The sequence below is a fragment of the Phalacrocorax aristotelis genome, chromosome 1, assembly GCF_949628215.1.
Source record: "Phalacrocorax aristotelis chromosome 1, bGulAri2.1, whole genome shotgun sequence".
Lineage (NCBI taxonomy): Eukaryota > Metazoa > Chordata > Aves > Suliformes > Phalacrocoracidae > Phalacrocorax > Phalacrocorax aristotelis.
In genome coordinates this window covers 102,303,753-102,374,322 of record NC_134276.1, presented here as the reverse complement: position 1 = coordinate 102,374,322, position 70,570 = coordinate 102,303,753, and the positions used below count along the sequence as shown (strand labels likewise).

At 46.3% G+C, this 70,570-nt stretch overlaps 4 protein-coding genes across 9 annotated transcripts; 2 read left to right on the top strand and 2 right to left on the bottom strand.

Annotated features, from left to right (window-relative positions):
- The first annotated feature begins 20,223 nt into the window (after positions 1-20,223).
- Positions 20,224-27,489, top strand: KCNE2 (potassium voltage-gated channel subfamily E regulatory subunit 2). The gene has a single exon (XM_075100473.1). The coding sequence runs from the start codon at positions 26,866-26,868 to the stop codon at positions 27,241-27,243; it is 378 nt and encodes a 125-aa protein (XP_074956574.1). The 5' UTR covers positions 20,224-26,865; the 3' UTR covers positions 27,244-27,489.
- A 1,613-nt stretch (positions 27,490-29,102) lies between these two features.
- Positions 29,103-37,904, top strand: SMIM11 (small integral membrane protein 11). 4 transcript variants are annotated; one of them, XM_075100484.1, is made up of 5 exons: positions 29,103-29,402; positions 30,391-30,452; positions 33,959-34,074; positions 35,766-35,945; positions 37,712-37,904. In XM_075100484.1, the coding sequence occupies exons 3-4, from the start codon at positions 34,054-34,056 to the stop codon at positions 35,931-35,933; spliced, it is 189 nt and encodes a 62-aa protein (XP_074956585.1). In that variant the 5' UTR covers positions 29,103-29,402; positions 30,391-30,452; positions 33,959-34,053; the 3' UTR covers positions 35,934-35,945; positions 37,712-37,904. The 4 variants fall into 4 exon arrangements, with proteins under 4 accessions (XP_074956585.1, XP_074956592.1, XP_074956600.1 ...); XM_075100491.1 differs by lacking the exon at positions 29,103-29,402 and adding an exon at positions 29,738-29,923; XM_075100499.1 differs by lacking the exons at positions 29,103-29,402; positions 30,391-30,452 and adding an exon at positions 30,793-30,923.
- Positions 37,905-46,123: 8,219 nt separating this feature from the next.
- C1H21orf140 (chromosome 1 C21orf140 homolog) lies at positions 46,124-46,887 on the bottom strand. The gene is given in 3 exon segments (XM_075081951.1): positions 46,124-46,693; positions 46,695-46,748; positions 46,750-46,887. Coding segments are annotated over 3 exon segments (762 nt in total).
- Positions 46,888-52,824: 5,937 nt separating this feature from the next.
- On the bottom strand, positions 52,825-58,761 carry SMIM34 (small integral membrane protein 34). 3 transcript variants are annotated; one of them, XM_075081949.1, is made up of 3 exons: positions 58,705-58,761; positions 57,124-57,460; positions 53,338-54,629 (listed from the first exon to the last, which is right to left on the bottom strand). In XM_075081949.1, the coding sequence occupies exons 2-3, from the start codon at positions 57,133-57,135 to the stop codon at positions 54,189-54,191; spliced, it is 453 nt and encodes a 150-aa protein (XP_074938050.1). In that variant the 5' UTR covers positions 57,136-57,460; positions 58,705-58,761; the 3' UTR covers positions 53,338-54,188. The 3 variants fall into 3 exon arrangements, 2 of the variants coding, with proteins under 2 accessions (XP_074938050.1, XP_074938051.1); XM_075081950.1 differs by having other exon boundaries at positions 57,124-57,371; XR_012658735.1 differs by lacking the exon at positions 57,124-57,460 and having other exon boundaries at positions 52,825-54,629.
- Positions 58,762-70,570: the final 11,809 nt, after the last annotated feature.

The following is a 70,570-nucleotide window of genomic DNA, read 5'->3' as shown; positions in this document are numbered from 1 at the left end:
TCAATGAAGACAAATAAGCACTTGCAGAGCACATTTCATCTTATCCTAAATCAATCATGTACTTTAGGCCAGATGAGTCAAACCCTAAAAACACTTGTTTCACTCTTGCCTAGTGTGAGTGGTTTAATGCAGGTGTCCATACCGTATTTACTAAAGCTAACAGGATCCATCTCCCCATGTCACTGTCTCCAGTACAAGCCCAGAATGGTTGGCTCCAAGTATCGCTTTGGCTACTGATCATAAGGCAGCTCATGCTGTGAAGTAAAAATTACTGGAAAATTGGAAAGGCTAGCTAACAGGAGAGTCAGGAACACTCAGCCCAAGGGAAGAAGTTGTTACTCGGTTCAGCTGTGCACCTAAAAGGGATCTGTGGTTTGAAATAGCATTTTGGCCATTGCTTATGGATCTCTTCAGTTGTCCTCTGTCCTTTCTCTCCCCTTCAGTGAAGGAGTGTATAAAGAAGGGCAAACTGACAAACTACAGAGAGCATGGTTTAAAAAAAAACCAACAACCATCAAGCAGACAGCTAATAAGAAGAAAGAGAGACTGTTAAGAAAGGTAGAATGGGGAGCACGCACTTCTCCTCAACCAACACCTTTCTCTGGAAGTGCCATCTCTGTCAGTCTCATCAGGGACCTTGGTTCAGAGGTACAGCAGCCTTTCTTTTCAACTTTTCAGCTCTGCCTCAGATAGTAGGGTAATTTTATCTTAACATTGGCACTCTACAGAGTTCCCTATGGAATATCTTGATGCTAAACAAACACAAATCCTAGAGAAACAATATTTAGTTTTCGAAGACAATTGAAATATTTTTAAGACCAACCACTGTTTTGGCCGAGGGTATGCACTTTCTGCATGGCAATCTCCAATTTGTACCAGATGCAAAGGCAAAGATATTTACTACACATACCCCAAACTGCACAAATTCCTTTGTCTTTGTGTTCACTTAACCTCAACTTCCATTCCACATAACTTACTTCACCTCAACTATGTTTCTTGGAATAACATTGAATTTTGGTCAGTTCATTATTGGCTTTGTTTGTCTTCGGTGCACTGTGCGTTACAGGGTTGGCTTGAAACACGAAACACTGTGGAGAAGGAATCCAATATGGTAATGCAATCATTTGCCTACTATTGCAGGAATAGTTTCCATTATGGCCCCTATTTTTCACACTCTCCTAACTTTCCGAAACCCTCACCTTTGGTGATGGAGTTTTCCATGGTTGGTGTTTGCCTGGAGGTTAAATTTGCCTGTGTGAGTGGAAGGTTTAGCAAAGATGTCTGGTCACTTTTACATTATGGGAGAGTGGAAAAAAAACCCTATATTTTTTCCAGTTTGGGAAGAAAAATGGCTAACCACATTTCTAAGAAGGGCAACAGCAAATCTGCTGAGGGTTGAAATTTGACAGGCACAATCAGTGGAGAGCTCAGTCATGTTACGGACCCTGCTTTTTGAACATATCTCTGTCTCTTGGTGTCTGTAGGGGGCTATTTGTGTTCAACGCCTTGCAGGATGAGAGCATAATCAACCAGTCACCCCAACTGCCAGCAACTAATTCCTCTCCCCTTTTTCCCATGTAAACACAAAATTAGGAGCTGTATTAACAGCTCTGTGCCCAAGGGTTTGGAAATGTTAAAGTTAAATTTCTAATCCTGTTAACTCAGTCTCTAGGAACCTGTATAATAAGCTTGTGTGTAAAGGAGTTCAACCAGTTAAGCAAGGAGAACCGAGTGGTATTAAAAGGGTTGGTATCTTTCTTCTGCCATTACTTTTCTTTTTCCTGCTTAAAACATCTATGTGATCTGTGTGAAGGGCTTGGAGCTGGCCTGTAGTAGCTCATGAATCCTACATGAAGTCTGGCTATAGAGATAATTATTGTGTGACTACATCTGGTTATTGGATTATTACCTACATGAAGAGGTTGTCTTAGTTTAATAGCCAAGCCATTAAGAAAAAAAAGAAGGAAAGAAATACAATAATTCCACAAAAGCAACTTCTTAGCTGACATATCAGAAACTCTTAAGAAATAACGCCTGAACTGCAAACTGTAAAGAGGCTGCATCCCCACAACATGCAAGTCAAAAAAGCCAGGAAGATCATCATCGCTGCTGAAATTGCAGGCTGCAGTCACAGAGATCTCCTTGTCAGCCACCACAAGGGAGGCTGAGGAAGCTAGGCTTGCTCAGGACCAAGAGTGATTACAAGTCGTAGGTGAGATAAAGGTGCAGTTTTTTTCATTATTTTGGGGAGGCAGACATGCATGGAGAATGTTTGAAGCTTTAAAATTAAATATCATGCTTCTACTGCTGAAAAGACACTTTTAGGTCACCCACATTAATGAAGAGTCATAGGCAATTAGTCAGAAATTAGTAGCTTCCAGCAGCAGTGGAAATGCTAAGAAGCTGTAGCTAGGCGCTCTGGCAGGAGGCTGGACACTAGGCATGTGCTTGGTGAAATTGGAGAGGGGACAGGTCTTGCAGCCATAAAGCCACGTGCTTTCAGTAAGGGTAAGTAATTCCAGCAGTAATTCCAGAGCAGGAGCAGTGAATGAACAAATGTAGGTATCCCTGGCTGTATCTGCATTCTTCTTTGAGGTGGTTTGGTGAAGGGCTACAGCACCCCATCTATCTCACAGAATCACAGAATGGTAGAGGTTGGAAGGGACCTCTGGAGATCATCTTGTCCAACCCCCTAGAGCAGAGGACACAGGAACGTGTCCAGGTTTTGAATGTCTCCAGGGAAGGAGACTCCACAACCTCCCTGGGGCAGCCTGTTTCAGTGCTCTGTCACCCTCACAGGAAAGAAGTTTTTTATCATGTTTAGCTGGAACTTCCTGTGTTTCAATTTGTGCCCATTGCCCCTTGGCCTGTCATTGGGCACTATTGAAAAGAGCCTAGTCCCATCGTCCTGACGCCCACCCTTTAGGTATTTATAGGTATTGATGAAACCCCCCTCAGTCTTCTCTTGTCCAGGCTGAACAAACCCAAGTCTCTCAGCCTTTCCTCATAAGGGAGGTGCTCCAGTCCTCAGATCATCTTGGTAGCTCTCTGCTGGACTTGCTCAAGCAGTTCCACATCCTTCTTAAACTAGGGGGCCCAAAACTGGACACAGTACTCCAAACGTGGCTTCACCAGGGCAGAGTAGAGGGGCAGGATAACCTCTCTTGATCTGCTGGCTACACTCTTTTTAATGCACCCCAAGATACCGTTGGCCTTCTTGGCCACAAGGTCACATTGCTGGCCAGCGTCAGCTTCTTGTCCACCAGCACTCCCAGGTCCTTCTCAACAGAGCCGCTTTCCAGCAGTTCAGCCCCCAGCCCGTACTGGCACATGGGGTTGTTCCTCCCCAGGCGCAGGACCTTGCACTTGCTCTTGTTGAATTTCATCAGGTTCCCCTCGGCCCAGCTCTCCAGCCTGTCCAGGTCTCACTGAATGGCAGCACAGCCTTCTGATGTATCAGCCACCCCTCCCAGCTTGGTATTGTCAGCGAACTTGCTGAGGGCACGCTCTGTCCCTTCATCCATGTCATTGATGAATATATTAATCAGGACTGGACCCAGCATAGACCCCCGGGGAACACCACTGGTGACAGGCCTCCATCCAGACTCTGCCCTGTTGATCACAACCCTCTGAGTTCTGTTGTTGTCTCCCTGTATGACAATCCATAGTGTATGGCATTTCTCCCACAAATCCCTGCAGCATTTCATTCAAGCCCCTCCCTCCCCCCAATACTTATCCTCAGTCTCAACTTATCTGTCCCGTGCACACCCATTTAGCTGACCATGCTTGAGTGTGAGGCTAGACTAGATAACCTCCTGAGGTCACCTCCAAGCTGAATTATCCTGTGGTCTCATGACCACATTGCAGAGCAGGCCTGTCTCTGATTTTGCCAGCCAGCTCGGTAAGGAGAGTGATGCTGCCACATCCTTGTGGCACAGCAGGTCACTGCAGTGTGGCCAGTCTTACTGTGGAGGTCAGCAGGGCCATACACTGGATGGATTACTCTTCTGTTCCTGCTGTCCAGGACATAGCAAATCATCTCCCCCTTTTTGAGGTCCTAGGCAGAATGCGTGTTGCCCTACGGTGTCCCCCAAATATGGCAATCACAAAAGGTTTGGTTGTACCTGGGCCTCTGATGACTGCAGGTGGCCCTTGTGCACCCTGATCAGAAGCGCCGACTGTGTGCATTGCGCCTGTGATTCCTGGAAGCCCTCTGCCCACCACCCGTGCCAAGTGTTTACTCTCTCAACTGTTGACATGAGATATCAGTCTTCACGATGTGATTATCTCCACTTTCATCTTTATCAGCACCGCGTGACCCTCTGCAGCCTCCACCCAAATGACCATGGGGAATTCAGTCACATTCTGTACTGAATGTGGCTTGTGATAATTTGGCACACCTGCCAAATGTGTCTTCAGGTGCCTAAGGGCTGTCTGGGATCTGAGCTGAGCACAAAACCTGGGGCACCTTCCTCACCAGCCTGCCCCAGGGTTAGCAGCTGGTCCTGCTCAATAAGAGACAGGGATAGGATGTGGTAGGGATGCTTTGTCCATGGGGTGAGACACCACGGGACAGAGGTAAGGACCCTCCTACAGGTCAACAAGCGCAGAGGAAGGCATGTGTTATAAAAATACTTTCTGGCTGACAAGTGTAAAGCCTTTTCCTGTGGTCAAGTGCCAGTTATCTGCATTGGCCTCACACAGAGAAGCTTCTGATGAGAAGCCATTCCTTAAAGCCAGCTCACGTTATATTGCATGTCTGGGACCACTGGCCCTGGAGCCCAACCCCAGGGAAGACATGCAGGCTGGTCAGCCCTCTCCCCCATACACCTCCCCTTACACTGGGGACCAGCTCATAGTAGTGAGAAAATCCAGCTGCAAGTATTGTAGTCAAGCCTTGGTACGGGGTGGGGGGACAAGGTGCAGGGAGGACCGATAGCAGTGACAGGCTTGCCATAGAGATCCCCCTGCCCTGCACACACCATGCAGGCCTTGCTTAACCAGAAGCGAAGGGGCCAAGGCAGATCACATGGGGCACCACACAGAGAAAAAAGCTCCTCTGATCACCGGGGCAATGTGCAATCCTGGAGGTCTTTCATATTCACTGTACCCAGAAGACATGGGTCACGTTACTGGGAGAAAGGCTGGGAGTGTTATCACAAGCCACATGCTGGCCTGGCCTTCTTCTCTTAAACAAGCTATAAATAACACCTCAGATCCCTCTGTCAGCTTATTCATGGTAGTGACTCAAGGCTAAGGGCTATTTGCTCTTCTGCTTGCTAAAGTCTGTGGTACCAGAGCCTGTAAAAGAAGGTTCATGAGGCATCCCTCCCTAAAGATGATAAAAATCAAGAGGACCAATAAAAAAATAGATCTGAAACAGAGCCCCAGAGCACTCAGTTACTCTTCTGGCCCCATTTCAAGGAGCTCCCTGACCCTCATGGCCTGATTGCCTCTGGTTTAAGGGCTCATCCTTGACGTTGAGGACATAGGGTTGAGCCTCCTACCACTTTGCCTGACCGACTTCCTGGAACCATGGGCTTGGGCCCTCGAGGAGCACGCTGTTGGACTGACCTGATCAAAGCAGAAATAGGCGGATCTGCAGGGGAACAGGGTGACTTGAAAGAAAAAATCCCACTGGATTTGGTAGCTACAGCCCACTCCTTGGCTTCTACCAGGAGGACTCTCAGTGCTGCTATTCAACTTCTGGCAGGCATTTTCTGTGATATTTCTCCTCCAGCTCTGTATGGTCATTGTTGCTGCATGAAGTACCACTTGACCTCAGGGCCACTTGCCCCCCTTAATTTACTCCATGGCCTCCTTAACACAGTTGTGGACCTTTTGGTGGTCAAGCTTTTACCTGCTGGGGAGGGTAGGATGCAGTGTTTCTCCATAATTCAGGCCTGGATACATGTGTACTGTCCACAACTAGCAGACTATGCCATCAGTGGTATAACTGTGTGAGGCAACTTGCCTGCACTGGGTGAGGGAGACGAGGGCAGCTATGATTTTCCTGAGTAAGACAATCTTTCCCACTGGGTTGGCACGTGCAGGGCAGGACTCCACGTATTGCTATGTCTTTAAGCCTGTGTAGTAAAGGAGGGAGAGAACATTTGTGTTTGGATCTGATCCTAGGAGCTTATCCTCTGGTTTTCCACTTGTGGAGCTAGGGCTGCAGGGCTGTGTCCCATGGCTCTCTCTTGGGCTCCTCCACCATGATCCATCAACATAAAATTATGTTACTCAAAACCAGACTCATTGGTTCCCTTCTTTTGCTGCTTAGGGCGTATTTTTGGGGGTTGTCCTGGGGAACAGGGGAGTTCCCAGCAAGTTAGTCTGGAGCAACAAAAATGGTAGCGTCAGCTGGTGACTCCTTAGCAGAAGAGTTCTTGATGCTAAATGGACTGACTAATGGAAGGACTGGTGGTGTGACCTTTGTAGGTGAAGGCATGGCATGGGTGCCTAACTGAGCTAGGGCTAGTGGTCTGGCCCTAGGGGTGGACAGCTTGCTGCCAGGAAGCGATGGTTCTAGCCAAAGACTGATTATTGCTGCCAGGCTGGTGGTGCATGCACAGCAACATGAGGCCTACTGTCATATGGATGTTCTGACATGTCACTGCCATCCTCTCTGATGAGAGCTGTGAGTTTTCCTTCGAATCTGCTGCAACCTGCTGGTGGGTGAGGAGTTATCTTTCTCTTATCCAAGCGTTTTCTTGTCTGTGGGCTTCCTGAAAGTCTTCATACTTGAGGCAGAAGTATCTTTCTCCATCTCAAGTGGTTGCTCCTGCTTTTGGTCTTGAAGGCATCCTTTAATTTTTCCCCTTTGCCCAGCGCTGCCCTCCAATTTGCATTTCCCCCAGCAGCCAGTCTGGCCAGGGAACCCTGTGTATCCCATTGCTGCTGCAGCTTCACTCTGTGAAATCATAGCCCTGCATGTATTTCTTTCCCTCATTCAACCTCAACCTCTCCTCCCCATTTAGTGAGGACTGTGTGGGCCCTATCTGGCCCCAGAGCCCCCATCCTTGAGTGTCAGGTGGCTGGCGTGCCCAGCTGTGGAGGTGTAGATGAGAGGACTCTGTGTCCTACCTGCAGTGCCAGCTTTTGAAGACATGCTTTGCTTGCAGGGACAAGGGAGATGGGGTAAAGTGTCATGGCCCACATCGCTCTGCCCTTCCGGATGTACGCTGGCAAACTCTGGTGTTCCAGAAGTACTGTTGCCTGTGCATGACCAGTCACACAGGTACGGAGGTGTCCTAGAGTTTGCTGTAGTGGGCTGGGTGCTTCTGAAATGCTGACTTCTGTATGTGCTGGGGTGGTCTCAAGTGTGTGCGCCCAGGGAGGTCAGGGAAGCTGCTTGCTCCCATCCTGCAGGGAGAGCAGAATAGGGCAGAGCAGCCACAGCTTGGTGGCAAGGTGGGAGCTGCTTCACATCCATCCCTCAGCCAGGACAACATTAGGTTTAAGGGCAGAGGGAAACAAAACCCCACATTGTCACATTGTCTCCTTATTGCATGGGTTTGGGAGTGTGGTCCAGCGGGGTAAGCCTAGACAGACAGGAGCCTAATCAGGTTCAGCTCTGCTACGTGCCTCTGCATGTGCTCTGCAATCAGCTTGCTTGTCCGTCTGTGAAATGGGGTTAGCAGTGCTTACCTTTGTTTCTGGTACGTTTCAGGTCTTAGCATGAAATGTATTATGCTTACGAGGAAGGTTTCTGGTGTTATTTCTTAGTAATGAGCAGTAGACCCTGAATTTTGACCTTAAAATGTTGTTGGTTTTTTTTTTTTTTGTCGTTTGTTTGGGTTTGTTGTTTTGGTTTTGGTGGTTTTCTTTTTTTTCTTTTTTTTTTTTCTTTTTTCGTACAATTCTCCGTATTCGCCTCACCAGGCCTGAATTGAGTGGACTGGTCACAACTGAAGGTCAGAATAATTTTCCTGCCAGCTCTAACCATGTAAGCAGGGGTTAGAGCGGCGCTGGAGGGAGGTATATTTATGGGCATGCAGATGAACTACCATTTGGACGCGTTTCTGCTGATAGGTGGAGGGATGGAGTACAGCTCTGTGGGGACACGGTGTGGTCGCTCCTGAAAACGGCACCCGGTGTAGATGAGCTGAGCCTCTGGCTTGCTTTCTCCTTAACTTGGTGTAGGCAGAGAGCAATAGCGAAGACCAATCTGTGTGTCACCGTGGGCGAGTAAACATAAGTGGCGGCTCGTAGGGTTATCTAGCCCTCGGCGCCAGCCTTTTGGGTGGCCAGACTGCAACGCTGACCAGCTTGTGAAGAGGAAAAATATTGATTCAGTTTTCTGCACTTTGAATCCTGGTAACTCTGCCCTCAATCTGCTCAGCTAGATTCAGAGGAAAGGCTAAGTGCCTCTCAGCCAGTGGAAATCACGCCTCCTCCTGCCTGGCTCCATCTGTAAATGATACCAGCCTATGCTCAGTGTTTGCCTCCAGAGTAACCCCACATGTGTAAGCTTCTCTCTGTGAGCATTAACCTAACTGGGAGAGTGATTCCCATGCAAGCTGCTACACTCCATACACTGCAGTGTTCCCAGCAGGCTGGTACCGCTGCAGCTGCCCTTCCAGGGAAACTTCTTCAGTCCATCAGACTCTCTTAGATTCAGGCCCCATCTTCAAGAGATAACTCATACATAGATAATGCATACATCAAACCTGAAGTTCAGCAACTGATTCCTTGTTCCCTACAGTTTATCATCTAGCCAGACGGATGCTCATGTGTTACTCTGCCAGGAAATAATTATTCATTAACTCTACTGGGCCAAGCCCAGATGTGTGTTCATCTGCTGCAAGTGCTGCTAACCTGATTTCTGAATTAGAGCAAGCCCTGAGGAGGGACATGGTTTTGATGTCCATGGGCTAACCTCTGGATTAATCTGTCTCTGAACTTGTTCATATGAGCACCCAGGAGCTCCTGTCAAACCCCTTAGAGCAGCCAGCGCTAGGGACAGAGGGAGAGTGCCACGCTGGGACATGCAGTACTCTCCAGAATACAACAGCAGTATTGCCTTAGCTCCCTCTCTGTGGACTGAATCCATCACCATGACAGCTGGCTGAAGAAACAGCAACAAAACAAGGAGTTCACCAGCTTGCCAAAAGTTTTAGGTTTGGATGAGATTTTGACAGACTCATCTTGCAGCTCCTCAGTAGCCCAGGCACTGTGCAGACTGCTCCTGGGCTTCCTCCTCCCCCTTCCCACCCACCTGCATGAAATTCCATTCCCTTTCCAAAAGGAAGATGAGATGTTTTAGTCTGAGGTGGAAAGCAACTAGATTTCATAAGAGGATTACTGTTTTCTGCCTAGTTCTTATTGTGGTGCTGTGCAGGCTGTGAATCTTGATCCCAGTTCTGCACATGCATTTCCTGTGTTTCCACGATTAGAGTTGAAGATGCCCTAAAATTTACCAGGAACATTGTTTCGGGGTGGGTTCTGGTTAACCTAGCAAGAGCTCAGATACACAGTGATATGAATCAGGATCAGGTTCTATTGCAAAGATAGCTCTGAGCTCCTGAATTCCTCCTGTTAAACGGGATAGTTGGTTTCAATCCATTATTAATGATTCCTGACACAGCATTTGATCTCCAGTTACACAAAGTCCAGGAGTGTTCAGACGAGCCTTTGGTCCTTACTCATGTCATTATGTGAGCTTCAGCCACGTATGATGTGATATTAATGACCAATTAAAAATACAGCTCGTCTATGAATTAATAATAGGGATCCTTGTTTAAAAGAGCAAGTGCAGTTCTAGGACACTGTCAGATTTGTGGGGACTCTCAAGCAGACTTTCATCACGCAGGTAGCACGGATGTTTGGTGTAAGGTAGGGCTTTGTATAAGAATGAGAGTGTTGATGCATGTTCTCTGAAGGATGGGGTTCATAAATCAGTCTCTACATCAAGAGTATCAGGAGTCAGTGGGTCAGCAGAGACAGCCACAGCTGAGAAGACCTAGGCTCAGCCTCTTGTTCCATCACAGAGTCATTCAGTGACAGGACAAACCATTCAGCTTCTCAAAGCTATTTTGGTTCCTAGCTACCACTGATTTTAATCGGTATCACACACCTTAGTATCGTTGAAGGGCTATGCTTTCAGTTGCTTTCCTGAAAAAGAGTAAGCAAATCAATGTTTTCATTTGAACTGCTCAAGTCCATGGTGGTCCTGTTACATGAAAAAGTCCCACAGATACTAGGATAGAGCACTGCAAGTGGTCTTGCAAACGCAGACCTCCTGGGATGGCATCCCTAGAGGCGGCTCTGTGCCAGCAGCCAGGCTTTATCTCTGGGCGGTATGTGTCCATGTCCTTCAGAAACAATGCTCTTACCCTTCCTTAGAGTCATATCAACTGCGGAATGCTGCAGGGTACGGCTCACGCTGTTCCTGCCTGGTGAGATAAAGCTCTCTTCAAAGTTCCAACGTGTTAAAGAAAATCTCACACCACACGCAGCACGTCTGGAAGCTTCCAGATTGTTTAGGTTACATGAGCAAAACTGTGTCTGTATTTTCAGCAAATATCTTCTAAAAACATGCGAGCTTTAAAATACGTTGAGGGTGTCAGAAGATGCCAGCAAAAAAAGTGGTCACTGTAAGGCCGAGCTGGTGATGTTGTTAAAGTACCTTTGAGACTTCCAGACAGAAGTGTGTCTATCAGTACAAGACAAATAAGCAAAATGCCTGTAACTTATCCAGTTGGAGCATCACTCCTTCCTGTGCAGCCATTTCTTCATGGCCTGCCTGTTTGTTTCATAGTTTTCAGCTGCATACATTAAAAAATTAGGAGGAACCCATTTTGGGTCATCAGAGGGTGGTGGCCCAGACCTTTGTAACTGGACTGATATCTGAAGGAAAAGATAAACTTTTCACTTCTTTAATAAGACCTCAGCTGACCCTTCAAATAGGAAATGGTATTTAGAGCAATGATGCCAAGTGGAGTTGGTGGGATCTGCATCCTCTGTGGTGACCCATGTGCTCCAAGAGAAAAAGCAAGGGACGTCCCATTGTCCTGCTTTATGGAAAAATATGTCTCTGGAAGAGATTAAATCTGCTTTTGCTTCACTCGCATAAGTGACCCAGATATTTTTCTGTCTAATCAGGTTTCTTTTCATTTATCATGATGCTTAGCCTGAGTTGTAGGTCAAACAAATGGCTTTGTGCTGTGTGCCAAATGCAGACTGATATGGATCCTCTGAAGTAAGAAAAAAGTGAGCAATCTTCTCCCCACAGGTTTGGTCCTCCTGATAAGTGGGTACACAAATGACACATCACTCTTCAACCCGTTCTCGAGCATTTCACTGGTGTATTAGCTTTATGGTAATTCTCAGCAATGAGGGGAATACTTATCAAAAGTATAATCTGGATAGAGAAAGCAGAAAAAAATAAGTAAGTTTTACAGATCAGTTTTAAGAGAAAGACTGTCTTTGATGAGAGGTTTGAGACTCCCCTTCTGAGAAGATAAATTACGTTAGGTGAGCCCTGAGCTATGGAAAATGTGTTTTTATTTTAATTATGCAGAAATCTGAATGTGGGCTGTCAAAAATCAAACCCCAGAGATGGGGACCCCTCCAGTTCAAGCCTCTTTTCTTCAGCCAACCCATTCACATATTACATTTTGATTTTGAATGTTTGGGGTACTTCTGGAGGAGGATCAGTTCGCTATAAGTAACCTGTCCATTTTTCACTGCAGGCTAGGATCAGAGGTGAGCTTGTGACACAGCACTGAGATCTCAGGTCAAACATCAATGGATTAACACAGAGAAATATGCACCACTGACGTTCAGCTTCTTATGCAGATGTATAAATGGTCTGCAGCATTTGAATCCAGGTCTGGATTCATATTTTGAACCTTGTCTGAGTTGAGGGAATTGAGGTCAGAAAGGTCAGCTCTGTATCCTTGTCAAGCAAGGCTCCTGAATTATGTCACTTGAGTAAATTTTTAATGAAGGAACATAGGAAACTTAACATAGTTCCTTTGTAAGCTCATTAATAATTTCCTGCATAGCATATAGCACAGTACTTTTCACCTTCCCTTCAGATTGAAACACAAGGAAATTTTTAATCATTCATCATATCCACTGGGTGAAATGTAGTCACCCTTTCAGTGCTGTATCTTAACATGTTCTGGAGAGCTTGCAGGATACATTGCCCTTAATCCATGTTTCTGGACATAGACATATCTCAATTTCCTGAAAACTAAGACCTCCATAGACAAAAGGGAGACACACAGCCTTTGTAGCCCAACACTAAGAAGCACCTCCTGCTGCCACTGAAGAAACACTTTTGGTACTCGGGAGGCAGTGAAAGTTCTCGTATTGACTTTAGTGAGAGGAGGCTGAAAGCCTGATCCTTTTCTAAACATAAGAAACTGCTTCTGTCAAAGCAAATATCTGCTTGTGAAACTTCTTAGCTAGGGGCTGGAGTAACACAGTGCCATGAGGGATTTTGTGTGAAAAATGGGTAAATATCTAGGATTTGGATTAAGCTGTCTCAAAGATGCCTCTTAAGCACCTCTAACAGTCTCTGAGGTGGTCGTTTAAGCTAGTTTCACTGTAGACTAAGTGAAGTAATAGAACTGGTGTCCACCAGTAGATGGTGCTTCTGCCTGAGAATTGTTTTCTTTTATAACCATTTAAAGATACAGCTTCTCACATCATTGCTGTAAAAGATACTTCACAAGGCAAACCATTGTCCATTACATTGTATGGATTCCATATTTTAGAAAGGTCCTACGTATGCCTTTCTGTCTGCTCTTCCCTTACCTCCAGTCCTGCTTTCCTTTAAAGGGCCTTTGAGTAAATGGACAATTTCCTTTTTGAAAAATATTGCATAGAAGGTCCTTGTTTAGCAGATGTAATACCAGGCTGAAGAACTTTAGTGACAGGAAATAGAGGGATGAGTGATGTTTTTCACTTGGGATATCTTTCAGGTGAACTTCAGTGGAGACACATGCACAAAACCAGGTAAGCAGTCTATCCCTTGTAATCTACTGATTCCCAGCTCCCCAGGGACAACAAGATGAAGTTTGTCAGCTCTGGAAGCATCTGGAGCAGATGAGGAGGAGACAAACAGACTGATAAACACCCACTTGACTCCAGACTGTTCTCTTTAATGTTTGTGGGACCAAACTTCTAACTTTTAGCTGAAATCTGGTTGTGTCTATTTTAACTAATTTGCATTAGAAACCTTGTACTGTTTTTACTGCCATTACAATAGCAGTAAGTACTTTAAAATGAAGGTCCAGTATCATCCCCACCAAGTTAGATAATGCATTGTCACACTGCATGCAAGTGTCTTAAGACTCCTCTCCTCCATCCTATAGATACCTTGATGGTTGATACATCTAGTCCCTTAGTTCACACACCACTGTGTGGGCCTGGCGAGTTCTTGAATGTACCAGGGGCCAAGCTCAGCTACAGTGCTGCTTTTGGGTTGGAGGGTTGCACTGAACAGTGGGCTTGTAGCTAGCTCTGGTGATGGAGAAGGAGTGATGGCAACAGTAAATCTCTGCATTGTAAGTGCATGAGGCATGGCAATCCCTGCAGAAGAGCACAAAACAGGAATTTGCTTCAACACATTAGACTGGAATATGAAGCTACCCCTTGTCCTAAAGAGGTCACGGTACTGAGTCCAGACCTGCCCTCGGCAGCCTGCACACTGACTGCTCTATTCTGGTGCCTTCCATGCTGCTCTGGGCAGCTTCATCCCCATCCAGGAGATACCAGCACGGGGACCATGGTTACCCCACTGAGACAATGAGACCTCTGAATAATCTGGGTCAATGCAAAAGCAGGGTAAGGTACCAACATGAGACAGAAATTCTGTGGATGCATTCTTATATGAACCACAGCAATCACATACTTACACACACAAAAAAGTGTGCGTACTCCAATCACGCAGGTCTGCAGACATTCTTGGGCACCCTGACAAATCTGGTTTATTTTAAAAGTGACTGAATTTTTATGAAAATGGTAATTTCTCCTCTTTCTCCCATCTCAGAAATGGCCAGTGAAAGGCAGCAGTAGAAATGCTAAACTCATCCTTCTCAAAGAAGGCACTCTGAGGAACTGCACATTATATAGTCCTGGAACTAAGAGAAAGAGGGACCAAAATGCACTTCCATGACTTTGGTGGGTTAAATGTACATGCCATGCCACAATGCTTACAGCATATGTTCCAGGCCACCACATTCACAGTATTTTTGAAATCTAAGGTGAACCAACAGTCCATGGCTCTTTACTGTAGCTTTTACTGGAGCCTTCGATGGAAATGCCAGACTATAGTTTCTAGAGCACTGGACGTTAGCAGATCCAGGAGGGTAATTAATGGGATGGAATCCAATTAAAAGATTTTTCTTCTGTTATCCAGATAGGGTGCTATATAGATGCACAAAATTATCTGCAGCAATCCCTCAGGCAGCTTACCCAGAATAACCTTCTTCTGGATCCACTCCGGCTCCCAGCAGAAGCTCTAGTTCAGGAAATCATCTTTATTCAGAAAAGCACTTAAGCTAGGCATGTACATAAGAGCCATTTCCAAAAAGGCTGTACTTAATTGTACCCTAGATGTCTTCCTAAACTGAGATTAATGTCAATGGGAAAGTTCCAGCTGATTTTGGAAAGCTGGGAAGTGGCCGCTTCCATCTCCACAGTCACTGCACTTCTTGACAATGGGAATACTCACAGAGTTATGTAGTGCACGGTATGTCTAAAATCACACATTCTTTTGGGCCTGGGAGCCGTCCCGGGGGTGTGTGGAGATGTGTGGCCCAGTGGATCAGCACAAGGAGTTCACCTTAGCTCTCAGCACTTTCCTGGGGGAGCTGGTGCTGGATGGGGACTGGCAGGATGCCAGTCCCTCTTGGAGTGGGTTCAGCACCAGATCCAGAGCAGGCTGGTGCCAGGGGTGCTGGGTCTCCCTGCATGCTACCAGCCCCACGCCCCATGCCAGCGGCTGCAGCATGATGCCGGGGCCAGGTATCAGGGAAGATGCAGGGAAGACACCGCCATGCATGGGGAAGGTGTGCACACGCGGGTGGCCTCTGTCTACCACTCCGGAGGCAAGGGTTTTCTGCTTGAAGCAGGAGCTGAACGCAGGCAGATTGCAAGGCCAGTTTGCGCAATTGGATTGCGGCCATATATGCAAATGGGCCCAAGGTCAAGGAAGGCTGAGGAAACAAGAAATGTGACTGGGCACATGCAATATAGACCAGGTTAAATGAGCAATTATTTCTTAACTTATGTGCTGACACATTTGTTTCCCTTCCTTGCCAGTGGGCTTGAAATGATCAGTTGTCTTTTTAATGCTCTTGGGGTGATGCAGGGCCTCAGGATATGTTTTGGCCTCAATGACTTCTATGGATTGTTGTGTGTAAAACATAGATTTTTTTCTGCTAAAATAAATATGAGTGTAATGTAACTTTCTCTGACAGTGGAGTTGGGCTCAGAAGGTGCTGTTCCATGAGGTTGTGTAGAGTGCTCGCTCTGGTTTTCTATTTCAATAAAATGTCCTGACCTGGCCTTTGCTTCTCCTTTTACTATCACTGTATGAGCAGTACCAGCTGGTTCCATGGTCACAGAACTCCATTAAAGTCCCAAGTATGAGTAATGAGCATTTCTACTAGGCTGTATTCAGGTCTACAGGTTGGGAAAAATAAACAGCACTTTTTTTAATGTGCAATGATGGAGTGCATTAAACCCAAAATATATAGCAGCTTTAGACCTAACTTGAGATTTCTGCATAACACTGAGCTTGTCAGCAGGCTGCACCCAGCCACAGTGACTGTGTGCACATACCAGGTAATACTGGCACAACCTGTGCTGGATGCTGTCCTCCTCTTCCCACCTGCGCAGCATAACATGGCACAGGCACTTTGCATGTTGCTAGTGCCCGGACCCCGCCAGTAACAAAACTGCTCAAGTGCCACAAGACAAGAAGAGCACCTCTCAGATCTATTCTTTCCCAACACGGGAGGCAGAGCCACACGGGCTTGTGTGGCTGAGGGGTGGCTGCTATGCTCAAGCAATGTGCTTGCTCACTAGCACCAAGGTTTTGAATACAGGGTCGTACCAGGTAGCACACCACTGGCTAGCAGCCTTCCACCAGTGTGAGATCCAGGGCCAGTGGCAGCTCCAGCAGACCAGCAGTGTTTGCCCACCAGGTACCTGGGTGGGAAGAAGCCTCATGCACTCCTAGAAGTGCAGTGAAAGCTGAGCTCGCACTGAGGGCTGGTGAAGCAGTGGGTTGAGCTCTGTTCTGCTCCTGCATTAAGTATCACAGATTTGGACCCAGACTTGCTCTCTTATCAGAATTCCCAGCTTAAACTCAGCCTCTGCAATCCTCAGGCTGTATCCTGGGGTCTCTAATCCATTTCTCCTCCCCGGCTCCTTAATAAAGCACTCATATAGCCTTTACAAATAGAAGGGATTAAAATATATAAACATGTATGTAGGCATACGGAAAAAGGTGGAGTTTTAAACACAAAGTTGTTTAACATGAGACTGTGCTAGTTTTAGGCACTTTCATTTGGCTCCTGTGCAAAAGGGACTGGTTTGCACTAGGCTCCAGACAGGGGGAGACAGGCATGCTGTTTGGCAAGCACTTTAATTCCCAGCTTCTGCCAGTCACTGACTCCCGAGGGTACCTGCTGGGAAGGCATGCTGCTCTGACACTGCTTCCCCTCCCAGCATCCAAGAAATGGGGCACTGGTAGCTAGCTACCTCCCAGAATTTCAAAGGGGGCCAGTCCTGAGCAGAAGCATCTCATGGCCAAGCAGGAGGGAGGTCTTGATCACTGGCTAAATGCATCTCGTAGGGGAGAGATCAAGTGTGAGGTAAGGCAGAGTCTTTTACATGTAGCTGCAAGCTGGTGTAGATATATCCTCTGGACAAGTAACAGATCTGGTGTAAGGATCTGCAGTGCTTGATAATATGAGGAAATGCTTCCAACAGAACTGGAAAGAGGCAGAAGTTTCTTGTAATTTTTCAGAGACCAGGGAGGCTGGAATTTAATCCCTGACTTCAGTCCTTTGTCTTTGGAACAGCATTGCTTTCAAACATGTCTTGAAATGCAGCCTCACTAAGGAGTCGCAGCAGCCCTCCTGGAGAAGTGGTTGAACTCCCCTGTCCATGTGAATCAGACCACTTGTTTTGCTGAGGAGTTATGAAAACAGATGATTCACTCCTATGTGCCACTTTTCAGCAACGAATCCATAAGCCTGCAGACATGTGAGCTAAAAACATCAAGCCCTGTGAAAGTGGGTATTGGCAGTAATTCCAGCTCCAGTTCAGGCTCTCCTTGCTGCGTTCTATCCAAATTCCCCACTGGCTCCTGTGGACTTCACCTGAGCCAGGAGAGCAGAACTAGCTGACTTAACAATCTGGGCTGTGCCAGAGGGGCAGCCCATAGGAGGGCTGGTACCAAAGCTGGTCTAAGTACCCCTGCACGTCTGTTCTGATCTACCTCTCAGCTGTAATGCTACATTGCTGCCACCAAACTTGGGGCTGAAGTCCACTCTGGAGCATCAGTGGGCTACAACAACATACAGATGTCTTACCCTGGATCAGCCATGAGTCTGTCTAGCCTTCTGTGGCAAGAGGTACCCTGGTACACAAGCACCCTGAGGGTGGCAGGTTGTGATCTCTCTTCCGACCCCTGCAGAACCTCCTAGAAAGGCTCTGGTGGCTCCCCTGCCCTCCCCTTTTTGTATACCTTATTCTATCTGAAGTTCCCTCAAGTCATTGCACCCTTGCCCCCAGATGGGGAGGTTTAATGAGAACATCCTGGTGACCTTTACTACCTTCACTTTGTTTTGTCTGTTGTCCACCGGACAGGTTGATTCCTACATGATTTTTTTTCTTTTCCCACTGTCCTCCTTCCTGCCTCTCCCTCCCCTTTACCAGACAGGGTGAGGAGGTTTTGTTAAGTGAAGAAATCAGTCAAGGGAATGGACAAACCTGGAAGCCTAAGGAAGAACATAGTATCATGTTCTTTCATGCTTTCATGTAGTTATGCTTCCCCAAAGTAATCCTCAGCAATCTGCTGTGACAGGGTGTGATGTCTTTTTACTCAAACACTCTTGATACTTTTTTTCTTCTCTGAATCAATCCAATCGCTTTTGGATGGTTGCCAGTAACTCGCATCTAGAGTGTCCTGTGGCAAGAAGGTCCACAGCTTAGCAGTGTTCTGTGTGCAGAAGGAAGGGGACAAGTTCCTTTTGTAAAGACTCAGAGACTCAGTCAGGATTTGGATCCAGCTTACAGGCCACCCTCTGTGGTTAGGATATGAAAGGAGAAGGAGCAAGATTTGAAGCTAGGCAGTGTTACTGTGGGCATTCCGCCCCATCAGAAGCTGTGAGCTGCCTCTGCCCAGAGGAGCTGTTGCAATCAGTGACCTCTGTCAGTGCAATGATCTCCTGCCAAACCCAAGGCCTGTTGCTGTAACTACTACTCTCCCTTCCCTCTGCTTTATGAGGACAGGACTTCGCAGTAAAATGTAGTTTTAGCAAGGGTGCCTCTCCCAGTTTCCATTCCCCAGAAACTCCTCGATACTAGCAGCTCACTCTTAAGGAGACCCCTGGATCCAGTGAGTTTTGTTGTGAGAAATGGGTTTTTCCTAGAGAGCAGGCGTGGCATGATGCCTGCTACCATTGTACGTCTGTGCTGCAATTTCTGTGAACTGCTGCTCAGTGTAATCCCAAACAAAAACCTCAGGTCAGCTTGGGACCAAAGCACATACCTTTGGCCCTCTCACACCACACAGGGTCTGCCTTGTCTGTCTCTGGGTGCCTTGCGGGGAAGTGGAGAGAACACGGAACGCGCTGTTTCATTTCCCCAGGCCCAGGCACCTAAAGAGCCAACACATGCAGAGGAAGAAATGTTCATTTGTCATCATGTTCAGCTGTGGACATCACTGAAAGTCAAATTGGGGTGCAGGTATAGCTGATAACTAAACCTTAGGCTGGGCTGTTCTTTAGCTACACAGATAGTGTTTATAAAAGCAAACGCCAGGACAACTCACCACCCCCAACCCCCCTTCAAGCCTGATGTATCACGATGCAATTTTATTTCCAGGACCAGGAGTGTATAGCTGTCAAGTGTATAAGCATCAGAGCTGTACAGGGGCTCCCAGGACTGAGGGCCCAGATCACAGGCTAAGTGTGGGGCATAAGGGACAGTGGTACCTCCATACCACCATTGGTGCTAGTTCAAACCACTGATGGCAAATGACCTGTGGTTTTCAAAGATACTCTATAGAAGCAGAGGGCAGGGGAGCACAGCCAGTACCTCACTGTGTGCACTCCCCTGGGTGACATTTATACTCCCATCCAACTCTTTACTACCATCTCTCCAACTCTTTAACTGCTCTGGCTGAGTTACTGATTGTACTTCTCCGTAAGGGCCTGGAGAGTGTGGGTGAGGGGCAGAGGGCAACTATGTTGGGAGATACTGAGTGTCCTTGTGCATGTGGGAGGTGTGTGTGCGTGTGTCTGCAGAGCCTTGTGGTTCCTACCTACAACCCAGCAAGCAACTGACCTGCAGCTTCCCATCCGAAAGACAGATTCAGCTTACTCTGTTAGGAGTAAAATTGCTGCTGTCAGTTATTACCATTAACTTCGCCTTTCATGACACTGGCCTTGAGCAGGACTTTGCCTTCTGATAACCTGCAGTTTAGCTGCAGGCAACAATAGTTTAATTACAGCTGAAAGTATGGTGAAAATCCACTCCACATTTAGGAGGGAACCCATGTGGGCACTTCAGATTTCTCTTCCTCTCTGAGGGACACGCATGTGTGCATTTGAGTTGCCACATCTTATCTTCCCAGCCAGGACGCTGTCCTCAGGTTGTGGCGGTGTGAAGAGGTCATGCTGGGAGCTGATGGCCCGATCTGCTTTTCAGGAGCCCTTTGGCTGCCTGGGCTGCTGATGAGGATGGGGTTTCCACATGAGAGCTGCTCAGCCTGTGGCAGGCACACACACTGAGGTGGTAATGGGCATGTGGCCATAACAGGTAGTCGACTCTTCTTAGTCTTACCCTAGTGTTACCAGGCAGGAGGGGCGCAGCACCACCAGCTGCTGCACAGTTTATCAGCAGTGCATGCAGATACCCTCCCCATTGCCCATGCTCACAGCACAGGTCACTCAGCAACTCATGTTCTCCAGGGCTGATGTGGGAATTCCCTCACCTGCAGCGTGTTGGACAACACTTCTGTCAGAGCTATCTGTGCCCACCAAAAGCCATCCTGTGGTCATTGTCTGGAAAGGTGTTTATTTTCCCTCTTGCTTTCATTTCAGAAAAGTGATCTCACAGAGGCTAAGGAATGAATTTCCTTAAGTCACTAGAAGCTAAGCATCGGACACAGTGAAATATTAGTGTTTGCTTTTTCATTTAAATGCTATGTGCAGGCAACACCCTTATTTACCCTCTAAAGCTTTTGCAACAGCAACACATAAAACCATAGCAACAAAGCTGAATGATTGCAATCTCCGCCTGGCCATGATTTCTCTACCCCTGCAGCCTGAGGACTGCACAGAGCAGTGCATTTCTTGGCAGGGTGGCAGGTGCCAGTATCTCCATTGCAATGCAGTCCCGGCACCAGACACAGTCAAAGTTTGGGACCCGACTTGTTCTGCCTGGTTGGGTTTTTCCAAGCATTCAGGGTTGAGAAACTGCTTAGGCTGGAATCTCTCACCGTCGAATGCATCCTGATGAAATACAGTCTGTTCTCAGAAACACAAAGGGTTTTCCTCACAACCTTGCTTATGCTTGTACTGCTTACCAAAATATGGTTAAAATTCACTTTCCTTCTGAGTGCTTTTCCTCTCATTTCAGAGATGACTGGAAAACGTTGCTTTCTAAAACATGTTTTTATTTAGTCACAAAGGACCATTCCAGGTGCACTGCTCCACTGTCTGCACTCTTTTCATCGTTTCTGTACAAGGTATTAAGGACAGTGCATCCTGATGTGGGTCTCTGACATGACAAGGGAGCGATCTTCAGACATGGAGTTATTCTAATATTTAGAGACAGATTTTTACCAGCTATGAACATTTGGGGGACAGCCTGTCAAGATCCCTCTGATTAGTAGCCAACCTACCAGCAGATCAGCAGTTCGTCTTGTCTGGCACCCATGCCAGATCCTATGTGAAGGGATGGGGGTTAATACTTTCGCAAATGTACCCGAAGTGTTATAACAGGTGATCAAACTGTGTAACGCTCCATTAAGTCTCCGGGTCTCTCAGAAAAACAGAATACCCCAACCGTTGAACCTGCAAATGTATTTACCATTGAGCAGAAAAAGGACCAAGAAAATAGGCTAAGGATGAAACCTAAACGCTGCTCCCTGAAAGATGGAAGAACAGCTTCATGAGAAATAAACAACTGCAACACGATTTCCCCACTTAAAAAGAAAACTCAACCTGTACAGGGCAAGACATCAAAACTCCCAGTTGTGATGAAAACCATATCCGTGAGGGGAAATGATGTACAAATCCTAACTCCCTTACTCTGGGAAAGAAAATAACATCCATCATGCATGGGGTGAATGCAGAAAGAAATGAAACCATAATGATTCGCTTAGAGGAATGACAAACAGCGGCAAGAAGAGTTTGATGTTCGAGAGGTGGAAACCAAAGCTCCTGAAGAGGTGGTAGCTTACACATGCTGACCCACTGCAGAGGCCCAGCACAAGAATGCAAGAAACAGGTAAGAGGGCTGGAAGCATAGCTGCAAAACAAAAAATAAAGAGGTGGCATCTTTAATTACCAACATTGGTATGACAAATGAGGAGGAGCTGGAAAATGTCCCGAGATACAGTAAAAATTGGATTATAAAAAACAAATCAACATAAAGAAACAGTTCAAACTTAATTAATAGATGTAATCTTGAGTAATCTTAAGAGGAAAGGTTCCAGCAGTCACAGTTAAAGCCAAACTATAAAAACCTAGTGGCCTTGGTAGTCTTTTTGTTTTACAGGGTGATCAACTGACAGACAACAACTTGAAAAGCAGCAGCCAGACCCAGGGACAGAACTGTTGATTTCACTAATGTTCTTTTAAGCAAATGTGTAAATACCAGAAGGAATCAAGGAGGCCTATCATGAAGGTAAAAAGTTTAAAGCAGTGGGGAAACTAATCAAATGCTATCAGCAGTCTAAGTATCAGTAGTTGGCAGTATAGCGTATCAGTTGTTAAAGGCTGAGAAGATTGTGGGTTAAGTCTGTGTATACAAAGGTGTGAGGTCTAAAAGGCACAGTGAATAGTACCATATTATGATTTAACCAGAACAGAAGAAATACCGAAGGAAAATTACATAGGTATATATGAGAGGATACTCATACCTCTCCAATAACCACACTTAACAGCCATATTCTTTTGTTTCTAAGAATTAACCCTATAGAAGTCATGATCCTAAGTAATGAACCCTGTAATTCATGAATTATGTATGGTTACTTTAAAGAAAAGAAAGGAAAAAGAAGATGGAAAAATCTGTGAGTAAGTATATCAGCTGCTGATCTAAAATAAAGTGTAAAGTTCATCTGTTTATTGTAGAGAATACAGGGAAACTGGATGAAGAACTGGAAAAAAAGTGACTGAGTATACTGGAAGCTCCTGTGAAGGGAAGTGTCTGGGGAACAAAGATCACTATTAATAACAATCTTCTGTTAATCTTATCTTCTACAGGAAACAGAAAATTGAGGACCCCATTCCAATCCTATAGATACCAATCTGTGTGTGTTATACATATGCATGTTTGTGTTTATTTAGGAGTATCCCTTTATGTGTTTACAACAGGTATTGCAAAATGTTGGGAGAGGTGAATTACTAACGAACTCACACAAACCCTCCTATGAGATCTGGGTCTAATCTCAGGATCTTCAGTATGTCTGCTACCTTCTTCACCATCTCACCAGTAAGACTAACAAGGGATTTGTAAAATAGTCAGCAATGCGAAACAGTTAACACTGCTGAACAGTCACAGAAGTGCTATCAATCGCAGTTGTGAACAATTGAATATCACTCAGTTCTGAGCCTACTGTACATCTAAAAGGAAAACGTTTTCCCTGCGTGGTGGCTTCAAGACCACAGGGCTGCTACATGTGAAAATACATCCAATTGTAATGTTGTTTATACTAATTGTTAAATATTGTGCATGTTTACATGTGGTGCACCTCCTGCTGATGAAAACACCCTGTCACAGGATGGACCCACCTGCTCCACAACACAGATATTGCCACAGCACTGATTCATCAGGGAATGGTCAGTTGCTGCGATGGGGCTGGCAGATGGGTGTTAAAGTGCTTATCTCCTTGGTTCTTACATGAAGCCCAGCATCCAGGTCTGCTATAGGTTGTAATTTACTCTATCTTGCCCATGACAGTGGTCCAGCTAGTTCTGGAGTCCACACATCTGGTCCATATCTCTCCAATCTGGCTATAAGCATATTATGAGAGACCATGTTGAAACCTTACTAAAGTGAAGGTAAACCACCACTACCACTCTGTCTTCATCCACTGACACATCCTCCCATCACCTCGCAATAGAAAACAATCAGCTTGATCAGGCATAATTTGCCCTTGGTAAATCTATGCTGGCTGATTCCAATCACGTTTTGTTCTTCACATGCCTGATAGTGGCTTCCAGAAGTATTTGTCCCTTAATCATCACATGGTTTGAGGTGTGGTTGATCACCCTTCAGCTTCCTGGGCCATCATTGCCCTTCTCAAGGATGAGCATGATATTTGCCTTTTTCCAGTCACCACGGACTCTTCCTGATTGCCATGACCTAGCTATTCTTGGGGTAGAAACTTGCTTAATATTAATCTTCATTTGGGACACCAATATTAAGGCAGTCACTTTTCCTGCCCCAAATATTTGTCTGCCCCTCCTTCTTTTAAAGTAGTCCCACATTGAGACACACCTTATTGCTTTAGAGACTAAGCAAACCCTGAACAAATGTGACTTTCACAGGGACACGCAACAGAATGGGATTATTCTATGACTCTTCTTGGTCTGGTGTGGTTGAGAACGGAGCTGGCAGTTAAATTTCATGTCTGCTTGACAACATATGCATCTTTTATATATGTAGGTATGCCTGTGTGCATGTGTGCGTGTATGCCTGCAAATATTGGCCCAACAGGACTGGCCAGGAACAGATGGTAGAAGAGGTTGCTTGAAGGAGTGATAAGTCCTTTCACCCAATACTGGCAATCCAGGGCAGCAGTTCCCAAGCTACTCTGTTTGGGAACCTCCAGGGCTATGGCTCCTCTCTCATTTCCATAGCTAGGCTTACAGCCCTGCATTTGGGTGCTCTTCTAACAACATGCTGGTGGCTCCGAGTGACTTCATTCAGCCAGGACCAACTAGGGTGCATCTCTGGCTGTGCAATGCAAGAGGCTGGATGTGCAGCGGTCCCTCTGGTTTACAGGTTTCATCAGACAGAAGCAGCTTGCCAGATACCTCAACTTCGAGGGGCCAAGCTGAGGGCACATGGGAAAGTGCCAGAGAGAAGCGGGGGATCAGAGAGGAAATGCTGCCAGCAGCTCGCCCCCGTGCTGGGAGGTGTTCATGCACAGGAAATCATCCAGAAGAAATGATAACAGTAACCATGACAATGTCAGCAGCACGGCACCAGCAGGGCTTCCTTGGGGATTAACACTTTTCTGTACCAAGAGCGTATCTCCCTTTTTCTGATGTGCACTGTTGATTCAGTGGTAGTCCATGTTTGCTTTATCTTTCTCAAAGCAGAGCTACCTGAGAAATTGCTCTCTCTGCAAATTGCTTAAGCAGGACTACTTGTAAAGTGAAATTTTTTTTTACAGAAAGTCTGTCCTAGCCCATGCGCTTGTGGAGCACTTTGTGCCACTATTCCACCCTAATCCCCCTTCCTTGGATGTCCTGATTGTAGCCAGGAACCGCTGCTGACTAAAACTGGAGTTGTCTCAATTCAATGCGCACACTGCTGTTTCCTAAAGTGTGACTCAGAGACTTTCAGTTAGGTGTCAGCACGTCCTATTTGCTAGAAATAAAATCAACATTAATTAATTCTCCTTATTTGTTTTGTAAGTTTTTGTCTTTTCCTGCTCCAGATCACAAGTGAGGTGCACACAGAGCACAGCTCAGAGAGGTCAGTCATGGCTGTGTCTGAGGACCTGCTTCTCACAGCAAGGGCTTTGCAGAGGGGTTGGTCACTGACAAGCATGATCCTAGTGGAAGAAGAAAGGCAAACTGTGTGGGGAATCCCAGGGAAAGGGAGAGAAAGGCTGAGCTTATGGCAAAGGACAGGGTAAACATGAAACGCAGGAAGGAGAAAGAACAGAGAAAGAGACAGAAGACGCATATCGCCAACCTCCCAGGGAAAGCGAAGGGACAGAAAACTCTTCCCCTTGGGTGCTGAGCAGCCTGGCAGGCTGGCAGGCCTTTCACGCTGCCTGCTCAGTGCTCAGCCTCTCGTGCCCCTATCAGCCAAGGAAATTACTATTTATATTGTTGTTATTATAATTATTTCGTAGAGCTCATATTTATCTGTCTGGGTCAATAAAGATCAAGCTGCATCAATGTTTACCCCTAGAAAGCACAACAGTGCTCTTTTATGATACAGGAGATCGCAGTAATGAGCACAAAGAGTAGTACTCCGCACCTGACAGGATGACTGATGTAAGGTGTCAGCCAATATTTGACTTTCCAGGTGAGATTAGATTTAGCATTAAATTTAATATAAACATAAAGCGTGCAGTACAAGGCACTTATTTAACAGACAATTGCTTCTAGCCTTGTGCAGGCTGGAGGCTACTTAAAGTTTAGGATATCTCTGCTCCTTTCAAGAGTATCATCATATTATCCAGTGGAGTTTTAAAATCCTGATTTTTACCGTGAACCTTATTAGAGAAGGACACAGGAAAGGTAAGTTTCTGTTCGCAATTCTTTATTTCCTATTGAAAAAGCACAGTGATTTTTGTTCTGAATCAAAGAAAAAGCAGAGATATTTTACACACAAAAAAAAATGTCAAGGCATTTTGTATCTGGATTTTCTTATAGCTTGCTTACTTTCATTAGATTACCTTTATCCCCTGAGTTTGAGTGTGTGTGAGTGTATAATTGCAGGGAGACCTACACGCACATATACCTGCGTCCTTCTGTGTGTCTGTGCCCGTTCTGTGCTCACAGATATCACAAGGCTAGTCCAACAAGCCGGGGAAGGTAGATTGCTGAACTCAAGTTGGAAAGACTGCAATTTCTTATTAGCGATGAAAACTCAGCACCCCTTACCACAGGCTGCAGTAAGCTCACCATTGCTTGAAGACTGCACTGAGACCGAGTGACCTTCTGTGGAAGCTTTGTCCCATGTCGTAGGGCTCGGTTTGCCTGAAGCATTGAAGGGCGGGTGTTATGCAGGACCATCAGACTGAAATCCTGTACTAGACCCTTTGATTTTTGCAGGCTAGTAGGCTGCAATGCAGTCACACCCTCCTCTTTATGTAGGAAGGGCAGAAAAAGACACTGGCTTTTCTCAGAGCTTCTTGAGAGCTACTGCCTCCATAGGGAAGGCAGTCTGCCTCGACCCCTGTAAAGTAGGTCATGAGGGCCCATGCTCACTGGCTTTCACCAAAGTGTATCTGGTTTCCCACAGACCAGAAGTGACCTGAGTGAGGAGAGGAGTAAGACCTCCTTGGGTCTCTGAACATATCGAACCACTCAGAGATGGGGATTCTCAGCTGATCTAAAATCGGTACTACATTTTCACTGGCAAGTGGCAGGTGTTATTATTTAGCTGTCCTAACGCAGACAAAAGAAACTAACAACTGTTTTAGTACAGATATTTGATTAAGTGTCGTGTTGTCTTTAGTAACCGTATATTGCCAGGATGGCTGAAATGCGAAACTTCACTTGGGCGGTGGAAGATATTTTCAAGAAAATCTTTCTCACTTACATGAATGGCTGGAGGAAAAACATGACGGAAGCAGCAGATAAATTGCAAGCCAAGGTTGATGCTGAAAACTTTGACTATGTTATCCTTTATTTGATGGTGATGATTGGGATGTTCTCCTTCATTATTGTGGCGATCTTGGTGAGTACTGTGAAATCAAAGAGGCGAGAGCACTCCAATGACCCCTATCATCAGTACATCGTCGAGGACTGGGGTGAGAAGTATAAAAGCCAGGTTCTGAATCGAGAAGACCTCAAATGTGTGATCCATGAAAACCTGGGTGCAAGGGACAAAACAAGCCCTGGATCACCTTGACTTTTTGGAAACACCAGCAATGAGGACATCATAAAGCCACATGTAGGGAACTCACTGGAATTACAGGTAGCTGTGAAACTGTTCATTAAATTAGCAGACAGGTCAATGTGGAACCGGGTGCTGAGGAAATCAACATTACTGTTTCCCATGAGGACTTTGGCATAGCTGCTCAGGGAACACCCAAGAAAAATGCATGATTGTGCTTTGCTTTGATATTCTGCTCTTCAGGAAAATAAAACCAAGAGAATGAATAACTTGATTTTCTTTTTAGCATTTTTTAAATCCAGAAGCAGATCTAGATGTTCCCACCTCAGAACAGCTGTGAATTAGTGGTCAAAAGTGCTGATTTAGATCCAAACTGTATGACTTACACCCATCTTAAAAATAACTTGAAAATGTACAGTAAAATATCAAAATCTCCATCTATTGACTGAACAACGTGTTAAGGTATGAATCATAGGAGGTAACCTATACCTACACACATTCATTCCAAAATATTTTTTTAATGATCTGGCTCCCATTTTAATTATTCATTGGCAGCAAAGACTGACTCATGGGCTTCTGATGACGCCTGTTTTATAGCAGAAGAGCTGCTAAATTAGCAGTCTCATCCAGGAACATGTCCTGGTTGTCCAGGGCAGCTTCCAGAAGTTCATCGTCTGTCCTCAAGCCCGCAGCTGGCTGAGCTGTCTCTTCTGCTGCTCCTTGGTTCTCTGGAGCAATCTGTCTACCTGGGATGCAAGCTGGGTGATGGAGGCACTGGTTCCATCCCATCAGCCAGGGCTTAGTGTAAACTACTGAGATCCTGCCTTGTGGCTTTCAGAAGAGGGATTTCTATACCCAGCTATCAAGGCTGTCCCATTGCTGTGCTTCCTAAGGGTTTCCCATGTTGGGTACTTGTTTTCACTGGCTGGGAAATGGGCTTTCAAGATGGTTTGTCTTCTGCTGTGCTGCTGACGTATCACAATGCTGGCTCTCAGGGAATAATTAGAAGCAAAACTGGTAGCACTTCTAGCATTAAAACGTGCTTCCTTTTGTTAAGACTCTGAGTGTGGCTTCTATTCATGTTGCCAGACTTAAATCGCTTAAGCTAAAAGTTCCCATGCTGGCTGTCTATCGTGTGGGCTGGTTGTTTGTTTTTAGAAAGTTTTGGCTGAAATGCTTCAGCCATGTCTGGCGCTGCATTTCCAACAATTTTGTTTTGCTTGTGTTAAAAAGAAACGAAAAAGAAAAAGGCTTCTTTTGTTGGGAAGCTTTGGCTCATGTTGGAGACTGATCCCAAGATTTGGCACAGAAGCTGCTGTCACACTCCAGATGTGCCTTTTGCTGGCATAGTAACAAGCCTTTGAATAACCTCGGTCCATGACCGCTGGGGAAGGCTCGCCAGGTCCCAGCACAGCCATCTGGCGAGCCTCTCCCCTCCCAGCACGCCCCCTTTCCTCCCCGGGTGGCCTGTGGGTGCCTGCCAGCTCCCCTGCTCCCCTCATGGGTGTGCTGCACGCCCAGCCTGCGGGACTCTGGGACAAGATGATCCAAGGACTTTGGACAAGACGATCTCCAGAGGTCCCTCCCAACCCCAACCACCCTGTGACTCCCCTCACCCTGGGGGCCCACAGGCTGGTACAGCCCAGACAACGTGCCGCACCGAGCAGGTGGAGGCCAGCTGGGCCCGGCGCTATGGCCGTGCTACGGTCACGGAGAGCCCCTTTTGGCAAGATGCAGCCGGAGGAGCAGCCCTGCAGAACTGGCCCAGGTGCACCAGCATCCCCGGCAGCGCACCGACCCGCTCGGGCCCTGCTCCCCGCCAAAACCGGGCGGCAGCTCCCGCCTCTGCCCCGGCCCTGCCCTCCTCTGTGCGGCTGCACGGCGAAGCTGAGCACGGGCACCTAGACTGCTTTGCCCTCGGGCCTGCACCTCTGGGACGTGCGGGAATTGCTTTACCTCAAAATTATTAATTTTTTTTTGGAAGAAAGAGGGGGCTACTTTCTGCTCCGGGCTCAGGCAGCGGCAAGGCACGGCGGGCTGGCGGAGCGACGCCCGGGAGGAGGCGAGAGGTGGGGAGGACCCCGCCGCTCTGCTGGGCCCTGCCGCCGCCGCTGCCGCTCCTGGGAGATGTAGTTCGCCGCGCCCGCCCGCCAGCGCCATGGCGGCCCCGTGAGGTAGGAGACACCTTTCCCGGGCCTTCTCCCGCACCCGTCGCCGGCGAGGCCGCCTGGGGGGCCGGGTGGGTGGCGGGCAGGCGGGGGCGGCGGGGAGAGATCGGGAGGATCGGGCAGGCCCTGCCTGCCCTGCCCGCGTTGCTGCCTGCCCTCCGGCCTGCTCCCCTGCCTGCCACCCCCAGAACCCGCAGCTCCCCTCAGCCTTCTGCCTTTCTGTGCTGCCCGCCCACCCGCCCCCCTTCCAGCCCGGTCGCGGCCAGCCTACTTTTCTTTGTCTGCACTCCTGTCCTCCTGCCTGCCCACCGTGCTTGCCTGTCGTCCTGCCCTCCCCTGGCCGCCTGACCCCCGCCCTGGCCCCTGGCACCAGCGGGGGTGCGGGGTGGCAGCAGAAGTTCCCTGGCAGTAGCCGGCGGCCTCCCGGACGAGGGAGCGTGAGGTTTAAAAGTTGCTGGAGACAACGCTGGCTGGCTGGAAACCTCAGGCAGGCCTCATTTGGCCATCTCCTGGCGTATTGCCGTAGGGTACGATGCACGGCCGCCTGGAAGCACGCTTTAGTGCTTGTGAATCTGCCGAGTTTTGTTGTTTTCTTAAGAAAAAATGAAGCAAATAAGTAAGAAAGAGGGGTATGAACTTACCAGTTGTTGAAAAAGTTTGGTTTCCTCAAGTGTGTGCGTGGGTTGCTGGCTGTGTTGGGCACTGGTGCTGCAGGGACCAGCAGAGGTGACTGGGGACCAGGGCAGAGCCGGGCTGGGAATGGGGGCAGCGGAGTTGTGCCAGCCCAGCAGACCCTCCTAGGGCAAAGTGGTGGCAGCAAACAAGGGCCTGCAGCTTGCAAGGACCCTGGGACGTGGCTGAAATGATGCCCTGGGACCTACGGCGGAACCCATGGCGGAACATTCAGGTGCCCCACTGACATTTTGGTTTTGATTCGATTTTAATCTAGGCACCATGACTGATACATCCCATCTGCTTTGTTCTTACTTTCCAGAGTTTGGAGCATGTGAGGAGCTGCCAGATGAATCACTAATATTTTTATTTCTGCATCTTCAGGTATGAAGATCTTATATGGCTGATGTTTCTGATGTTCCTTGAGCTGGTGTTAGTTTAGAAATTTCTTTATCAGTGACGCTAGTATAAACGGAGTTATTACACAGGTTGTTTTTCAAAGTGATGTCTTGACCTACCTGCACATACAAATGTACACGGATCTGAGTACTTCTGACTTAACCGCTGTGTCTTGTGGCAGTGATTTGTGATGGATTCTTAGGGCAGCGGCTCTGGCTCACAATTTTATCCACTGTGTTTTGTTGCAGCCTTTGGGCTTTGCCATATTACTGTGTTTTCCCATGACCCATTAGTCTTTTTTTTTTTTTTGTGGGCACTTGTCTTGCAGATGCTAAGCCTGATGCATGATGCAGCAGGTCATGTGTAGTGGTGAGCCTCCAGTGACTGTCCAGATGGGAAGCATGAATTTTGGCTCCCTGAAATATGTGCATTAAAGAAAGCAGCAACAAGAAACAGGTAGAATGAAACCCCTTTTCTAGCTCAGGGCATACTTGGCCATCACTCCATTTTAAATGCAGTCGTATAACCCTAGTGGCTTTCTGAGGCTGGTGACTTTTATAGCTTTTCACAAAGTGGATAAAATGGAGATGCTCAGAAATCCCCAGCAGACAAAAGACTGCCTTGAGTCCCATTTTGTTGAGTAGATGGAGTTATTGGCAGGCTGAGTGAGACTTTCAGCCAAGACAACTCAAGTGGGTTTGTGAGTACCCAGATGCCTGTGTGGACACTTTCTGGTGTGTGCAGGCTGGTCGATACTCTGCCACTGCATAAGCAAACAATGGTGTGAGTGGCTGGGCTGTGATGTGGTTGCTGTGGTGGACTGGAGCTGTAATTCAGTGGCTGAGAGACCTGGATTCAATTCTGTGCTCCACCACAGACTTCCCATCTGACTGGGGCCCAACTCCTTTGTCTGGGGTGGTCTGTGTTGCACAACAGAGCGTTGTGCAGAGATCCTGGGGCTGGTATCAGCTGAAGTCTAGCTCTGGGACTTGGTGCAGCCCTCCCTGAGAGGCCTTTGTCCCTGCTGAGGACATGAGCCTTTAGGGCTGTGTTGATGACTGCCTGCTCTGGACCCAGAAGACCTCACAGCATTTGGAGCTAATGGAGGATTGCTAGTACAGCACTGAGGTGTGTGGTATGGGCAGACCCTCTCTTCCTTTCCCATCTGCAGTAGTTTGACCTGCTTCAGAGCGGAGGTCTGGGTGTAAATAGGCTAGTGATTGCGAGGTGCAAACACAGTGAAGGCAACCACGAATATGCGTGAGACTGATCTCATTTTATCCCTACCCTGCACAAGAGTCTGCTAGTATGTGATGGATAGCTTATGGAGCGTCTGTCACAGAGTCTTCAGCAGGGCTTCAGGCAGAGCCTAGTGCTCCTGTTTCTCATGCGGCTCAACACGAGACCTCCTTGTTGTGAGTGAAGGTAAAAGTGACCTTCCATGGGGCACAGTCTCTGTTCCCAGTAGCACTGTTTGTTGAGGGAGCTTGCATTTTCCTGAACAATGCCTAACTCTAGATGTGTTCTGAACTCCTATCTGTGCCTTATCTGCCTCTGAAAAGGCAAACATGAAACTTCAGCTGTTTAGCCGACTGCATGCTTTTAAGATATCACAACCTTGAAAGTATAGTGTCTGAGCTTTTTGTTTTTGAATTGATGACCTCAGTGCTAAAAAATTGGGTTTTTTCAAATGTGAAGTGAATCCTGCCTTTTTCTACCCTTTTCCCACTTTCTTCTCCTTGCCCTGTGCCTCAGCTCCACCCATTTTTTCTTTCCTGGAGTTTCAGCTGTATTTAATAAGGATCTGGATCAAAATGGAGACTGGAAGAGTCAAGAGACAAAATGGAGAGAAGCGCTTGACCGCTGGAGGCTGGTGGCACAGGATGTGGGAATGGAACATGGAGAGAGTGGTGGCTTCCCTGCTGACTTCCAACTGAAGAAGGCACTGTGAGGACAGACCGTCAAAAGTGTCAGCTTTCACAGGAAACATTTTGGATCAAAACAGCACTCTTCAGAACAAAGGGAGAATTTCTTTACTTCCCATCCTTTGTGACTTCAGTGCAGCTACTCCTGGTGGATGCACAATTCAGGCTCGCGTTTCAGCCGAGTGGAAATATTAGAGAACTGTTGCACTGAATGCTTAAATAATCAACTCTCAACCGAGAGGATTCGCAGGAGTGCACACTGTGATACACATTATATGCTGCTTCTTGCTGGTGGGACAGTACCCTGCAATTAGACCCCAGAGATGTGCTCATATAACGTTTGCTGAGTCTAAAACTTTTTCTGTATGTAAAAAAATCACTAAACGCCTATTTTCAGCATGTTATGCCAGATGCTAGCCTGTCTTTGAATGGCTGAATTCTTGCGTTTTTACAATATGTTGTACAATTGATTCTGACTGAAGCACAGAATTTACAGAAATTTAGGAGAGTGAAGACTCTGTCTGATGAAGCCCCCCCCACCAAGTCAGCATTTTGAGATGAAGACACCCCAGTTGGGCAGTGCAGTGCCTTCACATCAGGCCAGGCTTGTGTAACTTGGGTTTCATTGAGAAGCATGTAGCCATCTGAACCGTGCACTGAGAACCAGATTCTGCTCTGACGTAGGACTTCTTGCTGTGAACATCTGGCAAGGGACTTCAAATCATAACAGTTGCCGAAATTTTGGAGGAAACATCAGAAGTTAAAATGCCTTTTTTTTTTGGAGGTGAAATACTACTGACTCATTAGTTGTTCACAGCTGCCCTGATATTTTATCAACAGGAGAAGGGAGCTGTGCAACTCAGGATCGACACAGTAAATACCGAATGACAAACGAGTTGGCCATGCCACTGCTTTGGTATAGTTCGATCTTGGTAACAGAAATCTCCAGTAGTGTCTCTCTATGGGGACGTTTCCAGGGTGGTCTCTGCAGGGTGAGAATTTTGCAGCTGGGGAAAGAGGAGAGAAGAGGACTCCTGATCTGTAGAAACAAGGGCATCTACGAAGAAGCTGGCTGAGCAGTGCAGGAGCTGGAAAAATATTTACTTGACTCCCTGTTTCTGAAGGAAGGTCAGCAGCTATTGTGCCTCGAACAGGGCAGATGGGCTTAAAAACCACAAGACAGCTCTTCTGGGTTCACTTCTGTCCGCTACATCCCAAACATCAGTGGGGCAGTGTGATGTGTACGTGTGTCAAGCTTTCAAAAGCGGCCACCATTGTGTTTTTCGTTGGGCAGCTGCCATTGTGCTGCGCGCAGTGGAAGTGCAGCCTCCGCTCTGCGCAAGTGTGGCACCTGCCTGGTGCTTGTCAAACCCCTGTCCTTCAGCAGCACAGACGTTGCTCCTGTCACTCAGCTCCAAAAAGGCCCACATAGGTCATTCCTGAACCGTGTGGCTCTGGTATGCTGCCAGGCGCTGTGCAGCAGATGAGCTTGTCAGAGAGGTGCAGTGTGGATGCACTGACTACAAGCAGATTGGTTAATTCTTTTTTAATTTCCATTTCTTCAAGATGCTCCTGCCCCGGTCTGTGCCTTTAGAAGTGTGACACTCATTGGTGCTGGGCGCAGCCTGCTGCGGGACGGACGATATCATCACGCAGCCAAGATGGTGGCATTTAACTGGAAGGTGAGGATGTTTCCCATTCATAAATCAGTGAACTTCTGCTCTTTCAGGCAGATGCATATAAGAGGTAGTTGGTTGGGTCCTGTGTTTAAAGATGGCTTCCTTGCGTAGGTGAAGGTTGTTTAGCCACCACGGTCTCTGCACCTCAGGGACAGAGGACTCGTTGTAGTCTTTTCTTGCATTACATGCTTGTACCTCGTGGGCTGGCCCCGGTACTTGCTGTTGGGGCCTCACGCTTTAGACCTGGTAGGCAAGCTCTGCTCTGCTTGTCTCTGCTCCTCCTGGCTTTCCTCTTTCAAGGCTTTTCTCTGGCTGCTCTTTCCTCAGCTCCTTTCGTTACAGGAGGGTATTTTCTCCACTGTGTCTTTTAGCGTATTGGGGCCATAACCACTCTGCAGGGTACATGTGTAAGTTTGAGTAAGTACCTCACACATTAATGATTTTAACATGTTAAATGAAACCATTTATCAAGAAAGCAATGCTAACCCCAAGCCTTGGTGTTATCCTTCTGGTGTTGCAGAGCTCTGGTTTAAGGAGATTGCCACTTTTAATATGTGGGGAGACTGACAGAGGATGATGTTTTTTTGCAAAATTAGAGGGGAGTGGCCTTATGTCAGAGGTAATGTGCAGCTTGTAGAGATCAGTGTTATAAAAGACCCCACCTGAGCCTCTGATTTGTGGACTTTAAGGGGACACACTAATGGTATATTGATATAAGGCTTTTTCTAAATTCAGTGGTTTGACAATGGCCAAACCGCTTTATGAGGTACTGGAAGGCCTGCTAAGGGTGCTGGGAGGCTCGCTGAGGGGGAGCTGGCGCTGTGAACCTACTGTGCACCACCGAACCAATCCTGCTGGCCAGGTGGCTCTTTGAAACAGTATGCTAGGAAGTTCATATACCTTCGATATCCGTCTGGAACTGACATCTTTCACTGGGTGCCTGTGCTGCTCTTGTTGTGTTTGTATTCTGAGTTCACAGTGTTACCCGCTTGCATTTTATTTTCCACTCCATGTTCCATTACGGTAGCATGATTTTGTAAGACTGAAATATGTTGTGCAATTTCTGTGGTTCCAGGCATTAAAAACTCCTGAAACTGAATCATCAGAGGCTGTGGGTTTTTTTGCTTTTCTTCCAGTATAAGGCCTTTATCTATACCTTCTAGATCTGGGCAAATTAGTTGCAAAACTATCATTTTTGCAATTACTTTGCAAAATTGCGAATTTTAAAAATTTGCAATTAAAAATTAATTGCAGGATTAAAATTTCTAGGAGGACAAAAGTGTCTTTGGGATCACGTCTGATAGCTGATACGCACAGATTCATTGCTCATGTGAGACTTGTTCAGAAGTATTTCCATTTTTACAACTATCCTAAGATACTCAGTTCTTCCCCTTTTTCAGCTCTAGATCATGCCAGTTTCCCATTTGCTGTAAAGCAAGCAAAAGTAACAAAGACCTGTTCAAAGGGGCTTCATATACAAACTTGAGCGGAGTGAACTTGTTTTTGTCCCTTCCCTTATACATTGATCCGCCTAGTTTAAAGTTTCCTGCAGAAGAAAAAGCATGGGCAGAGGAGTATTACCGTTGCTTTGAATAATGCTGTTGCTGTAGGAAGCTATATAACATCCCTCTAGATTCATTTTTAATTGTCCAAGTGTTCCAGTAACTGCCTAAATATATTGTTTTGCATTTCAGGCTTTGGAGAATTTCCCATTGCTGATGTACATTTTGGCAGCTAAAACATTGATTCTTTGCTTAGCATTTGCTGGAGTAAAAATGTACCAGAGCAAAAAAATTGAAGAAAAACTGAAGAGGGAACGTGAAGAGAAATTAAAAACAGAACTAGAGAAGAAAGATGATTGAAGAGTCTCTCAGGTATAGAATTTATTTGACGCCCTGGTGTTCGATAATGGCATTGACATATTAATCCCATTATGTTTTGGCTTGAATGCATTTAAATTGTACAATTAGAACTATCAACATTATCTGAGTTCTTGTAATATTTGTCTCCTGCGATGCTTCAGCGTATTTGCACACCCGTATCATGGCGTTTCTTCGTAAGGCTGTTGTGGTTGCCACCAGAAAACTTGGCAGCCATGTTTTGTGATTTAGGAGACCTTAGCACAGTGTTCTTTCTCTGTTCTTAATCTCCCTGAGTTTTTACACCCACCCAGTTGCACAGGAAATCCTGATATGTAAAGAGATGGTTAAACTGGCAAAAAATGCATGAGAGGCATGACAGACAGGCTGATGTGTCTTGGCCTTGAATCACATAATTAAGATAGAAAAGAGTCGTTCATTCCATATTAGTTAAATACATGACAAGTTGTAGATAGTTTAGCTGGAAGCGCCAAATCTCATGCCATGGAGCTTCCCAAGGTAACAGAAATGCTACAGATTATGCTATGTAACATCCACCATATATACTTCACTGAGAAAAAAGGGACAATTTTCTGAATGAAAGAGCAAAATGAACATTACAAAATTTCTTAAAGTTTTGTGTTTTCATTCCCTGTGTGCTGAATTCCTTCCCGCTGTTTTCAAAGTTTAAGCAATCATTGCCTTATTGGATCAAGTCCTTTAGCAAAATGAGAGCTGACTAGTGCTAAGATTATATTCCCTGACTTGTTTGGCATGTGATTTTTGTATCAATTTGTTTCACATCTCTCTGTTCTGCAGCAAAATGGGAATTCTATTCCTGCATGCCCTTTGTAAGCTCAGTGGGAGTTTGATGTAATGTTACTCTTTATTAAACTAAAAAACTTACTTTCCCCTTTTGAGGTCTTCACCTCGCATACGAAGAGAGTTTCAGTTTTTAGAAATGTTTACTAGCTTAGATCTCAAAGCTATCACTACTTCATTTCGTGCAACAGGGTTTGGAAATTGTGAGTAGAAATGAGGTTCTGGAAATAGCCATGGGAATGAAGTGGTTCATTCGCATAGAAAAAGTAACAAAAACGAAGGTGTGTTTCAGTCTTCTGTTTACATCAGGTTGAGGACTTGTCTCTGGACAGACTTGTGCCATTTTGAACTCTTGTTTTAGATCAGTTTAGCTAGCCACTGGAAAATGCTGTGAGAACACTTCTTCCTGCTTTTGCAGAATAAGTCAGACAGAGTAAATTATATGGAATTTTATTGTTAAACAAATGAGAGATGGGCTGCCCTGCAAGTGAGCAAGCCTGCTTGTAACGAGCAAACCATACTGTGCTGTGTGTGCAGCGTTGGGTCCCAGGGAGTTCTGCCTGGTAGAGTCCATAGCCCAAAGGATTGCTGCGCCAGGGTAATGAGCTCATCCCACAAGGCCTCTTGTCCAGCATGTGACGTTGACCTTGTTGAATGACTGGCCTTAAAGCATCTCTGATTTCACAGAAAATGCCCTAGTTGCCCAGTCACTCAGTGTCGCCCACCAGAGGCCCAGTCCTTCCTAAATTCTACCATGTCTTGGACTGTCAGCCATGTCTTTCTATAATGGGATTACGAGAAGGGGTGAATTCTCCTACCCTAGAAATGTTCCTCAGTGTCAGCACCGCAGAGCTGTGATTAGCTCCGATTGCAGCGTTCCACGTGGGCAGGCAGATTAAGCCCATGTGCTGCCAGCATGTCATGCCTGCCGTTCTCACTGCTGTTTCCCCACCCTGCAGATTTTCCAGCACTTGGCAGCTTGTATTGGATTCCTTTCCTGGGAGAATGAAGCTTTCCTATAGATGAAGGATGTGTCAAAGGAATAAAACCTTTAAGAGTAACATTCGCTTAAACCATGTCTCAACTTTTTATATGTACAGCAAAATATCTAAGCCTCTATTTATGCAATAAAAAATCCTTTGTAAAAAAGAAGTAATGGCCTTGGTTGCTGCTCACTCAAATCCTACAGTGAGGGGAGGCAGTTTTTGAAGATTAGCTGCGAGGAGGTGACTGGTTTTAAAGAGAAAAACATTCTGAATCCATCATGGGTGTGTACAGGGTTCATGGACAGACAGAGGAAATGGGGAGGACTCTATGCAACTTCTTCAGAGCAGCAGCTTCCTGCAGGGGTGTAAATCTGAGACTTGTTGGCCCTTTATTGAATCCAGGTGAACAACCACGGGAGAGGAACTTTTCTGGCCAGGTCCTTCTCAAACCACTTTCCATACCTAGGTCTTGTTTAGAGTAATGCAAATCACAGTGTCAGTATGAAAATCTTTGAGGAGCTAGAAGGTTTCATGCTAGAAGGTTTCATGCTAGAAGGTTTCTCGCCTGATTTTGGCTATGCACAGTATCTGAGAACTGTGTACGGCTCTCTACTTACTACTTGGCCTATGAATCAGAGGGGGTTTTCATTACTGTTACTAGCTGTCCCTGCATGTGCAACAGCACCAAATCCTGGAGGATAAGCTAACTCCGTCACAGCACATTAATCATCAGAGCAGATTTTTTTCACAGAAATAAAGGCTTAGGCGTGTGTAGCAGTGCCAGCAGGTATGCTTGCCTTCATGTTTCCATTATAAAGCACTTCCTAGATCCTTGTATCTTCTGGAAGTTAAGGTGAAGCTGAAAGCTGGCAGTGGAGAGAGGGGGAGAGAAGTGAAGGGCCCTTGGGGAGGCCTTGGGAGCCCAGCAGGGTGTGGGAGGCCTCTGGAATGGCTCACTCCTGCCCCCTCCCTGCGGCTACTGGCTGAGGTGCCTGCTGTGGTCACACCAGCGCAGGCTGCTGCGGTATCCCTCTTTCAAGCATTACCTGACTAAGTTTGTGTGCAGCTGATAATGGCTGATGCTCGGAGAGCTCTCGCTCTGGTGGAGTTACTCACCAGGAACTGCAGTGATTTTTAAAATCTCGCTGTTCATGCGGTCACCTTGGTGACTGTGAATGTAAGTATTGCAGAAACCCATTCCCAGGATAGAGCAATATCCTTGCTACGGCGGCCTCAGGACTGCCAGGCTAGGGAATTTGTAGTGCTGTTGTAAAACAGCAGTTTCCCTCTACAGTCTCAGCAGTCATCTGTCTATGCAAAGGCGAAATTGAATGGTAATTTAATTACATGGCCCTGCAGTGTTCATTGAGAACAGACTCTGCTAACCACCTCCATCAACGAGCTCTTGAGGGAAATGCAGCAAGGCACTTAGCTAAGCCACACACCCAAACCTGAACAGGAAATTATCGGGCCTGTGTAGCGTCCTCCAGCTTCAAAAGTAAGCAGCGCCTTGGCTCCATGCAGTCACTGGTTGCCTTTGAATATTGGCCCCAATCTAGACTTTCTTATACTCTCAACCAAGAGTAGAATTTTTTAGACCAATAGTAATAATGAGTTGGGTTTTTTTTCAGACCGGAAGCAGAGGTGTTCTCCTTTAATATAGTTGCTCTGTAACCGGAATCAAAGGCACCCAATCTGCCTTTAAAGCAAGTCATTTAGCATCAGAGCAACCTGGCACCAACTGGGCACCATTTAATACCCAAAGCAATCAAGACTCGCATTAAAATCTGGGGGCCCTACCTCGCCAAACGTGCAAGAAGGGAATTAACACAGGGAGCCTCTTTTTTGTCCCTGGCTTGAACGGGGAGAAAGCAGCTGTGAGGAGTCTGCTCAGAAGTCCTCCACATCACCACCTTTTTGCTTCTACAGCCAAATCAGGAAACCTCTCTGTACATGTGAGACTGCAAATTTGGTCCAACCTGGCTCCTTTTTTCCTTAACTCAGAGTAGCGATACAGCATGGATAACCCCTAGAGCTTGTGATGGGTGTCACAGCAGGCTGATATCCTAGAGTTTCCAAAATAAGAAGACATCTTATCCATTCCCAGACCTGAACCACTACTTGTTCTCTGACATACCAGGGAAGAGTTTTGATCTATGCTATCACTGGGTAGGCTACAGCAGGTTGTTTTTTTTTTTTTTTTGAACCCTTGGGCATTCTCTGTGCCACAGTTGCAGCCTTAAACAAGAAAAAGTGCTGACACTGGGGGGAGACAGCAGCTCAGATTCGTTTCAGTTTCATGTTCAGAAACCAGGCTGGGGACCTTGAAGTCTGATTTCTTACTGAAAGAAGGGTTATATGATTAGTCCTGGCAAGCTAAAAAGAGGATTAGAGAATTCAATTCAGTTGAATTTCTGCAAGTGAGAGGAGGCAGCAAGGATAGAGAGCCTTAAAGTGCTCAGTGTGAGAGCGTGCAGCTTGTTAGACAGCAGGGGATCTACACAGGATCCTCTTTTAGATGTTCCCATCCCAGAAAGGGAACCAGGTCACACTCTTCTGGTGCCTACAGAACTAGAGACTCTCCTTCTCCCCTGTTCATCAAATTAACTCTTTTCACAAAGAGCATTCATGTTGTATAGATGGGCAACTTAACCTTACACAGTACCTCATTTGCACAGGTCTTTCACTATGAGATGATGTGATTGTCACCAGTGTCATGTGATGAAGACTGAGAAAATAAAAGGATTACTAGCTTTTAAACTTCTAATGTTTGCACCTTTAGGCTTTCTTTTACTGACAGGAAGGCTGCCAGTTCTTAAACAAAAGCTGAAATCCTTGTATAGTAATAAAGAAAGGAGCTGTTTAGATTAAAGGAAAAAAATAAACTCTCACAGGTTCTGAGAGAAGTGGCTGCTGGAATAGGGCTTTTCCAGCCTGAAGGACCTCAGTGGCTATGGGGTATCTGTGGTCCTTAAAGAGAAAAACAAGTGAAGAAACATTCAAGGGGACTGTTTTCTCATTATCCATTTTAGACTTTGGCTGAAATGAACTCAGCTTGGTTTTAGTACCACTGAACGCTTTTCATCTGAAGGCCACAAGACTTTCACCAGAAACACAACAGCACTGGTCCTGGAGGAAGGCAGAGCTCCCTGAGCAGCGCCCCAGGGCAGTAGAGATTGCTCTCGAGCCATTGTGCTGCAAGTCAGGGAGCTAAATATTTTTCAGCTCTTTCAAGAGCCTCACATACAAACAGCTATTTCCAACATTTCCTTCCTCAGTTTTCCTCGTGGGGTTCAGCAATTCCAGCTGGTTTTTCTTGCTTCTCTCAGTAAAGGCACTGCAAATGTGCTGAATGGGGTAGAGTCCTTCACCGTTCTCCTTGATCCCAGCTCTAACCTATGACACTCAGTCAGCGTCTCTGCCTACCTGCTGACTGTCAACCCCCTGGCCTCAAGCCTAGCCAAAGAGGAGCACTGCGGCAAAGTCTCATAGCTCCCTTTCCAGCTCTGTCATGGGAGAAACCAGTAGACTAAGCTGAAACAAACCTCTCTTGTTTCAGCCCTCACCAGTTCTTCACAGACTTTGCAAAATTGCTTCTGAAGGTGCTTCAACTTGCTGCATCCTCTTCCCATTTATTAACTATGTACTAACCTCTGCCTTCAAGTCAAGTTCAGCAAGGAGCTGAGAGACTTTGCATGAAGGAGCTGACTGCCCTGTGACAGTCTTGTGTCTGGCATGCAACTGATCACATGGAAAACAAACAAATGTACAACCCACATGAGTGTGTGAAGACAGATTAAGTAAAATTTCTAAAACCTGAGTTTATGTTTGCCCCCTGGACGTGTGCAAAAAGCTGTTTTCAGATCAGCTGGCTCTAAGTGCCTACCTGATTTGGGGACTTAGTGGTGACTGGATGGTTACGCACGGCACATGTCACTCCACAGTTTGGCTTTGGCTTTTAAAGATGGGGGTTTTTTTGGCTACTGGAGCAAGCCCAGCATATCATCTAGGTTTAGCTGGACCTTGACTGGCATATGTACGTACCAGTCTTGGGTATAATCAGAGCACCAGCTGGCTTTTCTCCAGTTGGTAACAGAAATACCCAGTAGTTGCCAGAACAGTTATCCCCATAGCAATGGCCTCCTCATATGGTCCTGTAGAGAAAAAGTTTGGGCACAAATAAGTGCTTAGGCATGTATTCATGTGTATCTCCATATGGCATCAATTTCTCCCTCTTTAAATCTGATGAGAGAGCTATTGAAAATGTCCATGTGTATCAGCATCAAAGGCTGTGTCTCACTGCGAGACTGTTTCCAGTCTATCCAAAGGCTCTGGAGATGTCTGTCACATAGCAGAGAATGTATATAGCTGCTTCCTATTTGATCATTAGAAACACAGCATGGGTAACTATCCCTTTTTATTAGTGTCTTTTTTTCCTGGACTACCTCGTATTGGTTGGTTTTGCTCTCCAGTGCCTCAGCTTCTTATGGTGAGGCACTTTCCCAGTCCTAGGGCTCTTTTGATTTGCTGTTACTTATATTCCTCTGGCCTGAATTCAGGCTTATTTCCTGGCTTAGTGTTTCTCATTGATTTGAGGAGGCTTAGAGCTAGCCAACAAGAAATGTCAGACACTGACAGTTAAGTGCAGTTTAAGTCATATAAATGAGTCTGGCCTTACATGTATTTGGTTCTGTGCTGGTTTTGGCTGGGGTAGAGTTAATTTTCTTCATAGTAGCAAGCATGGGGCTGCATTTTGGATTTGTGCTGGAAACAGGGACGTTTTAGTTACTGCTGAGCAGGGCGTACACAGAGTCAAGGACTTTTCGGCCTCTCACCCCACCAGTGAGTAGGCTGGGTAGGGCACAAGAAGCTGGGAGGGGACATGGCTGGGACAGATGACCCCAACTGACCAAAGGGATATTCCATACCGTATGACATCATGCTCAGCATATAAAGCTGGAGGGAGAAGAAGGAAGTAGGGACATTGAGAGTGATGGCATTTTGTCTTCCCAAGTAACCTTTGCACATGACGGAGCCCTGCTTTCCTGGAGATGGCTGCATACCTGCCTGCCCATGGGAAGCAGTGAATGTATTCCTTGTTTTGCCTTGCTTTGCGTGCGTGGCTTTTGCTTTACTTATTAAACTGTTTTTATCTCAACCCACGACTTTTCTCACTTTTCTGATTCTCTCCCCCATCCCACTGGGGGTGAGTGAGTGAGTGGCTGTGTGGGGCTTAGTTGCTGGTTGGGGTTAGGTCACAACAGTTTTCCAAAACAGTTTTCTTATTTTGCATTTCTTACATAGAATATTGTTCCTGTTTTCCTCCTCATTTTCTCTGTGCATTTCTCTCCATACATCCTCCACATGGCTGCTGCAGAAGGAAATGTAGAGGAACAAGTGCACAGAGGCAGAGGATGGGCTTTGAGTGATGTTGATTGCTTTTGTACTGCCTGGCAAGCCTTCTCCCAGTTCTCAGGCATGACACAAAATAGGCCCTGCTCTGCCTGCTCAGTCACAGAAGCTCACACCTTGTGTCTCATCATTACATCCCTGGCTTGAGCTTCTGTAGGCTCTTGCCCCAAGTGCATTTGTCCTGTCTGTACCCTGGCTTGCAGCAAGCTCTTAGGACAGAGGACTTGAAAATAGGAAAAAAAATGCGTTGAGGCTATCATTACAGGCCTGCTCCATGAGCTGGAGGAAAAATAAATGTTTTTTTCCATGAAGACAAGACTTGGAAAAGCATTTAGAAGTAATTAGTCAATGAGACATCATGAAAACTCAGGTGATTTGCATTCCAGCTAGCTTAGAGCAGAGGGACATCTGTTATAGCTTCTTCATCAACATACACATTTGCATCTGCCTCTCCTTTTTATGCAAAGATGCTTTAATCATTTTATTCTAGTGATACATTTCAGTCACACATGGAGAGTCATGAGTGGGAACAGAGAGATTTGCTTTGACATTCTGCAATGGTCAAGTGTACTGAGCCTCACTGCAAGAGCTATTGCTCACAAACCTAATAAAATAATACGTATTTAAAATCCTACCAAGAAGATATTAGACTCATGCATGCTATTTCAAGTGCTCTTGAATAAGGTGCATGCTATTTAGTAACATCCTCCTATTAGCTTGTTTAGTCATATGTTAAAGGAATTGCTTGTCATCCTAAATTACCAGTTGAGCCAGAACTGCATGAGCCACAATATTTTTCTTCAGTACAAAGAGTTACGTTTTGTAGAAAACATGGCTTGTAATTACCCGTCTGCAGCAGCAAAGGGGGAGGGAGGAAGAAAGAAGAGGACTCATCTCAGATGATTTTAAAATAAAATACCAAAGTTCATTTGATTTCAGATTCAGTTCTTTTTCCTGCCCACGGGTTTCCTTACACATTAAATAGGACTGGGTAATAAATTGGGAGGCTGGGAAGAGTGAAGGTGTGTAGCGAGCCTTTCCCAGCCCTCTGCAGGGGTAGGATGTTTCTCCCCTGCTCTCTGGGAGATGTGGCACTAAACACTTCCTCTTTCCTCATTTTTGTTTCCATGAAACCCTTCATGGAGGCTCCACCCTCATTTTACCGAAGAATGCAAAACAAGAAAGACTGAGAAATTCCTGTGACACAAATTGCTTCCTTTTGATACTTCCTCATTGCTAAAATGGAGGGAAAGCAGGTGATTCTGTACCTGGTCCTATGAACTCTGCTGCGAATTAGGGATGGCAGAAGACACACCCTACCAAAGCAGAAGCGTTTGCAATGCAGCCCTAAACCTGCAGCTGCATAAGCCACGGCAGCAGAGATCTGTAAGGCTGACTTGCAGTGAGGTTGTTACTTCTCCCCGATAGTATAGTGCAGTGTCATCAGGTGAAGGTAAACAGTCATTGGGAAAATGGGGTGTGCATCATTTGTTTCTCAAGAAAACCAAGCTACTGTGCAATTACTGCCTATCCTTGTGGTAAAGAGGCACCAGACGGATTTCTTTCCTCATGCTGATTTCACACCACTTCATATTCATTGATACTTAGTGGAGCAATTGCTGCTTCAAGCCAATGTGAAATTATGTTCAGGGCCATGATACCAGGACAATAAAAACATTCCTACCGCTTTCCAGTCTCTCCTCTTTTCCCCCCACTCTTGCCTCCTTGCATTTGAAGCACCTAATTTTCCATTCTGTGCTACTTCTATGTTTGTAAAAATTGAGCAGATGTTTTTTGCTGATGAAGATGAAGCTGAGAAAAGATGGTTATTTTTCTCTGTATATTGACATCTCAGCACGGATTCTTCTGAAGGTAGATGAGACTTTTTTTTTAGATATCTCTCTGCCACACTAAATTACAATGCTTGTTTAGACGGTTTCCATACACAGGAGAAAAACTGCACAGATTTGCCTCAGTGTATTGAAATGTTTTAGTGAACTTTTGAATCATCCCATAACTTACTTCTTTTATGTTTTTATGGTCTGAGTTCTCTTAGAAGTACATGATAAACACATACCCAGTAATGAGCAACACAGAGAATGTAAATTGGAAGCCACTTTCAAAAAAAAGCATTCAATGAACTTGAAAAAAGTGCTTTTAAGAAATACTACTTTGCATCATTTATAAATTATCTTTTGAATTCAATTCCTTCAGAAATCATTACATCTCAGTAATCAATGTCACAGATAAAGAAAATCTCCAGTGAGGAGTGCCGTATTTTATCCTGAGACACTGGACTCTTCATGCTTTAAAGCCTAAACCAACTACTCATGGTTAGGCTTCATAAAGGAACTTCCCTTTTAGAAAGATTTCTTTTACCTGTCAGTGAAAAGTTTATTGCAGACCGCTGTTGGAAGCCAGGTACTTGGTGTAATGAACTACTGAGCTGATATCAGATGTTAATGCATATATTACAGGAAAGTCACATTAAATTCTTCAGATTTCTTTGAGCTGTGGACTCTGGCATCAGTCATGGTCCAGCATATTCCCTGCTTAGGGATAGATCTCCCATTTGAGTCAAAGACAGGCCTGACCTGTAGAAACCATTTTGCAGCCCAGTCTTTCTCAAAATTGAGGGCGTTTACATCTGTGGCATGGTCTCATGACTGCCATGACAGAGTAATTTATGCGGATGGCCAGCTAAACTGGATCTCAGGCATGCTTCAGCCCATTTTTGTGATAAGGCAAATTAACTGTCCCTTCGTGGCACAAGCATACCACATATCAACCTAGTCCTGGAATACACCTAAAATGAAACAATTGGATTTCAGACAATCTCTTTTATTAGTGCTATTGACATGTGTTTCTTCAGATTTACACCCTCTGAAGGAAAGAGCTCAGCAGAGCTGGAGCAGGGTAACTCATTCAACATCAGTCAAAACACATTTGAGGCCTGACTGCAGGAAGAACCATTTAAGAAAGTGTGTCGAGGTAGTAGCTCTCCCATCTCTTCACTCCATTAACCACTGCCTTTCATTTGTTTGGGGTTGTCTTCTCTATTCCTTTAATGATCAAGTCACTGAAGAGGATATACCTATAGGAGTGGGTCCTTTCAATAGACCTCAGGCCAAAGTCCTTCCTGTTAATCATAATAAACCACTTCAAAGAAGACCAGGTGACACCCATAGGATAGAGATAGTTGTAAGATGAAGGCACAACATGAAGCTCATGGCCATTTGCTCTGGCAGCTTCAGGGCAACATTCAATGCTGGACATGTAGATTGCTGGTGGGACTGGCAGCAGAGCTCCTGTCTCCGGCTCCTTGCCATCTTTTGCCCCCACGTGCATCAGCTGCATTTTATCCCTCGTCACAATTACACACTTCCCATAGGAGGTGGTCAGAGAATCACACAACTCCGGAAAGATACAGTTCTGCTGATGGATGGGCAGAACACCTCTTAATAGCAGCTTATACCCCCGGGGTACCCACCCTTGGCTGCTGCTAGTGTGAACAAATGTCCATACCGGCCAGCACAGGCTGGCCTCCTTGCCTATTTTTTTCTCCTATCATAAGACTTTCTGGAATATCTGTTTCCCCTAAAAAAAACAGTGCTGAAACCATTGAGCTGCATTGTCCTCGGAGCTCTTAAATACTGCAGGCATTGCCTCTTGAAAGCAGCATCAAAGCAGCCCCTGTAAATTACGTGCCTGAAGAGCGGGTTTGCAAAGCACTGCATGCTGGCATCTCAAGACTCGTGGAGGATGCTTGCAGAGCTCACAATGTGCCCATTGCCCCAGTGTTACCCCATGGTGTCACACCCAACCAGCAGCAGCACCATCAGGGGCTTCCAGGTAGCTCATCAAAAGGCATCTTGGAAAACAAAGGCCCTATCAGGCTGGGTAGGCTGCAACCATGCACCTAGCAGCTTCTGGCATCAGGACGTTGTTCATCTTGACCACCACGGTTACTTGTCTCACAGCACTGAGTGGGTTCTTGGGCCTTGTCTATGTCTGTGGGCCAACCAATCACCTGCAGATTGTGTGAGGTCCAGCACGCTCAGCCTGCCCAGCTCCAGGCCTTGGAGGTGGGAAGGAATAAATGACACCTCAGGTGTCACTTCAGGGTGAGGTATTTTTAGGAGTAACTTGGTTTCTAGAGTTCCCCTAGCTTTCCTCTTTGTGCACCTGCTTCTCCATTTCGTGCTGGCCCTACTGACAAACCCCTGAGGAACAAGCTTGTTAGTACAAGACTCTTAAATTGCCCACACTAAGCTGTACCTAGATGGCTGGGAGTAAACGCTGGCAGCATCATCAGCCTGCCAGACAGGGCTGAACAGGACAAACCTGTCAGTCTCTGATGATGGCATGCATTTCCTTGCCCACCTTTGAAACTGACATCCCCCACAATCTGTGTCCTCCCCTCTGGAACAGTTTTCTTTCCCCTTAAGACAGTGGGAAACTGAAGTGAGAAGAGGAACATGGCCAGTGGTGTCTAACTCCACTGTCTGTATGCTCTCCGTGTTGAGGCAGATCAATGATGGGGCACATCAGGTTAACAGCATCACATGTAGAGCAGAAGCCTGTAAATTGGATATAAGAAGAAGGCTATACCCCCAGAAAGAAGCCTTTATGGTTTAACTGTTAGCCAGATGAAAAATGATGGCAGATTCAGACTGATACATATGAAGAAAACCCCGTGAATATGCAGTGTATATTCATATGAGAATACAACAACTTTTCTAGCATTTCACACTGTGTATTTCCCTTTTAGTGTTAACCTGTGTCCTTAATAAGTATATATCAGGAACATAAGCTGACATGAGTAGTCCTACTGGAGTTATTGGGTGCTTATTAGTTTTGAAAAGTGCACATGTTTAGAGGCCTGATTAGGGCCTGAGGTCACAAAAAATGGAGATGTAGGGACCTCACTGTTGAGCAACTGGATGTAAAGTGTCAAAAGAACTACCTATAAAGAAATTGTATTCCCTAATTTTCTTTGGTATCCCACCTGTGAGGCTCATTGGAACCACAGTCATATTCCCTGTTACCTAAACTGAAGGTGTCATTTCCTTGTCTCATCTCCGGAGAGGATTTTCTTAATTGTCATGAGATGGAGCATGCCATCCTTGAGATAGACATAAAATGGGGCACATCGCTTTTGTTTGGACCCTCTATAGGGAACAGTCCTGAAACAGTTGCTGTCTCTCTAAGCTTTTGTATTTTTGCAGCATCAAGTGAAAAGCTGAGTGACAAAGACAGCCTGCTGCTGTAGGCTGAGCGCTTGTCTGTGCTTTCATGTGGCGATGAAGGGACTTAGCAAGGTTGCTGAAGGAGGTGCAAACCAGCCTTTCTACTTGTGAGGCCTTAGGCATGGGCAAAGTCTGTGTCACTGTATTTTGGTGCTGTCCCAGAAGGACACCGTGACACTTTTAGCATGTCAGGTGGCATCACCGTGCCTGCCTCTCCAGCTGGCCCTGGCTCCTTCAAGCCCCCTGAGTAGTCTGAACTTAACTGGTAATGACAATACCAATGATAATGCAGCTGATATGTAGTGAGGTGGGTGGAGTGGTCTGCTTTCATGTCCTTTTCAGGGTAAGTGTTTGAAACGCGGATTCTCCTCTGTCCCATTCATATATATGTGTATATATATAATCCACCTGTTAACCTGCTTTAAAAATAATTATTCAATGTCCTAGAGGCTCAATATAATTTTAAAAACTTGGGCAGCAGACATAAGGCAATGGGCTGAGACGCAGAACTATGTGTTTTATTGCCCATGCTACCTTTAGCGTGCTGTGTTACGTTTTGCCTCTTTTCTGTCCCAGGGGCTACAGTAGGGATCTTTCCTCCTTTTGTCATTTTAGACTTTATGATATCTCCTAGCAAGGCCACATGGTGCAAAATCTTTGGGCATAGTCCCTGCCTCACAAGCACATTTGGCATTAAGGAAAAGGCACTTCTGATAGCTGTCTTATCTTATTCCACCGGAGTCTCCTGCTCTCACCCTACTGCCCTACCAGCAAGACCTGCCTCTGGCAGTACAGCAGTGCCCTGAAGGATGTGGTTTGAACTTCAGCGCTGGGATGACCCGTTTTCCTCCACCACCCCCAAAGCACACAGGCATTGCACCCAGCACCCACACACCAGGCACTGGCCAGGGGTGGTACCTTCCCCCAGGTGCCTGCGGGTTGTGGAGGGGTGGGCTCTGTGGCATGTGGAGCATTTCACAGGGATGCCCAGGCTCAGCAGCCTCCTGCTCCCCCTGGGAAGGAGGTGGGAAGCCTGGCCCCTGCCTGCTGCCAGCTCCTCTGTCACTGCCTAAGTACACAAGTGGTGGCTAAGCAGTGACAACCCCCAGCCCCATGCACTTTTTTGGTGCTTCACCAAATTCCATTGCACCACTTAGCCAAATAACAAATTTAACAATTACCCATTAACAAAGTCCCTATTAATGAAGCAATTAGGATACCAGTTATCAGTTACATACCAATTACCCATTTCAGTAGTAATTATGTTATTAGGTTACCAGTCACCACATTCTACATGCAAGCTAAAAATAATCACAAACCCTTTATTTTGAAATCCCAAATGAAAACGTAATGAAATACAGAACATAATGAAATTCACATAAAGGCATGATGTTAGGCAAACAGTGGATGTTTTTACTGCTGTATTATATTACATGTAGCAGCTAAAATTAAGTTGCCAGTTTTGAAATTTAACATTTTATGTCTATTTAAATAAAATGTTTTTTAAGTTTGATTTTTTTTCCAGGACCAACACTTGAGAACATTATTCTACAGGGAATTTGGTTCTCTTCCAGTCTTACTTGGAGTGAGAAAAATTAGGATTCTTTTTCTAACAAATACCATACCCAACTTAAATAATCTATTTTCATTCCTAGCTGTCTGATGAAGTCCTGAACACTAACTAAAGTCCCATGCCAAAATGGTATTTCTGGTGTCAAATGAGACTTTCCAAAAGTGTATAATTTTAGCTCTTGATCTGTGATGGAACCAATAAGAGAAGCACTTGCCAAAATCAAAGACAGCCTCAGGGTGGAAACACAGAAAAAGGTGGAAACTTCAGAAAATAAATTAACCCAATATCTAAAGCAGGAGCCCCAGACTTCTCAGAACAGAGCTAGTACAACTGCTAGTGGTTTCCCACAAAGACCAGCAAGGCACCTTGTGAGAACTGATGAAATTTGGGTTTGAGCATTAGGGATTCTCTGCCAAGGTTGAGCTTAGTACCCTTAGTACCCTTGGTACCTTGGTGGCATCACAGTCATCGCTTCTGCCCAAGTATGGCCACAGTTTCAGGTAGAAATACTTGGCTGTCTCTTGCCTGGACCCTGTAGGAACGGGGTATCTTTAGGAGTTGAAGCTTATTATCAGATGTGATTTTTGTCAATGATCTGGATGAGGGGATTGAGTGCACCCTCAGTAAATTTGCAGATGACACCAAACTGGGTGGGAGTGTCGGTCTTCTTGAGGGTAGGAAGGCTCTGCAGAGGGATCTCGACAGGCTGGATCAATGGGCTGAGGTCAATCGTATGAGGTTTAACAAGGCCAAGTGCCGGGTCCTGCACCTGGGTCACAACACCCCACACAATGCTACAGGCTTGGGGAAGACTCTCTGGAAAGCTGCCTGGGGGAAAAGAACCTGGGGGTGCTGGCTGACAGCTGGCTGAGCATGAGCCAGCAGGGTGCCCAGGTGGCCAAGAAGGCCAGCAGTACCCTGGCTTGTATCAGGAATAGTGTAGCCAGCAGGAGCAGGGAGGTGATCATGCCCCTGTACTCGGCACTGGTGAGGCTACACCTCGAGTACTGTGTGCAGTTTTGGGCCCCTCACTGCAAGAAGGACATCAAGGTGCTGGAGCATGTCCAGAGAATGGCCACAAAGCTGTTGAAGGGTCTGGAGCACAAGCCTTATGAAGAGCGGCTGAGGGAGCTGGGGTTGTTTAGCCTGGAGGAAAGGAGGCTGAGGGGAGACCTTATCGCTCTCTACAACTACCTGAAAGGAGGTTGTAGTGAGGTGGATGTTGGTCTCTTCTCCCAAGGAACTAGCGATAGGATGAGAGGAAAAGGCCTCAAGCTGTGCCAGGGAGGTTTAGATTGGATATTAGGAAAAATTTCCTTACTGAAAGAGTGGTCAGGCACTGGACCAGGCTGCCCAGAGAGGTGGTGGTCACCTTCCCTGGAGGTATTCAAAGAATGTGTAGATATGGCACTTCAGGACGTGGTTTAGGAGACATGGTGGTGTTGGGTTGATGGTTGGACTTGATGATCTTAGAGGTCTTTTCCAACCTTAATAATTCTATGACTTCTGTGAAACTGTGTGTACATACATAGATATCTCCCTGAGGTAGGGAAGAAAAAAGAGAAGGGAAAGTTTCAGGGCCAGGGGTTTGTCATAGAGCTGATGGGTGTGCCTTGGTCTGGGAAGGGGACAGACCCATTAGGTCCATTACCTGAGTGGTTGAGGTCTGATTTTAGCTTTCAGTACATGGTGTAGAGGCCTTGATGCACCGTGAGTACAGGGAGAGGAAGGGCTCACCTCACCCCTATCCCAAACTGCCCACAAAAGCTGATTACCTGTAAGGGTGTGAGCACGAATGGGCTCGCCCCTAAGTGGACACCAAAGGGGATATCAGTAGACTTCTGTCATACATGAGCAGTGAATTAATTTTCAGAAGCTCAGTTTGCAGGTAAAGAGGTAAAGAGCACTTCCCACGGCTGTGGAGCTCACCCTCCAGCCTGGCGCTTCCCTTGGCATTAGCCCATCTGGAAAAGCAGCAGCCACTGCTGCAGGAGGTGAAATTTCACTGCACAGAACCAGGCATGGGTGATGGATGTCTGAAACCTGTACCTAACACTCATGATGGAAAGAGAGATTTGACTCTGCTTCCTGACACTGTTGCATGACTGGAAAAATTGACAAACTGGGCCTGCAAAGCAGGAGGAATTGCCACTATGCTAGAAGTCAGGGTAAAGTCTCCTCTCAATGCTGACACTGGGCAGAAATTGATCCTTCTCCAAAAGGGATGGTGATACTCACCACCTTCTGGAAAAAACCCACACTGGGTAGAAGAAACAAACCTGGAACTGCAAATGTTTTTTCTACCTTCAAAACACCTCTCATTTTTCAGATCTGGATAGCTGAGATTCAGCAATGGGAGCATGGCTACTGAGTGCAGTCAGCAGCAGCGAGCATAAATAGTGGATCCTGGCTCCAACTGAGCAGTTATCAAACCAGACATGGTAATGAAGCCAAAGGCAACAGGGTCCAAAACTAACTCAACTGCCTAATTGGCCTCTGCTGGAGACAGTGCCTGGGGAATATGCACCTGTCCAAAAAAGGAGATGTCTGTGTTGGAAAGCTGAATCTCTGGAATTCAAGGAAGAAGTGTGGAAAGCCAAGAGAGCGGTGTGGATTTCATCTTGGCTATCAGCTGGAAGTATCAGCCTTGGAATGTGTCTTACAAGATCAGGCTGTGGAAATTCCCTTTAAGGATATGGCCCACATGAAGTGAATCATTTCCAGGCAGTTGGCTTGGACCAAACAGTGGCAAAATCCCATCATAATATCATGGCAGCAAAACATACTTTAAAAAAAAAGGGGGGGGGGGGGGGGAGAACAAAATAATGGTAGCAAAACATGAAGCTACAGATGGAGTAAAAACCTATTTGAGAAAATTTAGGAATTAATGTTTCCTAGGGTACAAAATGGATGAGAACTTTCTTCCTATCAGTAAAAAAACCCAACCATGCACAGCAACATAAAGAAAGCTCAGTGGAACCAGCAACACCCATCTCACAGGCGTACAATTTGATAGGATTTCACAGGATTTTTGCTTCTATAACAAAATGCTGTAAAATTCTTGGAGTATGTGCACTACCAGTTTCCAATCACTTTGATTTGCAGACTCTGGAGCTCTTTCCAATGACCAAGTGGACCAAGTATAGCAAGCTGAAGCCCAATGCCAACTGCCTTGCCATAACTGCCTGTCCTGGACCCCTGTATGCCAGGGCTCTACAGGACATGAATTGAACACCCCTGAGCCGTGTGGTGGGCAAACCCCTCCTTCTTGTGTCTGTTGAGGCTTGGTGGCCTACAGAAGACACCCTAAAATACTATGGCACATCTCTGCTTACTGTCTACCACCGAAGAAAGCAGCAGGGGCTGAGGGCTCAGTGGGATTTAATGATGAGTGGCTTAGCACTAAATACTGAAGAAATTTGTCGGGGATTCTTGACACAACAATGGAACAACCTTGAGGGCTACAGCTGTGGCTTGTCAGCACTGATGCTGTCCAGGTAGGCCCTGGGAGGGACCCTAGAGAGACATCAGGATGTCTTGGCCCTCCTCATTGTCCTGGGCTTTTGTAAAGGGCTGACATGCTGGAAGAGAGTTGCTGAGAAATGCAGGACCACTGTCAAAAACCTGCTGCAGACCAAGCCTGCCAAATGAGCAAACAAGTTCAAGTTTCACATGTGCTTCCAGACCCTTGAAATAACCTTTCTTCCAGAAGGGCTGGGTGTGGGGCAGCTTGCCTCCATCTCCAGGTGCCTGGTGTGGCGGTGAGGGTGAATGCAGAGATTGTTGTGGCTCTTTCTGCTTGCAGAGTGCAAACCCGATGGGCTCACTGGCAGCTCCAGCCCCTCAAATAAATAAACAAATAAATAATGACAGCAAACAGGCACAGCGACAGTGCCCCAGCTGGAAATGTACTGGCCCTGCTTGAAGCAAGAGCATGCAAAGGAAGGCCTTTCATTCTCCCGAGAGGCAAGCTATAAAAACACATGACAGAAACAGCCATGAAAGAGCTAGGCCAGTAAGGTCTTGATTTCCAGCCTCTTCTCCAAAAGCCTGGGGCTGAAATAACACAGGTTGCACTCGGGTACCTTCACAGCTGCATGTGGGAAGCTTGCACAAGACCGGTCTGCATCTGTCCTGGCACAGCTCCTCATTTCTTGCTTTCATGAATGAAAAATATCCCTTTGATATTTTTGAATTATAACAAAAAAAATCTTATTCATACATTCTTCAGAGCTGCGTCTGTCCTCAGTGCCTCGGACACAGGGTTGTTTTTGCTACCCTGCCTTTGCAGCTCCAGTAAGGCAGTGCTGTTGATAATAATGGAAGTGTCTTTGCTGTCCTTTCCTGGAAGCTCCACCTTGCTTCTCTGAGAGTTAAGTTTCCCAGAATAGAGGTAGTCAATGTAGTTTTCAGGCTTGCTGGAAACAATATTGCTGAGCATCATGACAAAGAGAAGAAAGCCAAAAAACCCGACGATGATGAGGATGTAAAATGAGGCCATTATCTCCTCTTGCATCTCCAAGGCTGGGTTGCTGAAATTATTGAACCGAAGGGTCTTCTTTTGGTCCACAAACATGTGGAGTAAATTCGGCATGACCGAACTGCTGTTTGTGTCGTTGCTGAAAGCCATCTTATACTTCCACTCTGGCTTCAAAAGCTAAGCAAAAAAGGAACACAAAAGAAACAGCTTGTGAATGCACGCCTGTCCTTTTCAGTCTTCTAGTTCAAGTCCTTCTCACCCTTTCCTCTCCTCTGCTGTGTAACTAACTGCGCTCAGCTCTCCTCTAGCTGCATGTCTTGCATTCAGAGAGCCATGGAGAAAGTCAGTGGCAAGTTAGCACAAGAATTCAGAGAATCAAAAGCTGCTACCCTGTGCATGAAAGACGCGCGTGTACATGCACGGGCACATACTACTCCCTTAGGCGGACTTTGTTTTGCTGGTGACGTAGCATCAAAATCAGGACATGGAATAATGCTGCCAATTCCAGCAACTATCTCAATGGAAGCAGGGTGGCTCGTTCCTGGGTACCAGCATAATTCAACCAATAACACCACTAAGGGGAGAGGAGAACAATACTGGTATTACAGCCCTCATTCCAGAGCTGAAGGGCCGTTGGTGCTAAATCATCCACAGTAAAACCTGCTGAATCAAAAAAGAGCTGTGGGAAGGAACTAAATGAATCCAAACTGGTGTAAGTTTGTTATCTTGTTGAGAAGGAAATTTGAGAGATAAATTATTTTCTGCCAAATTATGGTTCTTGAGGTTGTCTTCTTTTTCTTTATGAGCTTTTTTCAAAGTCACTTTTAGCACAAGAGAAACTTAAATCATTGCCTCTAAGCAAACCACAAAACCCTTCCATTCTGAAAAAATCTCAAAAAGTTTTGACTCCATCTCCCAATCCAACATCCAAAAACTAAGCTGCTTCTTTTGGCAGCAACAATTTTCCAGTTTTGATACAAGTCTCTGTGTAATTTTTGGTTCTCTGAAATCCCCTTCTTTGGGAAGTATGTGATAAACTTAGAAAAGTTTTGTGCAAATCTGCCTATGAAGTCTTGCTGAGCAGCAAACAGAGGCCAAGAGTTTCATCCTAAATGTGCAACTTTTGCTAATTTAAAGTTATTCACATTCCTTGTTGCAGTTTTCCTTGCTTTTCAGCCAGTGATGATTAACTTGTGTAGCTCTTCTGTTTCAAAGGGTCTGTACAAACTAAGGCTGCAACCCCACATATTGCAGCAAGAGCTCTGGTGTTTTACAACACCTGAGGATTTGACCGCTCCCTTAAATCTCATACAAGCAACCATTTAAAGAGCTAGATATTAATAACAGAATAAAAAGCTAAGAAAATTTTCTGATGGAGACTAGAGAAGGCTTTCTCAGAGCAGCTCTGCCTGCCAGTCACTGCAGTGACCTTTGGCAGTATTAAAATGTGGGTTACCCTTGGAAAAGATAGTGGCCTGAACCCAAGGTCAGGGCAGCCAGCATCCCCAGCTGGCAGCCTCCTTCCCTTTCTCATCCTGCTTGTAGGCACTTGTGGTGGGAGATGTTTTATCTTCCCTCCTCGTGCCTCACAATGGGATGCTCACTACTCCTGACTCAGGGAAGTCAGGCATTTCCTCTCCAGTCCAGCTAGGACGAGCCCATCACCGGACCACTGAAGTTCTGATTGGATGTCTGAAATTGCCTGAGCATCCTGGATGATTAAGGTTAGCTATTCCTGGTTAGGTTTCCTCCTTCTTGCAACTATTACCTTTTAATGAATGTGTTTACCCTGCTGGCTGGGTTGTGACTGGTCTGCCTGGAATCTATTAATAGCCAAATAACTACGATGGGCAGCTGTGTGACTCGAATGCAGAGCTTCTGCGGGACCCATTCGCAGAGGTGTGCAGAGATTTACAACCCCAGCATGGGAACTGGAGGTGTACCGGGGGTGTATAATGAATTGCAGCAACAGTGGGTGTGTGGGACCACATGGTTCAGGTAGAGTACACCTTTTAGCTAACCAGGATTTTTTGGTCTATACAGAAAAATAGAAAGGTAGGATACCTTCCAGATTCCAAGCCAGATAAAAGTAAACTGCCCGCAGATTACAAAACTCCTCTTCTCTCTGCCCCAGCCCAATCTGGCAACACCTACTTGGCTGCAGTAGAAATCAGTGATCACAATACTCTGCAGAAGTGAAATCTGTCTTATTGCTCCCCTTTCAGAGATCACAATGTGAAAAAGGTGATCTATACCTTGGCTGGACACTAGGTGAAAGTTTCTTTTTGAAAAAGAGTTACTGAAAGTAAACTGACTTGCTGATAACAAGATTTTCCCTCTTGCTCCCCAAACCCACATTTCCATTCTCTGTCTCTCAAGCTTATTCTGCTATACCAGCTGCCCTGGATTTTGTGGCTAATGCTGTGATGATCTACAACACACTGTGGAGGACCACAGTTCAGAGATATGCCAGTGGTCCTTACTCTTCTTCATAGATGGAATTCCTCACTTTCTGCTATCCCACTGCAAAAAACCCCAAACGACCCACCTTCTGCCCACCCCCCTGGTCTACCCTGTACCCAGCTGCCACAACTATACTCATTTGCTATCACATAAAAGTCAGTCTAAGCTTGGAATGCTCTTATCCCTGTTTATTACTACCAGTGCCTACCTCTGCCTGCATCTTGTTGAGGGGCTTCTTCTGCACTCATTGTGTTGCCTTATGGGCCGCCTCAAACTCTTCTCCAGATGCCTGGAGACACGACAGCAGTGAGATGGACCATCCCTCTCACATTTGGGAAGGTGATGTGTGGTTGGGAACTGCAGCTCCACACTGCCCTTTGGAGTCTCTTGGCATGGGCTCCCCGATTCCTGCCACAACTGGAGTGGGGCTGGTCCTTTAGCGATGCGTGCAAAACTCTGGGTTTTTAAAATGTAATACAAAATCACAGTGTTTTGATGCACAGTTCCTCAGATACTGCTTTCTAAGGAATACAGTACTTTCTGCCCTAGAACAGAGAAATTCGTTAAATGTTCGACTGGCACTTAAAATATCTGCAAGTGTGGGTATTGCTGAACCATGTTTCACTTCATTATAGTAAAATCCTGTCTGTACAGAAAACATTTAGGGGAGGAATATGCATTTGTGCATCTCTAACAGTTTTCCCACCTGTACAAAACACAAGAGAATAACACCGTGACAGGTACCAATCCCCAGAAAACAATAATGAGAGGCTCGAGGCAAATGACATAACAAGCCAAAGTGGCAGAGTATCATCCGTTAACTTTAATGGCTGCCTAATTCTCCCTGGGCTAGGCACACAGCACATGGGGGATTTTTAAGTAGCATGCTGTGGGGGCCAAGCACAAGTGTGATGCCAGTGAAAGGCAGAACCTGAGCATTCACCCCAAAATGAAAAAGAAATAGTCTAGGATAGATTCTGCCTTTAGTGGCAACTACGGGAAGAATTAGTAGCTGCTGCTGTGCCACACCAGGCCTCTGGGAGAGAGAAAACAGGCTTCGGATGGCTTTGTACAAATAAGGCTGTGTGTCATTTGTCTGTGTATGTGTGCACACTCACCCCCACGCACACACCCCCACACAAAGACAATGCTGGAAAGATACCGAGATGACACATCAGTACTCCTCCAGGCTTCAAACATGCGTGTTGTTACTTTTTCCCCATCATTGTATTAGGTACACAGGCTAGAAATCAGCGGGTTTTTTTCCATGGTGGGCTCATCATCTTTCTACCCACTCCCCTCTCCACTGCTTTTCTACAACCTAAGGATTGTTTTTTCATTATCACCATTTTCTGTGTATGTGCAAAGGTGTGTCTCACACACGTCAACTAGAAATAGACACCACTATCATCTGCCTCAGAAGTAGGCTTAAGTCCATGCACACAAATGTACACACACAGATATATGTGTATATACCTCTCCTCTCCCTACACACAAACACATGCTAAAATATAAAAACACCCGCAAAGCTACATGTGTAATGCCATATCTACCTAATTTAAAAAAAAAAAAAAAAAAGAATAGTAGCTTGAGTGGTAAACAGAGCTGATTTTCAGAGAACAGCACTTTAGGAGGAAAAAGATCCAGTAAATGTATCCAAAATAATGGAAAAATTGAAATTAAAATTTAAATCAGTGCCTACTTATCACTATGTAGAGGAAGTTGCAGACACCCCAGGCACCATAATAACAGCTATGAAATATTGTACCTATTCAGTCAGCTTACTTACATGCAGACCTGGTTCTGTCCTGGGTGCAGCACCTCTTTCAGCTGTCAGCCTTGCTCCCAGCTGACCAATGCATTTAACTATTTAAGGAGCACAGGAGAGGAGTGGCCTCCGCTTCTTGCCTCTAGCAAGTTATTAAGCATGAGGGAGTGTCAGCAACGCAATGAGGTAACAGGATACTATGGCCCTGTGAGGCTCGTACTACATGGGAGCTCCACGCAAGTGGTCATGTATGTTCCCTTATCTTGCAGAGGATGAGACTAACATGGATGAGGACTCGGTTGCCCCAGTACTGGGCGAATTAAAGCATAAAGGCTGCTCTAGACAGGAGGGTGCTCACTGCTGGAAGAAACCGTGAAAGAGCAGACTGTGGGCCCGGGGTGATTTTTGGTTATTCATCATATAGCTGTCATTTTTTAAGTCAGCGACTCTCAGAAGTTGGAAAGAACATACCAGTGTCCTAGTGCCCCCCAGATGCATTTGGGTGTTGCCACCTCGTCACACCAGAGGAAAGAAGCTACGCGTTTGTGCCTCTTTGTTCAGTGCACACCTGCATCTCCACTCGTCCTGCTTTCTGGTGAAAGGATGGGCAAAGAAAGTAGCCAGGAGTAGAAAAAAGGATCCTGGATGAAGCAACCTTGCTATCTTTCATCTTGTGTCCTCCTGCCCCAACCTCTTATATCCTGTTCTGCCAGCTGGGCATGGTTTATGCCGTTCATACACCCTCTCCATAGCAAAACAGCAGGAGTTACACCCCTTCACAGCCAAGTCCCCTTTCAGGATCAACACATAACACCAGCCATGGCTTGCAACATCTCTAATTTAACTCAGACTTCACCATGGGAGCCACAGATGACTGCTGGTGTGGCGTTGCTTTGTGCAACCAAAACAACTGAAGGCAGCCGAGAGTGGAAGAGACCTCATGCTGAAACTGGCTGGTTTTGCTTCCGTGGAAAGCAGGAGGGAGGAGGACTGTTAAAGGCGAGGGAAGCAGGGCCCCAAGACAGCAGGGTATGTCTGCCTTCAGGAAGCAGCAGCAGCTATTGCTATTAAATTGTGGTCAGATGGATGCATAAATCTTGCTGTGGGAGTTGGTTCAAGCTACTCGTTTTTTCACATGTCTAATCTTTGCTGGATAACATACAGTGCTTTGAAAGTATCAGCAGCTTGTTAGATGAGCTGCACCTTTGGCTAACAAACGCAGAAATAGGACGAAATTCAGAAGCAAGTAGCTACTGGTTGGAGGAAAGGGGACCTGAGGGCTCCCAGGCACCAAAGCCGATGGGGAAAGAGAGGTTGGGGTAAACTCCCTCATGAGTCTTCCTCCATTCATATATAACCCCTCTGGCTGCCAGACAGCCAGAGCTGTTTAACAGCTGAACCCCAACTCTCAGAGCAAAATGTGGTGCTAAGAGTATTGCTGGTCTAAAGCCACCATCCCTCCAAGAGCCAAAACCCAGTGGAGAGCATGAAATGCCAACAGGACTGCCTGTCTGGTCTTGCACTGGACAGAGCCAGAGACCCAGGCTGGCTGTGAATGAGCCGGCAGGACACGGTGCAGTGCCAGGTGAAGATGCCGGTGAGGGCCAGGGAGCAGCATAGCTAGATCAGCATAGCTGCACAGCACAGCTAATTAGCCAGCTTCTCTGCAGGGCTTGCCAGATTAGACCCAGCACTATACTGAAGTTGCTGCCTTGTTTCCAGTTTTGGAGGAAGCATGGTCAGGGCTAGGGAAAGGTGAGCCTCTCACCTTGTCCTTTTGCCCCATCAAATGTATCTCTTCTGTCACTCCTGCCTCCACCCTTCTACTTAGCTAGAGTGTGGAGACAGAAAACCCACCTGTTTTCATACCTCTTCCCTAGATTTGATGGTCCTTTTCTTGGGAAAAAAAAATCAAATAGAAATGTAGAAGTATAAACACCAATAACAAACCCATTGGTGACGATGGCCATCTGATCACCTGCACAATGTGGGAGTCTGAGTGACACAGGCTCAGGCATACACCAAAGGTGGGATTTGTTTCACTGCCTGGGACTCTATGGGGAGTTTCCTTGCTCAATGGGGAGAGACAGATAGCCCCAAAGGGCGATGAGTCCGTCTCTCAGCACAACACGCCCTCAAGAGGAGCTTACTTTCTAATGACTGGTTAGTGTCAGCCTCTAACCCGACAACAGTAAAAGTGCTGTGAGATGGACTCCCCCCTCAGTCATACCAAGGCAAAGGATGTAGGATTCCTACTTGTCCTTCCCAAGGCAGGACAGCAAGGATCCCATGTTGCCCAGAGGAAGCACGCAGATACCATTCCTGATAAAGGGAACGAAAGAGCTGGGGAAGCATAAGATGTCCAGGTGAGGGGGAGGGTGGAAACTATCAGTGTTTGTCACAGGACTGGATCCCATTGCAGTGTGGATGGAGAGAGGCATGCAGCCACAACCATGTCCCTTGACCAGGAACAAGCACTCAGCACCTGCCTAATGGTGACAGTTCCTTCCTCCACCCACAGCCCTGGAAGTCTATGGCAGTGCCAGGTGGCACCTTGTGCTGGTTTTGGTTGGGGTAGAGTTAATTTTCTTCACAGTAGCTAGCATGGGGCTATGGTTTGGATTTGTGCTGGAAACAGTGTTGATAACAACCAGGGATGTTTTAGTTACTGCTGAGCAGGGCGTACACAGAGCCAAGGCCTTTTCTGCTCCTCACACCTCCCCACCAGCAAGCAGGCTGGGGGGGCACAAGAAGTTGGGATGGGACACAGCTGGGACAGCTGACCCCAATTGACCAAAGGGGTATTCCACACCATATGATGTCATGCTTAATGTATAAAGTTTGGGGGAGAAGAAGGAAGTAGGGACATTGAGAGTGATGGCGTTTTGTCTTCCCAAGTAACCATAACACATGATGGAGCCCTGCTTTTCCTGAGATGGCTGGCCATGGGAAGCAGTGAATGAATTCCTTGTTTTGCCTTGCTTGCGTGTGAGGCTTTTACTTTACTTATTAAATTGTTTTTATCTCAACCCACAACTTTTCTCACTTTTACTCTTCTGATTCTCTCCCCCATCCCAATGGTGGGGAGCGAGCAAGCGGCTGGGTGGTGCTTAGTTGCTGGTTGGGGTTAAACCACGACACACCTTTCTTTTATAAAGGAATGAAGGATGAGGGAACAGGTTTGGAGAACAAACATAACAGCAGGGCCAGAGGAAGTAATTCTGACAGTCCTTCAATGAAGGCATATGGACCCCAGAATAAACTGGGAAGTTTCCATCAGATTTATAGTAGACAGGCCAGAGCACTTTAGCTGAGGAACAGATTCTCTTATTACTGAACTTTCATTTTTTAAAAAAGATAACATAAGGAAACAATACACATAAGTAAGGCTACTTTAGTCATATTTTATACAAATGTTGGATTTTAGAGTGTTGCCAACTCTCTAGTGAGAATCAAAAGCCTGGAGTGGGGTTGAGGGGCTGGTGGTAATTGAACTCCCCCTCCTCTCTCCATGCTCCCCCTGTGCCAGGGCCAAGGACACCTGGAAGCACGTGCAGGACATGACCAAGACAGGCAGACATGTCTTTAAAATCCTATGTGTGAGAATGAGCCAGGAATGGAAGATTCATCATGCTATTGAAACACCCAGACAAGCCTAGATGAGCTTCAGGCTTGAAGCATTTCCCATGCACATTTTGTCTGCAGCATGCTAGCTTGTTTTCCATGCTCTCACCCCTCTGGGATATAAGGTGGATCATGTCTTCAAGCGATCTTTCCTGTTGAGCCAGGGTGACCTGCCTGCCTCGGAGGAAGTGGGATGAAGGAATGTCTGGATCTAAGATGAGTGATGGAGCATTCCTCACATGGCCGAGTCCTGCAAACAGACCACACTGGTCATCAGGGACAGTGGGAAACTGAGGACCTCAGCCCCATGTGGTTCCTTGCACACTAGCCCTGTGACTTTGTAAAAAAAAAATCTAGGTCATGCCCTGATAGACATTTACTCCAGGAATGAACCATGCCAAAGACAGGGATGCTGAGGGGTGCCCCTTCCCCAGAAATCCTCATGGGGGTTCTGTTGGCTGGAAGGCCCCAAGGTCTTTCAGAACCAGGCCTGGCTTACCCACAAGGCAGGGGCACAGTGCCCAGGAGGCTGGCACACTGCTGCAGCACACCTGCTCTGTGGGGGACTGGAAGAGTTGGCACCGGAGGAGAAATATGTTGAATTTGCAGAGAGTTAGGCAAGATCTGGGGAGGTTTTGTTAGAGTACTGAGCTATTTTATGTAGAAAACCCCTTCCTAGGACCCTGGTTGGGCAGGGCGATAATCTGCTGTGTCCCTCTCCCTGCTTCTTCTTGGTGGTGGCTGAGTCATCTTGGCTTCCTGGAAGAAGCTGGGAAGGGGCACTCACTCACAGTGGCTGAGGGCTGTAGGTAATTGCCCTAGTGCAAGGCAATGCACATTGCCTCTCACGCAGGTCAGACCATGTCATGAATATCATTGCCCAAGTCTCGGTGGCTGAGAATGAGCCAGAGCTTTCATTTTGCTGTTGCAATAACAGGCCTTGGGCTAGTCCTGATTGTCTGGTGACCTGTTTCTCTCTCTCCGTGCTCAAGTGTAGGTGTGAGAAAAAGTTTGTCTGAATCCTTGAGTATTTATGCAAAACACTGTTGCAGCCCTGATCATATATATACCTGGGCTAACTGGAAACAGCATGGTGCTGCCACATCTGCTCAGGGGTCTCTGCTCTGTGCCCATGCACTGCACTGCAGTCACATGGCTTGCTCCTTCCTAACTGGTTTTTCCTACAGGAGCTTTAGATATTCCCAATACTCCACCTCAGCCATAGGCATGAACCCTGAATAGCTACTTGCACATTGAATCCATCAGATGAAAGAAAAGAGCTTCTGCCTTCTGTGAGATACGCAGTGTGAATCATATGGCAAAAATGATTAGACATTGTATTAAGAGTGATTCTGATGCTAAAAGTCTCAGGCAGTTAAGTTTAGGCTCTTTATTTCTTTCTTCCTTTTTTTCTAGCTCTTCCAACATTTATTGGCTGATCTTTCTAAATGCATTTAGCATTCTCAGTACTCCACTGTAACAGACATCCACAGCTTTTGCTGCTCTCCCCTCTTTCTCAGACTCTCCCCTTGCCAGGAAATTTCATTTTCTAATGCTGTCTGTGTGCTGCTGTGATCCCACATCACCGGGAGGCAGCTGTGGAAGCCAGTGCTGCCAGGACCTGTCCTTTTGCAACAAAGAGCGCTTCAGACAAAGGCATTGCCAACCACTGTGGACTCGTCTGTGCTTCATCCCTTGATTCATTTCACGTGTGGGCTCTGTGCAGATGTAACTGCTTCAGGAGTTGGTTGCCTCAGAGCCACATCCAGGTTTTGCTGCTTGTGACTCACCTATTGACTGTAAAATTCTGGATATTGCCCTTTAATTGTACCCGGGAAGCAAAAAAGGATCCACATTTATCATGTTCCAATGTTCACGTTTTTGGCTCCTGTACAAAACACATGGTAACATGATTGGAGTAGTATCACCTTCAGGACAGCAATAAAAGCAATTGCCACTCCCATCCTGTGCTTCACATCCTGTTTCCACCACAGGCTACACATTAAGGAGCCCTTGCTGAGGACAACATCACCGTGGGACAGCCTGAGCCAGCCCACCGGCAGTGGCTGCTGGCTGCTGGTGACACCAGAGGACAAGCAGCGACCTCTCCGCAGAGGGAGCAGGAAACCAAGCACAGTGGGACATTAAAGTCCAGCACTATCTGTGGTGAATGCTAATAATATCCATGAAACTTCACAAAGATCGTTTTTTCTCCCGTGTTTGCTCCTGATTGCAGTCAGCGATCAGGGTAGATGGAAGAGGATGGCACAGAGAGGGCTTACAGCGTTGGAAGATAAGTCATGTTTGCTGCCCTGTGACTGCAGCCACTGGCAGAGATGCAGCTGTGGTGGGTGGTTACCCTTAAGGGCGTTATTTCTGGACCATTGCTGTGATGAGCACCTCAGACATTGACCTTGAGTTGGACATTCCTAAAAGCATAGGCTAGGCAGCTGGGAACAGCCATTTGAGATCTGCCCATAATGTCCCAAAATGGAAGAAGGAGGTGTCAGCAGAGGAGGAGTATTTGTGTAACGCCACAATCTAGGGAGGCACCTGGGCATTGGCTACACATGACTGCAGTGGGACAGGCAGTTTGACAGGTTGCCCCATGTTGTCCCCTCCACTGTAATTGCCTGTTTCCTCTTCACCCTCCCCCAAAGATTTCCAGATAAAATGTGTTAGCCTGAACCACCTGCGCTAGGGTTTAACATGTTTCCTCAGAGCAGGCCGGGACCGTGCATCTGCACAGCTGACCACCAACTGGTACACACCGGTCTGGTCCCTGCAGTAGGTGTGGGCTTGCCCTCCTCACTGAATGGAAACTGTAACATGGAATAAATCCACAAACGCATCTGATAAACACATCAGGTTACAACATCCCTTTTCCCCTTTCCTAAAATTTCACAGACTACTTAACTGTCTGCAAATCCCCCACTCCTGTGGGTAAGTAAAGAGGAGAACCTGGATGCAGGGTAACGCACTGCCTGTGTCATTTTCCACCAAAGGAAGTTCGGGATGGAAGAGGAAAGCTGCAAGTAGCTGGAAGAAGGAAGTGCAGCTGTGGTGCCCCTGGTACCCCAGGTCCTGGGTATCTTAGTGGGAGAGCTGGGAAGCAGGTCTGGGGTTTTGGCATGGCTGCTGACCCCTGTAGGCAGCTATGAGATGGATCCATTGCCATTTAACTTGCCCAACAATTACCTCTGCTGTTACTGCAGTTATGCCTTGGCATCCACATGCTGTGCCACAAAATGCTGAACACACACTATGGCAAGGTAGTTGTGCTCATTCTTTTTACACTACCAGATTACAAGGTATCAGTTTACATCATATAATGCTGTTCTTCATACCAGACCTTTTCCCTCACAGGACACAGGCTGGGATATGGTGATGTCCTATACTATAGGCTGATGCCCTTTTCTTTGACCTTCATAAGTCCCAATCAGAGGGTGAGATCCTGTTCCCACTGTGAATGACAGTGCTGCTGTCAGCAGAGACATTATCATTACCTCTACTCCTGCCCAAGCCTAGCCAGGGGGATCTCCAGGGAGAAGAGCTACCCCACATAGCCAGGGTGGACATAGCCATGTTTCCCTGGAGGGACACGGGAAATATTAGAGGAAAATAGGACAGAAATCTGAGCTGGTGTAGTCTGCCCTTTGAGATGAAAGGTCCTACCTGGTGGTAGCTTTAACAGGCCTGGAAATTTCTGCATTTCAGTGTCGTCTACAAACAGAAATAAGGAGGAAGGGACACATAAAGAAACCCAGAAGAGACTGCTTAATGTGCACAGGTTGGATTAAATAATTTGTTATGAACAAAGAAGGCCCTGTCTCTATTGCCTGTATTCTGCAGTGAGCTGGCCAACACCACTGGAAATTGGGATTAGCATGAACCAGTATGTTTCTCATCTGCTTACTTTTATTCAAATTGCATTTTGTTCTTTACAATCCCTTTCTGAAGGTCAGGGTTTGGATGGCAAAGCTGTTGGGCTGTTGCTGTTAAAGAGAGAGATCTCGCTTATTTTTTTGAGGGGAGGAAATAAATAGTAGCACAGCAGAGGGTTAATTTTAGGTGTCAGTCCTGCCATGGGCTGCCTGAGGGTAAAACTTTGTGGCTCCTTGGCTGGCAGAGGGTGCTTGACTGATGAGTGTGCTGGTTTGTCTGTTCCTGTACCATAACTTTCATATATTAAGATGAAAAATAAATTAAAGTATGGGGAGTATTTGACGTTTTATTCCTTTCCTCTCTGCATGCAGCTCAGGGTCAGATCCACCCCTGAGTTCCTGGGAACTGGACTGCTGGGGGTGAAGCTGCAGAGGCACCTGTGGGGTGAGCTTGGCTCGAGCAGTCTGGAGAAGGGATCTTGCCTGCAGGTGGAAAGCTGGTATGAGATTATTGTTTGCACTCTTTTCCCAGATTCGTTTGTATTGTTAGGTGGGAAGCTGATAGTAAAGGCTTGAGAAAATATTGCCAGGGCAAAAAGTCCCATCAGATTGAAGGTCCCTAAGCCTGCTGTTGCCATGGGTGTGAATAAAGACTTCAGGCTTGAGGCTTATGTGCACAACAGTGAACCAGAACAGCTGCTGAATCAACTGTTCCCCTGACAAATTAACCTGCCACTCAAAGCTGGAGGTCACAAGGAAAAAGGAAATCAGAGCTCAGACTTCGGGAACAATGGGTTAGATTCTTTGCTGATATGGCCCCTTTTGGCTGAGGCAGAGGGGTTATGCTCCTTTGTGCCGACCAAGGACCTGTGGACCAATGGGGGAGGCTGGGGAGGGAGGTCAGAAAGCCAGAGGTTGTGGTTTGGATGGAAACCTAGAGGAGGATGAATATTGCAGTGGGGGGAGGCTGAAGAGATACTGCTGATGGGGCTGTGCCAAAGGAGCATTACCACTCCAGCAGGTAAGTGTGCTGCACTGAACAGCAGCCGCCAATCTATCCCTGATCCTCAGGATTAAATCAAAATTAATGCTCACAGCTGGGCTAACAAGCTATGCTTTTCTTGTGCAAAAGTATGAAAGCTACCACATCTAGCAACAAAATCAGAGCTATCATATACTGAGAATCCGTTTACTGGATGTCAGTCACTATCAGACAGTGTATTTCAGTGAAGGTCAGCTGTGTTTTGGGTTGTGTGGTGTACCTTTAATAAAACTGTTTTCAGCATTTTTTAGAGCAAGTGCTCTCACATTAAGGTGTCACATTTTATTTTGCTTGGCTCTTGGTCTTGGAAGGTTGGTGGGCCCTGGTCCAGTATGTGGATTTTGTGGTCTGAGCAGAGGAATTATTTTGGCGAGCCTGAGTGTGCCTCCAAAAATAATGCACTGTAGCCCAACCAGAAGCTCTGGGCCTGCCAGGGATAAAATATTATATTAGGGTTGTTGGCCTTTCTTCTGCTAAATCAGATCAGATGACCACAAAGTTCACTTCTGGATTTAGCATCCATGCATTTTCCATTGACATTTATGTACATCTTCCCTTTTCTTTGACCTGAAGGACGCTCGTGGGTGCAGTTGAAAGCTGGCTTTAGAAACAACTATCCTTGCAAGCCCTGCCTTAGAACTACCAAGAATTAAGTATGTTCCCTGCCTATTTCGGAATGGTATGGGCCTTCGCTTCTTGTCGTTTGAAGGCGGTTGACTGGGACCATTTCTCTGCTTGAATGTGTCCATGAAGCCAGCTATGTGGACAGCTCTGGTCTCTGGTCTCAGGGAAGAGCCTCCTGCCTACCTCACCAGTGAAATGCAGCGTGACCTTTCACAGCCTCCTCTGCCAAGCAGTCACATTTGTGCTGGTCCCTTGAGCAATTTCTTGAGAAAGGCTTTGTGGAGGTTTCACATGCATAGCTGATGGCTCCAGCTGGATAAGGAGATTAGGGAGTGAGTTTGGCATATAGTGATAATAATGTGTAAAAATGAAACAGGATGCCATAGAAATATTATATAAGATAATTCCAGTTATCGGCTGCAAAGAATGTTCTGCTTGCTTCTGATTGCTCATATCTTCTATTTTTATCGGTTTCATTCTGCTTGTCTTTGTGCACGTTTCCCGGTATAACAGGTCTGACCCAACCAACCGCAAATAAAGATAACACTGATAACAATAAAGTGAGGAGGGGGGGGGAACTCGCTTCAGACTTGCACACTTGGGCTGCCTTTAACTGTAAAGTATTTTCCAGATGGACTACTTAATACTAGGTGTTTGATGTCTCATACCTACAGCCCTAAGGATTTCTGCTGGGTATCATGAAAAGCCAGCTGCTGCAGATGCAAGTTCTCCATGAGATGGGAAATAAGAACGAGGACCTGAAGCTCTCCAGCCTGGTGGGAGGGGAGGGAAGATTTTGCAGTGAAGGCAAAGGATGGGCTCTCAGTTTGGGCTTCCTACAGGAAGGTAGTGCATATCAGGCTACAGAGTGGCTACAGATCAGCACAGACCTTCTTTCCTGGGCTTTGCACTGCCTGAATTTAAACCACCTCTAGCCACTGCTTGGGCATATTGGTCTCAACCTCAGCACTACACCCATGCTTTCTTACAGTTAGAGCTGGTATCTGGCCATCTTAAAACTGAGTTTGGGCCACACATACACCCTCTGTGTGAGCCCATGCAAAGGTATCCTCAGGTAGACATAATCCTACTCCAGCAAATGACTGTGTGCTGCCAGAGAAGAGTTGCTGCTCCCTGCTGCTGGTTGTACCCTATGCCATGCATGGCTGCGGAAGTCTTCACCAGTAGAGGTATTGCAGATGACATTCCTGCAACAGCTTTGCAAGCACATCCCAAGAAGACATGCTGTAGTTTGGGGGATTGTAGCTGTCTCAGAGTTGCCCAGAGTCTGGGCAACCCAGACAGGTTTGCAGGACAAGCAGGAAAGGGGAGAAGAGGGAGACCTCATCTGCCCATGAGTCAGTGGCCACATAACCTAGTGAAAAACTTCCCTGGATCTTCTTCCCCCAAGGCATGAGGACTGACTTTCCCTACCGAGAAGTACAATGCAGAATCTTGACTGCATTTGGGCTATACCGCTGTTAATATCAACATTTTATTTGTGAGGCTTTATACCACAAAACTTCCAGGTTAGTCTGCAACTGTACAAAACAGAAACTCTCAAAATATATACAGGAGAGAACCTGCTATATTGGGTTTTGATTTTGCTTGAGACCTTTCTGCATTACCACCACATCACTGTTAACGGTGTAGGACTTAAACTCAAAATGCCATTTCTGTATAATCCTGATATTTCTATAGAATGTGATTTCTAATACAAAAACCATAAGTAGCCAGATAGCAATACCTGTGCCTGGAGGTATTATTAGGCCAACCAGCAGCAAGGCTACTGACTAGAATAAGCCACAGCTAATGAAGCCAGGGGCTTCAGCTATTGGGGACCAGAGAAAAATATAAACCTCTGACACTCTCCCTGGCTATTTTATGTCTCCTGAGCAAAAGACTTTCAAAGTTTGGGACAAAGAAAGTGCAACACTTGCCTAATGAGTTTAAGATTCTTCAGTTTGCCCAAAAAGCAGGAAATTGGAAAACATGAGCTCTCTGTGATGGCAATTACATGACAGGTTCATTGGCCTTTTGTCTGTGGCAAAGATAATGAGCAAGTGGACTAATCACACATTTCTAGGCACCCCTTGGCCAGTGAATGCTCTTTCTCCTATTACATGAAGTCAGAGCTTGGTCCCAAGTCAGCCATCCTGCATGAGTCAGTGGTAATGACAGAGGAAGTGGGAGTTGTGTTTACAAGCCCTGGAGGATGCTTGGCAATGCAGGCTGCAGCTTGGCTCGCACTTTACATCTCCAAAACTGATATTATATAATCCAGAGCTATATAGAAAGGGATTTCAGAGCCTTTTTCAAGGAGTGCATGTAAGGAGACCTGGCTGACCTGAACCCTTAAGATCTTATGATATGTCCTCCCACCTCTCTTGAGATCAGAATGATCCTTTCTAGCCTTAAAAAGTCTCATCAACAGAGCTTCCCATGAGGGCTAGCTACCCAACCGATGCCTTGTGCAGAGCCGCTAGACTCCAAGTGGGCACAAGACCTTTCTCCCTTGCTGGGGGGACTACTACCCTACAGCTATTTCTTCCCTTTTGCCAGGCCCAGTGTCATTTCTGGGGGCTGCAATGAAACACAAGACCCTGTGGGGCAGGTGCTGCTGGGTCTGCAGTGAAAAGCTGTGTGCAATGTGTTCTCGGAGGCTACAGCTGGGATCACTGCACCGAACACTGGAGCCAAGCTTGCCCGGGGT

Excerpts from the sequence above, each read along its gene's own strand:
- KCNE2 (XM_075100473.1), top strand. The coding sequence starts at position 26,866 with ATGGCTGAAATGCGAAACTTCACTTGGGCGGTGGAAGATATTTTCAAG.
- SMIM11 (XM_075100484.1), top strand. The coding sequence starts at position 34,054 with ATGGTGGCATTTAACTGGAAG. Across the intron at positions 34,075-35,765 it reads TGGTGGCATTTAACTGGAAG|GCTTTGGAGAATTTCCCATT; the intron begins GTGAGGATGTTT and ends TTTGCATTTCAG.